The sequence below is a fragment of the Malania oleifera genome, chromosome 6 (assembly GCF_029873635.1).
Source record: "Malania oleifera isolate guangnan ecotype guangnan chromosome 6, ASM2987363v1, whole genome shotgun sequence".
Taxonomy (NCBI): Eukaryota; Viridiplantae; Streptophyta; class Magnoliopsida; order Santalales; family Ximeniaceae; genus Malania; species Malania oleifera.
In genome coordinates this window covers 105,401,768-105,473,856 of record NC_080422.1, presented here as the reverse complement: position 1 = coordinate 105,473,856, position 72,089 = coordinate 105,401,768, and the positions used below count along the sequence as shown (strand labels likewise).

Sequence of the window (72,089 nt, the reverse complement as noted above, 5' to 3'; positions counted from 1 at the left end):
ACGATTTTTTAAAGCAAAGCAAATCCTATCCCATAACTTGAATTTTGCAAATATTCACCTCACCACCATGGAAACTTATATTTAGGGGGAGAATTTTTTTTTTTAATTATACCTCTCTTTTTTATGATGATCAAAGGGGGATAAGTTTTATGGTGTTAGGGAAAAATGTATAAGGAGGAGAAATGCATTTAGTGTTATGAAAGTTCAGCTTGTTTATTACTTGTCTTATCTTGAATGAACTTTCTATTTTGTTAAAGCTCCAATAGATATGAATGTCTTTATTATGACTTATATGCATAAAGTAAAGGGGAGCAAATTTTAGATATGCATATAGTAAGGGGGAGCATATTTTAGAATATGCATAAATTAAGGGGGAGCTTTAAAATATACCTTATAGAACACACCAATGGTTTGTCATCATAAAAAATGGGGAGAGTGATAGCCTTGGTGGTTACATAAGTTTTATTATCTTGTTTTGATGATAACAACCCATTAGTGGTTCTAAGTAAGTTTATCTTTGCATGTTAAGTTATAGTAAGTACAAACTCAAATGCAAGGATTAAGTAAAGTCTTAATAGGTTAGACATCATCACAAAGCGGGAGAATGTTAGCCTTGTTTGTCACGCCCCGGACCCAGAAAGTGGGCCCCAAGGTGTGATCTTAGAACCTAACATGTATTTGTATTATACAAACATCCATGATACCAATAAATATGAGGGTCCAACCCAATAGGGCTCGCGGATGCCCTACTCACAATTACTATTCACATGAATAACGTGGCGAAACATATTTCAACCTATTACATTCATTCATATCAGAGTACTAAGTCTGTCATAATACAAAACATCAACCCAAGGTATCCAATATAATCCAAAATGACATCTCGGCTACAGTTCAGTACTTACAACAGTACTTACAAAAACTAACAGAATATTACGCTCTGAAACCCTCTAGAACGCTAGGTCCAGCTACCTGAAGGACTTGAAACATATTTGTACGATTGGGGTGAGACACTTCTCAGTAAAGGAGAATTAGGTTATATCAGTGTGTGGGCACACGAATGTTATTCCAATAAGAAACAAAGAATTTTGCATTTTCAGTATGTTTCACAATCATCGGTATAATCCGGCAAACCGGTATGTCATTATTGACCCAGGGTATTGAACCGGCATTTTAGTAACCATAATCCAGCAAACTGGCATGTCATTATTGACCCACGGTATTGAACTGGCATTCCACAATCCTCAATATTATCCGGAAAACCGGCATGTCGTTATTAACCCCGCGATACTGAACCAATGTTTTAGTAACCATAATCCGACAAACCGGCATGTCATTATTGACCCATGGTATTGAAGTGACATTCCACAACCCTTGATACTATTCGAAAAATCGGCATGTCATTATTGACCTCACGGTATTGAACCGGCATTTTAGTAACCATAATTCGGCAAATCGGCATGTTATTATTGACCCACGGTATTGAACCGGCACAAATCTAGTGTTTTCACACTCTTCGGCATAAACCGGCAATTTACGACCATCGGTATTAACCTGGCAAGTCTTATGACCCCACAGTATTAATCCAGAATGTCTCGACCCCATGGAATCAAATCGGCATGTCATTATTGACCCCATGGTAATGAAATCGGCATGTCAATAACCACCATTCCTAAAAACAGTTTGGAACTCCAGTTCCTATATTTCATTTCAAACACATCACAACTCAATCATTACAAAATATCCTCTCCTGCCACACCTATTTGGATAATTAAACAATCATATGATAATTGATCTGAAAATATAGTTTAACATAAAATAAAGGTATGACCATCTCTATACTTTAGTTTTATTTAAATAAACAAATTTCCAAAAGAAACGGAGATGATACCCGAAACCCTAATTTTTTCGAAAACCATACACCCGAAAAATCGACAATCTCACCTGGTGAAATTTTCCAAACAAATAACCAAAACATCTGTATAAACATAACCTACAGTTCTACCGGATCAAATTTTAAAAATAACTGATATAAACAAATCCCCTTACATGTTCTCAAATATCGACACACGACTCCAAACGGCTCGAAACAGCCACACGGATTCCCAAATCCTAAGCCGAAAGACCATATGTCAACATCACCCTATTTAGTATAGATCTACAAGTCACTAGGCTCGTTTCGACCCTTACCTCAACTTCGGGGTAAAAACCGAAAATCTTCAAATCGAGATTCTACTCTGTAGGACTTGTAGAGATTCACCCACTGATCCACATAGTAACGTTGGATCGTTAATTTGGGCAACGAGTCGCTCGAGATCTTGGAGAGAGAGAGAGAGAGAGAGAGAGAGAGTTATATAATAAACATAACTTAACCCTTAAGTTATCTAAAAATATCTCCTCCAAGATTTTTTTTTTTTTGTTCGGGTTACTACATTGTTGGCTACACTGTCATGGTTTATATTTTTTGATAATATTAACCCATATGTTGTTCATAATGCATTCTATCTTTGCATATTATGTTTAGTACAGGTTTAAGAGATGAATACATGAAGTATTGGTCAAAAAGGAAAAGATTAGACCGAGTAGTCATCGAGTAGGAAAGATCGGATGGACACTCACTCGGAAGGACTTAAGCACCCAAGGAAGCTTAATGTAAAATTTTTTATTTGTAATGGGGTGTGTTTGAGGTAGCATTTTTTGAAATTTTTGCGGGTTTTGTTTCATACATAATTTCTAAGCAAGAGTTGAGCAAATGTACGCATACTAGGACACATGAGTTTATAAGATTTCACCTCAAGTCAACAAATTTAACATTCATGATTCTCTAAGTTAACTCAAAGACTTTGTCAAAAGAATCCTAAACTCAAAGTTATTTTTCAAATGGACAACTTTCCAACATCTTGGTATTTTGAACATCTTCATACTTAGTCCGATTTTATCAAAACGAGTCTTATGTCCTAAAGGTTCAAAGAAAGTCAAGTATATTTTCAATAAAGGACATACAAGTATATAAGATATCAAAATGGCTTTTTAAATGTGTTTTTATAACAAGATATCTTATAATCAAGCGGAAACTCATTTAAGCAAGTATTAAACTTTATTAGACTTAATATCTTTTGATATACTTTTATCCAAGAATGTTTTAAGTGATTAAAAAGCTTTTTGACATGGAAAAACAGAGCACTCGTCAACTAGAAAAAACCAGTAGATATTTTATGTCTCGCAGCAAGTGACTAGTCGACTAGTGAGTGGGAGTACTATAGTGGACTAGTGGTCTCGAGCCCAGTGCAATAATTGCTAGTTTCTTTTAAGATTTACTCCCAACAGTCCAATAAAGACTAGTTCGTGGTTTTGGCTATATATACAAGTCCATAGACTTGTTTAGTATGGTTTTTGATCATTCTTAGTGAAAAACATCTTTGATTACAAAGCCTAGCACTTTGCATTTTAGTTATTCATTTCAAGTGCTCAATCTCTCTTGTTCTCTAAATTGTGTTAGATTCAATCCTTAAAAGAATAGTGTGAGGTTTGTTTTGCAAGTGATATTAGCTCAATCAAGGAGCATTTCTTTGTATACTCATCCTCTTGTAAAAGGTTCTTTGTGAACCAACTTGGTGAAGGTTCTTGGTGAACCAATTGGCAAGACATCTTGGTGATCCTTGTGGCTCTCGGTGAGCATGGTAGGCATTTGTTCTTGAGTGTAGGGTTTGGTACCCAAGTTGTAAGGCATGCTCTACCGGTGAAGGAGTTTTATAGTGGATTGTGGAATTCTTGGCTTAGTGCTAAGGCGTGGATTTAGGCTTGGTGTCGAACCACATTAAAACTCTGGTGTTAAGCTTTCTCTCCATACTCTTTAATTTATGTCTTGTGCTTAATTTACATTATATATATTGTGATATAGTTGCTTGCAATCTTGCTAAGAGCTTTATTTTGTAGAGAAAGCCCAAATACGAGAAAAGAGTCCATTCACCCCCCCTCCCTCGAACTATATACTCTCAGGTGGGACGTTTAACAGTGTGTGCTCTGTGTGTGTATGTTGTGTGTGTGTGTGTGTGTGTGTGTGTGTAAATGTGTGTGCCAATGTGGGTGTGTGTGTGTGTGTATGATGGTGCATGTGGTGCATGTACATATGTGCATGGTTTTATATAGGTGTGTATGTGTGGTGCATGTATGCATGCTATATGCATGTGGGCATATGTGTGTGTATGTGCATTAGCATGGTGATGCATAAATTCATGGATGTATGGTCATATGCATGAATAATGATGCATGAACATATGCATGTGCATGCGTGTGGATGCATAAATATGCATCATGTATATGCATATCATACATGCATGATGTATGCATGTATGTATGTAGAATGTGTGCATTATGGAATGACAATGTATATATGCATGCATGCATGTTTGTATGTGTTTATGGGTAAATAATGCATGCATTTATGTATGTATATATATATATATATATATATATATATGATATTTTTGTTTTATATGTGTGTGTGTGTGTGCGCGCGCGCGTAGGTGTATGTATTGTATATATAATATATGTATATATGAATATATGTGTAACGCCCCGAACCCGAAACTGGGGTCCAAAGTGTTATTTAAAAATAAATCTCTGACACCAAATAATTGCACAGCGTAAGACCTCAATATTCATATATTAGAATACTAAAAACTTTTTATTACAAGAATATCTTCAATAACAAATTTAATACATCCTTGGAAATTCTAAGAGAAATCACAAATAACAAATTTAACAATTAATTTAAACCTCTCTATCTAGTCTCACCCACGCTTTTATTGCGCTACTCTGATTCCTGTCATACTCCACAAGGCATCTGAAAAAATAATTGATCATGATGGGGTGAGATACTTCTCAGTAAGACGAAATAAATTAATTTTAGTGTGTGGCCAATGAGTTTAGTGTATACAAAATATAACCATTTATTAATCAACAACAACAACTGTTAATACATTTATAGATTATACTCACACAAACATTATTTTTTATAAGCAAGAGTTCCCAAGAATTTGGGAGATTACAAGTCCATAACATGTAGCGCCCCTTTGCTCTGATACCTTATATAACCTTACCCATTTAACTTTGGTGTGGCTACAACTTACACCTATCAGGGCATTCGCCTTACTCAACAAGCCTTCAGGCGGAGAGTTTACTTCGCCCCAATTACATGTAATACCACAATATAAAATACATTACCATAAATAGCTTTCACATATAAACTATAACTCACCTATACAATTGGAAATACACATTTTCTTCTCAATATAATCAGTTCGGTAGATAATATTATTTACATAAATTTACATATATGCGTAGAAGAAACCCCCTTTTGGACATACAACATCATCATGTATAAACCCCCATTATCGAGTTGTGCAGTCCGAAAACTGGACCTAACCTTGGCTGGCCCACCAGGCTAAGTCAAACCTCATGTCTACAAGTCCAATTTGCCTACCTAGCCTGGTCTAGACTCCAGGGGGGTACACAACCCTTCTGTGGCCAAATCGATTTTTCATTACCAACACTTCTATCCAGAACAATGTTGTTGCAATATCTCAAATACTAGTTACGGTACCATACGCTCATCACAACTAGTCCTCAGGGTTCTTAAATCATATAATGCAATTTAAGTAATAAAAATTGTTATATAAACTCATTTTGTAATTCAGTATAAAACCTATCATATAAAAATTCGGCATTCAGCTGTCATAGCAAACCCTGGCATACAGCCGTCACATCAAACCCGGCATACATCTGCCATACCAAAACCCGACATTAGCCGTCATTTCAAATTTTCATCACATTTCCAGTATTTCTATCGAATAGTCCAAATCACATTTTCATGATAATACCGCAAAAAAAAATACTCAAATTCAATTATGCAGTAAAATATAATTAAATCTCATACCACATGATTTATTTAATAATTATAATTATATAAACTAGTGGAAAACATGTCATTTTACACCCAATATTTGTTTTACCAAAAATAACGGTTTAATTATCTCTACTATTTATTTAACTCAAAATATGTATTTAAAGGAAAAACGGAGATAACCAACCCTACTCACTTTAATTCTTTACAAAATACGTATAATAAATCAAACCAATAATTTTAAACTATCAAATCATTCAGAAAATCTACTACAATAATCCAGAAATCAAATACTTTAATTCAATCAATTCAACTTTAAAATAACAATTATTATAAAATCCCTAAGCTCACAAACAACAATTTAATTAACTCATAATAATAATAATAATAATAATAATAATAATAATAATAATAATCCAAAATCCAATTTTCATATGCCAGAATATTCAGAAAAACGTGTATATAATTCTTGTAATCTCATATTACAATTTAATCGGTTAAATTATAAAAATTTTTGGCATAATTTATTCTCCTTTTCTTATCCCAGGAGAAGTGTCTACGATCCCCAAGCCACGAATTTGTTCCAATTAAAATGACGAGGATCGAAACTAGGACCTTGTGGTGGTGTCCGGTCGTCAATTTGACTGAAGATTTGAGAGAAATTGAGGAGAGAGAGAGAGAGAGAGAGAGAGAGTTTACCTTATCCCAAGAGTGGTGCCTATGACGCCCTAATCACAAATCCACTCCGGTTAAAATGTTGGTGGCCGAGAATACAACCTAGGGGTATTTTCCGTTCTTCAATCGGCCAAGTATCGTCGAGAAAGTGAGGAGACAGAGGATTAGGCAGAGGAGAGAGAGAAATACAAATTCGCTAGGGAGGCGCTCTCTATATTGCTTAAACCTGAAGGAATTTTATATGATTTATATATATATATTATATTATAAAATTAATAATATTTATTTATTTAATTAATTAATAATTTAATTTAATTTTATTATTATTATTTTTTTGGGATCACTACAATATGTATATGTATTTATTTATGTATACATATGTATATTTATGTGTATTAATATATAGATATATATATATGGGTGTATATATTTATATGTGTGTGTGCATTTATTTATATCTATATATATAAATGTAGTATATATTTATACGCACTTACATATGTTTATTAATATATGTGTGTGTGTGCGCGCGCGTGTATTTGTAAGTATATTATGTGCGCGCGTGTGTGTGTCTGTTTGTGTGTATATGATAAATAGATATTATATATATCTATGTGTGATAGGTATACATATGTGTCTATATTTGTGTTCGCATATTTAAGTGTGTGTATGGGAAGAATTCTTTTGCATAGTGTTTTCTTTCTCTTATCCCTAAGCATAGTAGCAGTCTTAGCCTTCGAGAATCGTATGAATTGAGAAGGATTAGGGTTCCAACCAACAAAATTAGACCAAACAAACCGTGTTTAATTTAGTTGGTGTTAGAGTCTTCTTTTCCTAAAAAATATTCTCAAAAATCCCAAAAATATGTATTTTTGCAATGTTTTTCTCAATTTTCAATAAAACTCATGATGAAGTCGTAGATTTTCAAAACTCATGCATATCGCTACACATTTTATTTCAAACTTTCTCATTTTCAAACTCACTCTTTTCAAATACTAGTAATATAAGTTTAGTCCCATTTTCTAAAATTTTGATTTCTCGGCCTGGTAATACAAGCCTAACATTTTTCAAACTAACATTTTTCTTTTCATCAAGCATCATCATATTTTCATCAAAACTTAGGATTTTGAGGTCAACCCCTTTTAGAGCAATACTCTAGGCTTCTAGAAACCATGTTGGAATACTCAGACAATGATTTCATCAATACATGTCTTTATGACCCAAAAGGGGTCATTTCTCTCTTTTAGTTCTTTTTAATTTTTCTTTTTGAAGTCAATACTTACGTAATTAGGGTAACCGTTCTACGAATGGGTGTCTCTTCTTTAGTTTCTTTTAATTTTTTTTTTTTTGAAGGCAACACTTTTGTAATTAGGGTAACCGTTCTGCGAATGGGACGTAGGGGTGTTGAGAGGCTAATCATTACTAAGATGATTGGTTAATCACCTTTTCTACGCACTAGTATACTCCTGAACTCTAAATCTGATTTTTTACAGACCTTTTGCGTAGTTTTTCTTTATTTTCCCTTTATTTTCCAAAAAAAAAAGTTGGCAACTTTGTTTTCAAATGTTTTTACCTCTTTTCATCAAAACTCTTATTTCTTTCTCATTTGGGGACCATCGTTCCCTCTTCATCGACACTCTTAGATAGAATCCAACATTGACAAACTTAATTTAATTTAATTCATATAAATTTGTTATATAAAATAAAATCAATAAAACTTTGAGTTTGGGACCAACATATGTTTTGAAACTTACACTTTAATCCACATGAGGTTAGGTTTATTAAATCTATTACCTACATGTAATTTCATATTGCCTTGTGGTACTAAAAAAATTTGAATTTAATCCATTCGAGGATCAATTTATTAAGTATGTGTTACAAATCAATTGTTTTTATGGATATGAGATAAACTATCTCACTTGCTCAGTCTGGACCTTAGATGTCACCAAAACAAAAATCAACAACACTAACAACAAAACCAAGTCATAAGTCCCACTAGGTGGGGTCGGTTATATGAATCATTTTTCGCTAATTTATGTGATCATAGATCATTTCTTTTGACAGGTTCAGGAATATTAAATTCTTACTCATTATCTCCTTCTAAATTATTTTAGATTTACCCCTACTCTTTCTACTGCTCTCCATAGTAACTAACTCACTCTTCCTCACTGGCGCATCATACTTGTAATTTCCTAGACCCGCCACGTGGGGTTCAGGGTATTATGAGACCAACCTCATACATCTCTGATACCATTCACGCAGCAGAATTAATTAAATAATCTCAAACAAAATACCAAAGTTCTATATTTATATATATGCAGACCCATAAAAGGTACATCCATATACCATATTACATAACCAGGATAATTTAACACAAAACATGACATAAACCTATTCTTTGTATCCACACACCAACTAAACCCTGTCCAGAGCTTTCTAAGCTCGATCACCTGGAAGACTTGGAAAGATTAAATAATCGTCGGGGTGAGACACCTCTCAGTAAGGAAGAAATAAGTTATAACAGTGTGTGGCTGAAGTATTTAATATATATTTACAAAATATACATACAGTTGTATTTCACTACCAATAGCAGCCAAGAAAACGCATTCATAATCACAAAAAAATACACATACAATCGTATTTCACTATCAATAGCAGCTGAGAGAAAATGCACCCTTAATCACATCATTCTCGACTTCTCTGTCACCTAATTGCATACACACATACATAATTATTTTTACTGATAATTCCCAAGAATAGGGAAGTCTACCCGCCCATACAAGTAGATTCCCTCTGCTCTGGTGCTTATACCAAGGCACTCACCTTTCTCAGTAAGCCATCGGGTTATGTATCCAGGTAAAGTCTTCGATAATAGGGAAGGTCACTCGCCCATACAAGTGGCTTCCCTCTGCTCTGATATCCACAGATAATTACCAGAGCACTTGCCTTCCTCAACAAGCCCTCGAGCAGAGTATTCTACTTTACTATAAATACTTACACAATTAAAGTTACACACAACCAATGTCAATCATGCCACAAAGTTTCACACATACACGCATACCACAATCAATCCACACCAGATAATTCGTACAGTTTTATTCACACCCACACAAAGTTCATATCCATACAGAATACAACGTCCACATAGGACTCTAATCCATATAAAATACATGTCCACACAGGACTATCATGCATACAACATACACGTCCACAGTGGATTGGTCCACATTGGACTATCAACCACACAGGTTACATGGTCCACACAGGACTAATCATCACACAGATTACAACACATACCACCCTGTTCATGGTAAATAGGTAAAACAAATTCCTCATACTACTGTCAATGTTTTACCCCCCCCCCCCAATATAAATGCCCATATAACAACCTCCTCATACCATTGCCAACGTTATATGACGGTTATATCAGATACAATATAACGACCTCCTCATACCACTACCAACACTATATCGCAATTTACATGAACCATACCACAAATCAATAACAAAACCAACCATTCAAGTACATCCATGCATCTACCACAATATACACAATTAGACAGTATCCACAACTAACCAGAAATCGAAATCCAAACAGCGTCCACCAGTATACATCAGTCAAAATCAAGCAACACCCACAACCATTTAATTATCAAAGTTGTTTTCATGCCACACGATTTTTCTCAGTATAATATATATATTCAAAAATAGTATTTTCAATGCCTGCACCGTTTAGAATAATTTACCTAAATATATAGAATTTTATACTCAAAAATTAATTGGTTTAAAAATTAATAAAAGTCTGTTATAAAGTATTTCCCCTTACCTGCTCCTCGGGATTCAGTCTAAAATCGAACAAAAGCGAGACCCTGTATTCCAAAAAATTTTCTCAAATCTCATAAAAACACTCATTTAATACTTCCTAGATTCTATATATTTCAAAATAATAATAAAACCCTAAAATATCTCACTTACCCTGGTTTTGGGATGTTTCCCAAACTTCTCAAATCGAAATTATGCTCCGCTTATGTTGCAGAGAATCTTCCTAGAAGTCTCGTGGTAGCTTTCGATCGTTGTTCGGGTTAAATCCGAGCCAAATTCAAAAAGAGAAGGCAGAGGGACCATTTTTAGAGAGAGAGATACAAAAGAGAAAATGAATTCTTCCACTGAAATTTTGATTTTTGCCTATTTATAGGCAACTTGCCACATGATCTCGTTGACGAGACATCTGGACTTGTCGACGAGCCCAAGAACACAGTTCATGGACAAAATTGGGAGCTCGTCGACGAAATTCAGAAATATGAAAACCTCTCTCGGTAAACTTTCGTCGATGAGACATGCATACTCGGCGACGAGGCTCAAAAGATAGCTCGTCGACGAGAAAATTCAGTTCGTCGATGAGTGTTTGTTTGTTACCCTTTTAAAATTTCTTTTCCCTTTCTCATATTTCCCATTTTTCCTTTTGCTATCTTTCCTTATTATTTTAAATAGTCAAAATTTTCTAGGTCGTTACAATACGGCCTACGTTGCAAGTGTCCATATCATCCGAATCATCCCATCTTTATCTTATTTGCTATAGGAGCTACACCTAACTTACCGCGAATATGTTTATTCCTTAATTTATCTTTCAATTTTATATCGCTCATCCATCCAAAATAAAAATCAATAAATTATTATATTTGCAACATTTACACAACACACAAATTACTTTGTGTAATTTAAAATTATTATTTTAATTACTAATTTCATTCATCAAAACAAGTTATAAGCAATCCTATTGTGTAGGTCCAACCTAATGTGGGACTTTAATGTGACCTAAAAATCAATGATATTTATAAATGTGATATTTATACCTAATCCATGAAATTAATGTCGTCAATTTTAAAATCTATATTATTTATATTTTGTTGACCCTATGAAAGCGTAGTTGTGTGACTCTCAAAACTCACAAATGAGTAATGTTTAATGAACCTAACCTTGTAAAATTTTATTTAAACAAATAGATAAATATACTTGCACTAGGTTTACAATCATGTATTGCAAACCTTAGATTTAGATTTGGTTGAATTATACAAAATTCTATTTTGTATTACATTTTATTCAAATCCAAATCTATTCCAAACATAAAATTTTAATTTTTTTTTTTATATAGTGTAATATAAACATTAGAATATCTTTACATATAATATTGCAAAATCAATCTTCACTAATTTGTTATCCCTAAATCTATATCACCTCTGGATAGTATTTTATGTATACCTACAAATAGATTCAAATATTCGTCCTCCAACTCGAGTTTTAATGTATAAACTTAATTTTGACATAGCATTTTTAAGTTTATTTAAAAAATATTTAAACTACTTGTGTGTAAATATTTTATTAATGGTTCCTGAAAAAGATTAAATATTCTACCCACATATGGTTTGGACTATTTTAACATTATCCTCCCATTATTCAAAAATTTGTACTTAATCTGTTAAGTTATCAAATCTTTTATGCCCATGTGATTTCATATCAATCCCGATTAGTCTGAAAAAAAAATTTAACAATTAAAAATCACATAAATATATTATTCAAAACATCTACAATCTAGTGAATTACATGACATTGAGATATTTACTAGTTTATGAAAAAAAAAAAACAACATATTTTACAGAATAAAACACCTAACAGGAGGCTTTATTAACCCAAGGAGCAAACAAAAACTTAGGCACTCTTCATCTATCGGATGTCGACCTGAGCTATGCCATGTAATCCATCTCTCATTTCATACTCCTTTCACACCTCTCAAGTTACGAATTGGAGACCTTCAACATAAAAGTCATTTAACTTTAACCATAGGGGCTGCACCCTGCCCAGTAGTAGGAAACTCCTAGCAAGTTCTTCTCAACATCTCCAGTATGGACTCTGGATCTCGGATTTCCTGGCTTCCTTGTGAGTCATCATTCCCTTGAGAAAAGTCTACAGTTGTATAAGTTCTGATACCAGGACCATGCCCGTCACCGTCCCTTTCCCTTCCTTGCTGTGCTCGTCTCACTTCCTTTTGATGCTCTGTTAGCTCCTTCCTTTTCCTTTTCCTTTTCAAACCATTATCTTCGACCTCAACACCATTTGCTGCATCCTCCATTAATTCTACTCTTTTCGAACTCCTGTTATGTGTTGCAGCCACTTTGCATCTATGTGGTGCAATGATGACTTCTTGTCTAGAAGGAGCATTTTCAAGGGATGGCGGGCTTCTCTTGCAGAGTTGTAGTCTTCCACTTCTCGAGAGCTTGTCTAGGACATGAAGAATGTTTTGGGGAAAATCTAAATTGGTTTGCTCACCATATGTGGAATTCCAAAAGCTGATGGTAGGCTTTGAAATAGAGGGATTTGGATGATCAAGAGTTTTTTCAAGGAGGGATGCTTGAGTTCTTAGTGATGAGGAATCAAAGTTGATTGGCGGCCAGCTCCTCTTTAGGCAATTAAGAGTTTCAGTCCACAAGAGTTGAAGTTGGTGCGCTGTGTTTTCATCCTGAATTTCTTGTTGAGAAAGCCATGGAAGCAGTGGGCAGGATAATATCTACAAGAAAGTATAAACTGTTTCTACAAGATCCTACACTGGTTAAAAAAAGCAGCACACAAGAAATGATAAACACAAACCTCAACAAATGAAATGATATCATGCTTCCAGTGAAGGCAGCCAACAAGTCGTGCCAAAGCAGAAAATACCCTGCAACTTTCACACCTGAGTTATACATACACCAAACAACACCAATATAAGACTTAGGAACATGTCCTTAATGTCTTACCTTGACATTGCAAAAAGACCAGCTGGTAGATCTGCCCATTTATTTTTCGACAGATGTGATAGACGCATGAATCTGTACATGCCACATGAAAAATGTGAACAGCTATTACTTTGGAGACCTTGAAGCAGCCAATGAGAAACACAGTTTTTATCCACAAAAATTTCTTTTTGCATTAATCAATTTGTTTCTATTTCGTTGCAGTTAAGAGTTGATTCCCTGGAACATTTCAACAAGAAGAGGATGCACTGACCTGGCAGCAAGTCCCAAGCTATATCTAATGCTAACAATTCTCATGGAGTCGCTATTACTGCTGTTTCCTTTTTCTCCTGCGCTTCCTTTCAAAATCAGGATTTGTTCCAAAACACAAAGCACAGCATCACCCAACTGATAGGGGAAATCAAGATACTGGTTCTTATTACTTGAATCAGTCTCAGTGCCACACTCAAGCATGCTAATATTTTCATCAAGAAAGCCATTCAACACTGAAGATAAATCCTCGGGAAAACTGTTTCCGGTGGAACAGACTGACTGTGAGGAACAATTAACAGAATGATAGAGTGACTTCCACACCTCAATAACACATTCAAGCTCCAGCTTATTGGGTGATGAAGCAAGAGATAGGTCAGATGAGCCAGTAGGCTTCACTGAGGTCAATCGTTTTGGGGGACAAGTAAATACAACAAATGGGTAGGACAACAAGAGGCATACAGTAGAATAACTGCTGCTGTGAGACCCTGCTTTCAATTTTCTTAAATCCTTTACACTATCCATGTAGTCTTCAATAGCCTTTGCTACTACTGCCCATACTTCTAACCAGCTGTATTCCATGTTTCTATACATCAAATCAATAACTGTGTGGAATGGTTCCAGAGAATTGAAGGAACAAACTAAAAGTTTAGTGAATCTATGTACTCCCTGTAGAACGAAGTCCACTTTGTGTGCCCTAAATGACTTAACCAAGACAGAGAAGTAGAGTACAGTTAAATGAACTATTGGAGAAACCGCATCCATATGAGCAATAAAGTTAATACCTTGTACTTTCATGTGTCTAGTGTCATTAATTGGTTGCAAACTGGAAATACACTCGAGGTCTAATTCCACCTTGTAAAGAGGGCATCCCAATACAGAAGGTTCTAATTCTTCTGTGACAGCCTCTACAAATTGGAGGGAAGTATGATGCAGACTGGTACCTTCGGAAGTCACTTCACATATTTCTTTGATGAACCTTAGTAGTGTATTCAAACACAGCATAATCTCATCATAACAAGTGGATGGATTTTTTAAATCAATTTTGACTCCTTTCAAAATAGATCTAAATATCCTTAACGCGGCATCAGATGCCATACCTCTGTTTTCACTAGGGATAGTTGCCACTGACTTCAGATGAATTATATGAACCATCTTTATATAGAAATCTAACCGACTGAGATCCCATGGCAACCATTTAACAGGATAATTCTTCCAGGAGTAGCCAGATGTTGGAGGTCCAAACAGAGTTGTTCTAGCAGACATATGATTGCTTCCCTGGTTAAAGTCAACATCTCTACATTTTGCTAATAGACAATCACCAAGCATGTCAAGACAGAGATTCCATAACCAGATGCTCTTGCTACCAGGCCCCATTCCAAACACTGCTTCAAATATGGGAGCCACAACATTTTCCATTACCACAGGGTAGTTGACACAAGTGTCAAGCTTATGTAGAAGATAACACCATGTGTTCAGGCAAGATGAATGAACAGACAGATCACATTTACTGGACATGATTCCTATTAGGGGTGTCATTATCAGTTTTATGCTTTTTGATAACATATCTACTTGGATTTCACTACTATTTCCTACAGAAGTTGCCACTTGTTGAACACAATTCCTCACAGCTGCATTGGCTCCACAAACTTGAACTGGAGAGTGAATGAGAGCATCAATTAGAACTTCCCAGGCAACCTGCAAAATCAAAATACAGACAACCAGGCCAAGATGTTAAACGAAATATAGGATGCATGGGTAAGTAGGGAATACATTGAAATTTTTATAATCAGCATGCAAGTACAGAGTATGAGGGTGGAGAGAAATTTATTTATTGGTTATGCAATGCTGGCCAGACCCCGGGAAGAGCTGAAATCTGAGGTTGAAGCTAACCTTAGCAGCCAGGCCCAGCCTTATGAAGATAAAACCCATGACAAATTGCTAAACTTAATTCTTAACTAAATATAATTGAAATATTTTAGAATATTTATTGATGCAAAATAATGATAATAATAATACTAGTGAAGCATCACTGGATTGAACTGAACTTTAATTTATCCCCAGCACCAAATGTTAAGAAAGCCTAAAAAGCACAGGCCTTGCGCCAGCACCAACTCAGGCTAACATTATTATGAACAGGCAACTGCTCAGCCAAGGGCACATTTCTCAGCCAACTTTATCTCTTCATAATTGATGATGGCATTTAAGTAGTTTATCTAAGTTCAATATAATTAGGAAAAAACTGTAGGGCATTATGCCTACCTATGACCTATTGTCTCATGCGTTTGGGATGGGTTTCCATCATATAAATACTAGTGTAGGGTTATTTTTCAGAAATAGTTTCTCCCTAGGCTAGAAAGGAGAGTATGACTCCTTGGTCATATTGATGTTTCCTAGTGCTAAAGTGAGAATAGCATAGAAAGCTCTTTAAGGGAGTGCGAGTGTTCATCAACTTGTAAAAATTACTAACTATTGTCAACGTGTTTAGCCTACTTGCCTCCTTCGCTAGACACACATTGTTAATAGAGGTGTTAATAATGAATTATGTTGCTTCAATGTTTACTGCTTATGTGTCATTGCTTTCATAAGTTGCTTATTGTTTCTGCTTATATTTTCTTGAACGACAATGAAAGTGTTCTATCGGTGAATTGTGGTAAACGCTAGGCTGGCTAGTTAAATAAGAGGACTTTAGCTAGCGCCGCACAGTCATTTCACAAAGGTATGAAGTATTTGGCCCGTGACACCTGGTATCAGAGCTTGATTATTTGCTATGTGAATTTAGTTTCCTTTGTTGTGGGATTGGTAAAGCTTTGGTAAATGGCCATGCCAACCAATGCCTAGAGAATTAATGTGCTAAAAGCACGGGCTGATACGACAGCCAACAATGTGACCATAGAGATGGCTTGACTGACGGAACGTGTTGATGAATTGGAGGGATCACAAAAGCATCAACAAAGTTTGATGGTGGAAATGTTGGAGGACTTTCACCACACCGTGGAGACCATGCACGCTCATATAGCTTATCTGACTGCAAAGATGAATGTGATGGTTCTTGCTATAGGAAACTCTAACACTCCGGGATTTAGCAAGACCAAAGTATCAGAACCCAAAACGTATGGGGGTGCCTGTAATGCCAAGGAGTTGGAGAACTTCTTGTTTGATATGGAGTAGTACTTTTGCGCTTTGAGGATAGACTCGGAACAAGTGGAAGTGGCTACTGCAACTATGTACTTGGTCAGTGACGCCAAACTGAAGTGGCATACAAAATACAGTGAAATTGAGAATGGACATTGTGTAGTTGATTGCTGGGCAGACTTGAAGAGGGAGCTCAAGGCCCAATTCTTTCATAAGAATGTTGAGTACAATGCTAGGAGGAAGCTGAAAGACCTCAAGCATAATGGGTCAATCAAAAAATACATGAAACAATTTTCTGCTTTGATGTTGGATATCAAGGACATGTCAAAAAAGGATAAGCTGTTCTATTTTCTTGAGGGGTTGAAACCGTGGATAAGGACAGAACTTCATACGGCAAAGAGTTCAAGACTTGTCTACTGCACAAGCTGCGCGGAACGCTTGACTAACTATACTAGTGATAATACCGCTTCGTCCAAAAAGAGTGGCGTAGGTAGAAATAGTGGAAAGTCTTTCAAGAAGGGCAAACCCAAAAGTGAGGGAGCCGCTTATAAGGCATCAACTTCAAAAGAAGTTTCATCATCTCGAAACTTCAACACACCCACTGGAAAAGGTAAAATTTCATACTACTTGTGTCGAGGCCCTCACAAAGTTGCTAAGTGCCCTTATAAGTCATCACACAATGCCTTATAAGCTTCCATCATGGAGGGGGCATTGAAGATTGATGAGGACGAGAAGGATACTCCAAGAATGGGTGTAATGCAGCTAGTGAATGCATTGGACTAGTGAATGCATTGGAGAAACAAGCGAAAGCACCGAAAGTTACACAAGCGAAAGGATTGATGTTTGTGGACTTGAGGATCAATGGATAGAGTACTCGTGCTATGGTAGATACCAGGGCTACCCTTGATTTTGTTTCACAAGAAAAAGTATGGAGACTCAACTTATCCTTGGAGAAGGATTCAGGACAGATGAAAGTGGTGAATTCTATAGCCCAGCCTACTTTGGGAGTAGCCAAGCAAGTGACTAAGAAGCTTGGATAGTGGGCAGGTCACGCGAACTTCATAGCGGTGCCGTTGGATGAATTCCAAGTCATTTTGAGAATGGAATTCCTGAGGGAGACAAAGGCAATGCCAATGCCTTTTGCTAGTTCCTTGTTTTTGATAGGAAATCACCCTTCCATGGTGCAAGTCATTGCAAAAAAAGGAAATGATGAGAAGTTCCTTTCATACATGCAACTCAATAAAGGATTGAGAAGGGGTGAGCAGACATACCTAACCACAATGGTGGTAAAGGAAGTAGGCTAAGAGCTGATGCCTACGACCATCCAAGTTGTATTGGATGAGAACAAGGAAGTGATGCCAGATAAATTGCCTCACAACTTGCCTCCACGATGGGATGTGAAGCATGAGATCGAGTTGTTGCCAAGAGTGAAACCACCTACTAAGGGGTCATATCGAATGGCGCCTCCAAAGCTAGCAGAGTTGAGAAAACAATTTGATAATTTGTTGGAAGCGAAATATATTTGCCCTTCCAAAGCACCGTTCCGTTTGGAGCACCGGTATTGTTTCATAGGAAACATGATGGGAACATGCAGATGTGTGCACATCACACGCTCAACAAGGCGACAATACACAACAAGTGTCCTATTCTGTTGATTGTCGATCTATTTGATTAGTTGAGTCATGCCAAGTACTTCACTAGACTCGACTTGAGGTCGGGCTACTATCAAGTGAGAATTGCTAATAGGGATGAGCCAAAGATAACTTGTGTGACGTGATATGGGGCATATGAATTCTTAGTGACGCCATTCGGGTTGACGAATGCGCCTATGACATTTTGTACCTTGATGAACTAGGTAATTCATGAGTACCTTGACAAATTTATCATGGTGTACCTGAATGATATTGTTGTCTACAATTCTACTCTAAAGGAACATAAATAGCATCTACAGAAGGTGTTCGACAGGCTAAAAGAGAACAATCTGTATGCGAAGAAAGAGGAGTGCTCTTTCGCTTAGTAGAACATCAAATTCCTTGGTCATGTGATTGAGCAAGATCATATCAAAATGGATATGGAGAAGGTGAGAGCTATTCAAGAATGGAAGATCCCAACGATAGTGAAAGAGTTGCGTTTCTTTCTTGACCTTGCCAACTATTACAGGAAGTTCGTAGAGGGGTATTCGAGGAGAGCTGCTCCTTCGACAGAAATGCTGAAGAAGGGTCAGGGGTGTAACTGGACATAAAAGTGCCAAGGAGCCTTTGATGACTTGAAGGAAGCCATGATGAGAGATCCAGTAATTGTTCTTCCGAACATCATAAAACCCTTTGAGGTACAAACAAATGCATCGGACTACACCCTTGGAGGAGTCTTGTTACAAAAGGGACATTCTATTGCGAACGAGAGCCGTAAGCTTAGTGAAGTGGAACAGAAGCACACAACTCAAGAGAAGGAGATGCTAGCAGTGATACATTGTCTCCGTGTGTGGCGACATTACTTACTTGGGTCAAGGTTTGTGGTGAAAACAGATAACTCGAGTGTTAGCCACTTCTTCACATAGCCGATGTTGACACCCAAACAGTGCCGGTGGCAAAAATTCTTGGCGAAATTTGATTTCTCATTTGAGCACAAGATAGAGCGCCTAAACCAAGTTGCTGATGCACTGAGTAGAAAGGCCGAGCTAGCAGCCTTACATATGGTAACACAATTGATAGTGAGTACCGTTACCACAACAATGCAGGAGCGCATCAAGGAGTCGACTCTTTGTACCACGAGGAGAAAGCACGTCAATTCTAGATGGAATACAGATTACTAATGACTCCTGGTAGCCAACTCGTTGTACCACGAGTTGGAGATTTGAGGAAGACGTTGCTGAGAGAGTGTCATGATACCATGTGGGTCGAACATCCAAGATGGCAGCGCACTTTAGCATTACTGAATCAAAGGTATTATTGGCCGCACATGCGTGATGATGTGGTTGATTATACCCAAGCTTGTCTCACCTGCCAACAACACAAGGCGTAGCGGAAGAAGATTGCAGGGCTGATAGAGCCCCTACCAGTACCATCCAAACCGTGGGAAAGTGTCTCAATGAACTTCATCACCAACTTGCCCAAAGTGAGGGATGCAGGGTCTGTACTTGTGGTTATAGACAGGTTTTTGAATTACGATACGTTTATACCCACACCGAAGTATTGTTCAGCAGAGGAGATGGCACAACTATTCTTTAAGAATATTGTGAAGTATTGGGGTGTTCCACAAGATATTGTCAGTTACCGAGACTCAAGATTCACCGACAACTTCTAGACAAAACTTTTCAGAATCCTCAGTTCACAGCTTGACATCTATTCGAGCGATCATCCATAGACAAATGGATAAATGGAGAGATTCAATGGAGTACTAGAAGAGTACTTGCGCCATTTTGTCAACGTAAACTAGAATAATTAGGAGCAACTACTTGATGTGACTCAGTTCCGTTTCAATGCCCAAAATAGCTCAACAACCAACAAGAGTCCTTTTGAGCTTATTACAGGCCAACAACCGTTGTTACCTCACACAGTGGATGAGTCATATAGAGGAAAGAGTCCCAAAGCGTACATCTTCAACAAAGAATGGAGACGTAATGCAAAGATTGCTCGAGCCTACTTGAAGAAAGCTTCTAAATGGATGAATAAATGGGCAGATCAGGGGAGAAGATCGCAACACTTCAACGTACAGTGCTTGTTAAGCTCAATCTTGAACAAATCAGGTCAGTACAAGGTCAAGATAGGAGACTGCTTCGTAAATATGAAGCACCAGTCCCGATCTTGGCCAAGGTCAGGAAAGTTTTTAACAGAATTAACCCTCTGGCTTGGACGAGAGTGCATCCTGTGTTTCATGTCAGTTGCCTCAAGCCGTTCAACGCCAACATCGAAAATCCAAGCAGAAGTCAGTTAACTAGAGTAGAATTGAATATAGTGCAACCCGGAAAATGAGAAGTTGAAGACATCCTTGCAGATAGAGAGTTCACATCCTCAAGGAAGAAGTAGCAGGAGTTCTTAGTGAAGTGGGAAGGCCTTGGCGACGAAGAAATCAGCTGGGTTTTTACAGAAGATATGCAACCGTTCGTGAACAGTGTTGAAGTGTACCTAGCGTCAAAGTCTATGAGAATGTCGACCACATAATTTTTGGAGGGGGAGGGGGTGTCACGAGCCGAGCTTGTTCAAGGCATTATGCATATTTGTGACCGCTTGTCTCGTGCATTTGGGATGGGTTTCCATCATGTAAATACTAGTGTGGTTATTTTTCAGAAATAGTTTTTCCCTAGGCTAAAAGGGGGAGTATGACTGACTCCTCAGTCATATTGATGTTTCCTAGTGCCTGTGTGAGAACAACATAGAAAGCTCTTTAAGGGAGGGTGAGTGTTCATCAACTTGCAAAACTCACTAGCTATTGTCAACGTTTTTTGCCTACTTGCCTCCCTTGCTAGACACACGTTGTTAACAGAGGTGTTAATAATGAATTATGCTGCTTCAATGCTTACTTCTTAAGTGTCATTGCTTTCATAAGTTGTTTATCGCTTCTGCTTATATTTACTTGAATGTCAATGAAAGTGTTCTATTGGTGAATTGTAGTAAATGCTAGGCTAGCTAGTTAAACAAGATGGCTTTAGTTAGCGTCACACGGTCCTTTCGCAAAGGTGTGAAATATTTGGCCCGTGATACCTTGCGCCAACACCAACTCAGGCTTACATTATTATGAACAGGCAATTGCTCAGCCAATGGCACGTTCCTCAACCAACTTCATCTCTTCACAATTGATGATGGAATTTAAGTACTTTATCTAAGTTCAATATAATTAGGAAAAACAGCAGAGTGCTGAGTTGTGATTGATATCATCTTCTAACATGAATTGTTGTTATTCTCAATAAGGCATAGGAATTGCAGAAATAGACAAGGACACAAATTATTTGATTTTTTTTTTCCAAAGAACAGCATGACAATGACACATTTGATTGAAAAAGAGGTAACATTCATTAGTTGGTAAGAACAAAAAAAATAGAGCTAGTAATTCTGTGGAAGAACATGAGAACTGGGACCATAGACACAACATCCCAGCATTAAAGACTACTCCAAAATTATTAGAGTTAAAGAAAAACCTGTGTGGCGATTTGGACTTGTGGGTCATGATCAGAAAATGTCTGCTCAGGAATTTTCAGCAATTCATTAACCAATTGCCTATTCCTCACAGCATAAGATCCTAGTAAGCGCATAAACCACCTCCATGCTTGCATTGTTTGAACTTTCATACCATGGCTTAGTAGTTCCTTCATCCCAGGAAGCAATTTTTGCTTTAAATCTAGGGCAACTTCCTGTACAAGGAGTACAAAAGTAGAACCAGAAAATTCCAACTTAATAAAAATCATTAAGCAATGTTAAAAAATGTTTTAGCATTTAGATTTTTTCTGTTTCTTAATCAACTCAAAATGAAGCTCAAGAACAATGTTTCAAGGTCCAACCATAGACTCATACCTACTAGTTCAAAATCGGGATGCATCTAATGCAACAACAAAAATTATATAGTTTACAATAACATCTTTAGAACATAAGCATCAACATTTTTTTACAAATTTCCATACTTTCAACTTTCAATTTCTAGTCAAAGTTGCTAAAAGTGCAATAAACCTGCACTTAGAATAGCAACTGCTTCAAGGGCCTCATCAATAATACTAGTTCAGATGGTGTTTTTATTGCATTTTGAAAGAACTCTCTTTGCAGACAGAACAAGTATTGTGTCAACTGTTCGAACCATCATATGACCTTATTGGCTCTAAACTCAGTTCGTGAAGCAATTTGGATAGCACCTACATGTGTAAGGTTCCCGCTCTCTCCCCTTCTGTCTTTGAGAGATTACTTGTTCTATATTTATAACAGAATGTTCCTTTTTTTTTTTTTTTTCAATTCTGAACATATACCCAAGAGTTAACCTATTTTATCTGTGGAGTTGTTGTAAAAGATTTTCATCAACATGTTTTGTACAAATTACCAACTTTTGAGCATATCTCATGTTTCGGTAGTATTATTCATTTAATTATTTGTTCGTACATGTAGACAGTCCTTTTAACATTTTCCCATGATCTTAAATCAAACTCTATTTTGGCTCACAGTTTAGCAATTGATTGTTTCACTCTCAAATATTTTGCAGGAGGCTAGACCTGCCCCAAGTGTGCTCTTGGGATTGATCATGAGACTCATGGTAGGATCTGTTATTAATCCTGATCTGAGGGCATCACAGGGATATTTGGCTTGATGCTTTCAAATCACTGCTTTCTAAGAGAGGCTCAACCTCATGAACCTTAGCCTCAAGTGTCTGCCGCATATCATCTGCGACATGTGTCCTTCCTCAGCCCTTCTTCAAACTGGCCACATATTGCCACATCATTCAACTATTAAAATGCTGATCTCTCCTTAGTGAAAGTCTATCATAGCCTTCTCCAGCCCTCACACTAAAGGATGATCCCCCCCCACCCCACCCCCAGCGCCAAACCCCCCAAAAACAAGGCACTATAAAGATCCCTCTTTAAGTCATTTGGCAATCTAGAACAATTACACTCTCTTGAAAATCAATTTCTTCAAACATTAGGCTCATCTTGAGGCGAGCCTCAAGAGAAGGCATGCCCAAAACACTATGAGACTAAATCTAAAATACCAAATCCCAGAAGGCCAACACATTACACACAAAGGCTCGTGCATTTGCACAAAAGGCACAAGTGTTCTTTTATTTGAGACTTGAGCATTTTGGGTGCATGAATCTCAAAATAAGATTAGTTAGAAATTTTTTACCACATGTTTATATAAAAAGGAATGCCATGATATGAGCTGACTTCTGAACCACAACCTCACCAAAATAATTGAGAATTGCATCTTCATGAAAATAATTTGAATATTGTCATACTATCTCTAGGCATGATTTACATAATGAATTCAAGTTAGTGTTTTTTGAATGGTCAAGAATTAATTTATAATTTCCATTTGATTTTTAAAATTTTATTTGTAATTATAAATTTCTTTATTTTCAAAAATATGTCATTTATTACTTACATGTTTTTATCTAAAAACTCAAAAGGCATGCACCTCGGCTCAAGAGACTTAAAATGCCTCACCTTACACGTTTTCTTTTAAAACATTGCCCCAAACAAAAGCTTCTCTCTCTAAAACGTTGCACCCTCACATCCCCCAACATGTCTTCACTTGTTGTTCGGCACTTAAGCTTGTTAGAATCAACCGGTTCTCCTCTCTTGGTCCTATCTACTTTCTCCCGTTACTTAAATGTAAAACTCCTCCAAACCCAAGCTCCAATCCCCCCACAAGAGTAACATTTTTCTAGTGAACAAACTTAACCTCGTGATTTCTATATTTAAAAATGTCAGCAACTCAGCAGAATGAAGATAGATTTATACAAACATATCTGTACTGAATTCTACTCCAAAAAAAACATAGGATGATGGTTCACTTTTGAAACCAATGAGATTGTGATAAACAGGATTTAATAGATATGAATCAAAATATACAACCTTCAACATTTTGGAGTCCAGATGAATATGTACAGAATTAATTAACAGCGCAGTTTTGAACTGGTATTCATTTTTCAAAGTTCTTAAATTATAGTCCAGTTAGATATGGTTGGTCAAACTGTGCATCTTTGTACTTTTACTTTTTTAGTTAACTACAGCACCCGGGACATGTAAATGAAAATAGAGATAACATAATGACTTTAGATGACATGGAACAATGGTATCTTGAGTATACCTTGGATAGATTTAATGGGGGAGGAACAATTGTAGAGATAATCTTTGACAGACATCTTTCAGACATATCTCTTTCCCTCTTATCAACACTGACAAGTCTTCTGTATATTGGAGGAGCCCATATATTAGATGCATCTCTCATTTCCTCACTTAATTGAGCTGATAACTTCATCACAGCCTAAAAATTGTTATAACAATGAGCAGAAAACACAAGACCATTGCAGGATAATATGCCTAAAATATTATAAAGTGAACCATCAATTCAGCTGGCTGGAATTTTGGAAAAGAGACCAAAATAAACTTCATATATACATATATACACGTATACATATAATATATATATATATAATTCCAGGAAACTCAATCTATAGACAATCATATATAGTCTAGGAGTTACAAGTACAGGATTCAAGACTAACAAGTCTGTGACAAATTTACAACTAAAAAAAAAAAATGAAAATTCTGAACCTAATTTCTCTTGGTAAGTCTGTGCATTCTGTACATAGTTTCTCTTGTATTTGCTTGCTTTACTAGCATTTTAATTGTTCTGGACTTATTCTTCTTCTTCTTCTTTTGCCAAGTCAAACTTTTTTCTAACATGCAGGAGGAAGTGCCTACCGTATCACACAAGACAAAGCTCACCAAATGCAAAGGTTCTAATCGCACAGGCTGCCATTACTGAAAATTTCAATCCTCAACTGATTGGTGCAAGAACCACAGGTTCTATTTTGCATTCCCAGCTTTTCAAGAGCAAAACATAAGCTAAATGAATAGATCGGCAGTTAAAATTTGGTAAACTCTATGCCAGCTTATCTCCCCAAAAAAATACTGTTTTGAAACTTAATATGGCAATCCAGAGAGCACACACCAAGGAGGGAAGAACAGATCGTTTCATCCTACTTCCTGCTTTCACTCAAGAAGTTCAATGAGCATGGTTCTAGTGAAAAAAAAATCATACATATGAATTGTTGAATTTTCCAATAAAACTATCCCTTTAAAAGGTGGTACCACTGCACCGCTGGGAATAGTGCACCATGTATATGCCCCAACTATGCTCTTATGCAACTTTTGGGAAAAGCATCTCTTAGTGTCTATCCCCATAATCTAATGTAATAAGCCTAGTAGTCAACAAACACCCGGATAACTATGGCATAGATGACAACAAAAGGTAGCCCTATTTTAATAGCATTAAACAAATACTTGTACCTGAATGGCCTCAAATGTTGTTGATAGGGAACTGATTGGATTGTCAAGGGCATGAACAACAGCTCTCAACAAAAAATGGAAGTTGGCAGTGAGAAATGATGCATTGAATTGTTGAATAGATATACACCACACTCCTAAATTACAAACAGACTGCAATCAAAAGGAATAATGAGTTGTAAGTCCATTCACCCCACAAAAACAAAAGAGTTAAGAGGCAACATAACTTTAATTATTTCAAATTTACCTTTGTTTTGGTGGTTGTAATGAGTTTGGCCAGTGACTCCAAGATTTCATTCGCACCATCCTCTACAATAACAAGAAAAAGGGATTACTTTTTCAGAAGCCTTGCATCTCTTTGTACGTAGCGAAGAAGCAAAACAAAAAATAATATCAAGTCACAATTTTGATTTATTTTCCATTCAATTCAAAATCTAAGTATACAAGTAGAGCAATTACCAACCGTGCAGCACAATAGAAAGAACCTCAATGCATACGTGTGCTTATTTGTATTTAAACATATATATTAGCAACAAAAAAAAAAAAACAGCTTTTATCGCACAATAAGGCTTAGATGAAGAAAGGAATCTGCAAGAGCTAATTTTTGACCTATTTAGAAATAGTGGAATTGAGGATTCTTCAGTTCTCAAGGCCCCTACTTGAAACTGATTTTTTTAGAGGGTGAAATGATTTGGTACATAATCACTCTGGCTCATTCTGCGATTGATCACAGCACTTTCTTTCCTTTTACTGTGTAATACCTCTACAATATTTTCTAGTGATCTACAATTTTTAAATGTTAACAAACAATGATTGTTAACTTCCCATTCTAATCAATGAACACGAAGGAAGATTCTCAGGAAAACCGATGGCATGACAAGCATTTTTTTTTTTTTTCCAATCCCTTGAATAAGTGATTGTCCTGGTTGAAGCTAGGCTTATCAATATCGTGGTTGGAGATAAGGACATATTTGCTATACAGGGATAGCATAAAGAGGTCAATTTCCCATTTTAGTTTCTGTGTCCTTTTTTTTTAGAAAAAAAAAAAAAAAAATCACGTTGGGGTCTCTTCCAGATGTACACTCTGCTATTTTTTTTTTATAGAAAGGAATGAAGCAGACTCCTAAATATCACTAGCAAATCGCATTTGAGGCAAACATGATGTGCTTCTCGAAACGAAACGAACAAGAGCATTCGCTAACGATCTATGCCTTTAGGTTAAGACATATTATAAATTCCACCATAGGTTAAAACTAAAACAAGTAATATCAATGCCTCCACATACCCAAAATGGCAGCAACAAGGACCGGATGGTAGATGGTGAAGCCCAAGCACTTCAATGCCGGTGCAGCACTACAACCAACAAACCCATCATGAAATTCAAAACAACTCCACCAAAAAAACACAATCTTTCCGGAAAGAAAAAAAAAATGAAACTAAAAAATAAAAAGAGCTTTCACCGAAACTTACATTTCTTCGTCCTGGTGAAATACATCGGAGAGGATCGAAGAGAGGAGAGTGGGAGATGCTTCTGCTAGGGTTTGAACTAAAGAAAGGTCGGTAGAGGACTGTTCTTGGAGGTGTAGAAGGGCCGAGTATGCAGAGGATTTGGTCGGCAGCGAAGATGATGAAATTAGGGCTTTGAGTTCTTGGAGCTGCTCTGAGAAGTTAGCCATTCCTTCGTCGAGGGATTTGGACATCAGATGATGATGACGATGGATCCAGCCCTAATTCCCCAAACGGGATTTGTGCTCTCAGGTGGATGCAGCGTGGCGCCAAAGTTGAGGATGAACTGAGATTGGCGCGCAGCTGCCTTTGGGGCGGGGGGGTAGAAAAGGGAAAAATAAAAAAGGATCTTTAACATAAAGAGACGCATAAATTTTTGAAATTTCAGGTTACATCATTATCTTTTTACCAGGAAAGTTTGTATTTTTTTGTAAATCTCATAATAAATATTTATAATTCCTGAAATCTTAAGAAAGGTATGAAATTATGTGTAATCCCTTTTGAATTGGATATTTTAAAAATTTTAAATCTTTAAATCTTAATTTTAAGATGGCACAGCCACACAAATAAAAGTTTTGAGATATATAAATTTCTATATTACACAACATAGTAGATTCAAGTTACGTATTCCACAACCAGTTAGTATTTTCCAATCAATCACAAGTGCATGAAATATTTAAGACATACATAATAGGCTTATATGAAATTAATAATCAAACGCAGGTGGAAATAAAAATGAGATAAGGGAAGAGAGGAACACACTCTAGATTTTATAAGGTTCAGCTAACCCGGCCTACGTCCTCGCCTTGGGTACTATACTGCTCCTTAACCTAGGACGGAACTTCCCGTTATAATCTGCTACTTACAAGAGACGTAGCTTCCTCCTTCCTGGTTCACAACTCGAACCGTAAATACAATGGATAAATAAAAATTTTTAGATACACTCAAATGTTTCTCAACAAGCTAATGTATACAAGTGAAATCCTAAACACTCTCATAAGATATAACTTGAAGCTCAATGGAGTTGATGTAATTGGTGTTATCCCCAAGAGGGGGGTGAATTGGATAATTAAAAATTTTAGGTCACTTCTATTCTAATTCAATCCACAATCAACAACTCAACCTAAGGGCTTTTCTAGACACTTCCAATTCAACAAATACAAGGATGATTATAATAAACTAGACAGATAAAGCAATTCCAGTATTTCTCAAGCAAACACGAATACATATCAAAATATTAGTGCAATGAATCCAGTAAATACCAAAAAGCAAGTAAACACGGGAATGTAAAGAGAAATAAAATAACAGTGACACCCGATATGTTATTTGTCCACCCCAAACCCGCAGATGGGCCCCAGGTGTGAATTTAATAACCTAACTAGTCTCTGTATCAATTAAAACATACATGATACTACACTGAATGAGGGTCTGTCCCCGTGGGGTACACGTACCCTATACATAATTACCTACACATACATACACATCAAATACGCAGTGGAAATGTTCTTCCTAATACATACAACGCATCATACTAGAGTCTATACAAAACTAGAGTTTACGCTCCAAAATACCATACATACCTCGGGTATCTACAAAACCAAACACTAACAATCCGGTTACAAAATTCGTACTTACACAAGTACTACAGGTAGCTAACCGACAACCACACTCTCAAATGTTAGGACGCTAGTTTCGGCCACTCGAAGAACCTAAAAACATTTGTAAATTTAGAGTGAGACACCTCTTTATAAGGAAGAAAATAGTTTATATCAGTGTGTGGCATACAAATGTTATTTCGACATAAAACATAACACAATACAGTTCCAATATTTTCACAATCCAGTTCCAGTACATACGATACCAAACATATGGTCAGTGTCGTCACACTCTTTGGCCGAAATCGGCTGCATTACACAGAGCACTCAATATTTTGCAATAACCGAAGCCCCACAGCGATATCGTTGCTAATACAGTGTCAACTCACACCCATTGGTGACCAACCAAAACAAACATGCGATATTTCACATCCTCGGATATAAAGTCGGACACTCTCGCCCACAATATTTTGCCGAGACATGGTGTTTGCCCATAGTAATTAGATGAGACGTGGCAAATTTCACAAAACCTAAAATAATTTTGGAACTCATGTTCCTATACCTCTCAGCTTACGGTAATTAGCCATCACAGCTGTTTTACAAAACCTAAAACATTTTGCATACAACAGTCCATTCCACACTTATTTGAGTATACAACAAATCATATCGTTTTCAATCCGAGAATATAGTTTAATACAAATACGGGTACGGTCATCTCAATACTACAGTTTTATACAACATACAATTTTCCAACAAAAATAGATATGATACTTGAAACCCCCAATTCTCCCTAAAACTGTAACCCAAAAATCCCGTATTTTACTAGATAGATTTTTCCAAATAAGTATTCAAATCGTACATACAATCGTAAACTACATGTTTACCGATCTCGATTTCAAAAATAGATGATATAAATAGAATCCCTTTACCTTAACCCGAAAACCAAAACACGAACTCTACGGCTCCAAAACTACAAACTGAGTTCTAAAAAACCTAAACAACGAAGAACAATACTTCCTTACAATACTATTCTCTACAGATCTACCAAAACAAAAACAAAATCGGATCCTTACCTCAATTTTGGGTCAAAACCCGAAAATCCTTGAAACGAAATTCCGATCCGCTATAAACGTAAAGATTCTCCTCCTGATCCACGTAGCAACATCAGATCATTGATTTCGGTAACCGACGGCCTAAAACCCTAGAGAGAGAGAGAGAGAGTGAGTGTTTGAGTTATAGAGAGAGAGTGTGTGTCTTTGAGTTAGAAAGAGAGAGAGAGAGAGAGAGAGAGAGAGAGAGAGAGAGAGAGAGAGAGAAAGAAAGAGAGAGAGAGAGAGAGAGAGAGAGAGAGAGAGAGAGAGAGAGGATTTTTGGTTTCTTCCTCATTAAGTAAGTGAAAAGATATTTATAACTTGGTTGACTCAGCCATACTCGTCAACGAGACGGCGTCCTCGTCGACAGGCCGTAGAAGGAAGTTCGTCAACGCCAAGGTAGCCTTGTCGACGAGCCTGATATTTCAGAATTTCCTAAAATCTCTCCGCATCTCCTCATCGATGAACCACTGAACCTCGTCGCCGAGCTGTACACGAGACCTCATCAACGAGAAGAGAAGCCTTGTCAACGAGCCTGCTGATTTTTACCTTTTTAAATCTTCCTTCTCTTTTCTCATTTATTTAATGTACCTATCTCGGGTCGGGTTCTTACAACCTCCCCTCCTCAAAAAATTTCGTCCTCAAAATTTGTAATCTCTCATTTACCAACTCAACAACATACCCAAATGCATACCCAACTCTAGAAAGAGCCGGCGGCCACCCACATAGCAGCCATGTCCCAAATACATACATACCCTCACTTATGGAGGAGGAATACTGTGGTTACATACATACACTGTCTCGGGAACTCACAATATCACACACTTCCCCAGAGACTAACCACACAACATAACTATAATAGCAGAATATTACATACATACATACATACCCATACCGATCCTGCTATCAAAACTACTGCTCAGAACAATTATGGATATTTCCGACGTATTTCCGTCTCTAACTCCCAAGAAGTTCCCTTAACCGCATGATCCTGCCACAGTACGTTCACTAACGGTATCTCCTTGGTACGCAGCTTTTGAATTTTACGGTCCAGAATCTGAACAAGTATCTCCTCATACGCCAAAGTGACTCGTTCCGAGTTGTGCTTCCAAGTGCAGAAGTGTCAGGTTGTATCAAGTATGAGTTCATGATCGTATTCCACAGGGACCACTGAGTATCAAAGTATTTATGAAAGGTTAATGAAATCCTGTTGTTGTAAAATGTGGTTTGAAAGTCTTTTTGTCTTTTATGATTTTGAAAACAGTAAACAAAATGAGAGGAGTTTGAGTAAACTATCAGAATGAGACTGAAATTTTATCAACTTTTTCAAAAATGGAAATCTAATAACGTGACAAAAACTAATCAGATTAACTGAAACAATTTTACCAAGCACTCGGGTTACGGGTTCAATGTTCGTTTGCTTCCACTGTTTACTAATTCCCTAGGCCTTACTCCTCTTCTTGTTAATATAATCAAGGCATTAATAAGATGAAATTTTATTACTAAAGCTTGAGTAAATTGGCCACATCCGAACGGAAGAAAATAAAAACTCTCATTAAGCATCAACCGAATTTCATGTAAAAATTAGTTGATGAAAATCTTAGATTAAATCAAGGTTTTGATGTGCCTAACGTCAACAACAAAATAAGAAATAAGAGCCAGCGATTTATTAACGATGCCTTTAACTTTCGGTTTTAACCAAATAAAAGTTTATCAATAGTATCATAGGAGAATTAACGAACCATGGAAAGCAAACGACATTGACTCACAACCCGAATTATCAAACTTAGCCACTCATGCTTGCAATCCACAATTTTCGAGTCAAATTAATTCCTTGGTGGCTTATTGCATCAATAAAACGAAAGACAACAAATTAAAACAAACCTATCACTTGAACGATAACGAAACACAAGAAAAATACAAACTTTGATAAAACCGACCCTAATTAAACTGAGCTTCATTTAATTAAATAAACAAGTTCAATAAAAATTAAATACTAAAAAGAAACTACACTTAAATGAGCATCTAAATAAATAAATAAATAAAAAACAGAATAAGAGAACCAAGTCTTTAATAAAATCCAATCATTTAAAAAGAAATAACATCTAACATAAAATAAAAAGAGAGAGAGAGAGAGAGAGAGAGAGAGAGAGAGAGAGAGAGAGAGAGGAGCTGCAGGAGGCTGGCTGTGGGTTGTGGACTGGGAAGCTGCTGGTGTGCTAGTATTCTTCTGCTGGAGTTGCTACTTGGTGTGCTGCTACTGCACTCTGCTCGACATATGGCTCGGGAAACAGGTAGGGGCTGCTGTGTTTCGACTGGAACAGGGGAGTTGCTGGTGTGGTTGCGTGGCTTAGTGGCTCACGGTTGCAGCAGTACTGGGGCAACGGAGGTTGACCGCTGGTCTGGCTATGCGTGGCCGGAGAAGAAGCTTGGAACAGGGGGCCATGTGCAGTGGAGTGCACGACTGTGCTGTAGGTTAAGAACAGAGGGAGAGGGAGAGATGCTGAGAGTGTTAGGAGGAAAGAGAGAGGGGTAGAGAAACAGAGGATGAGTAAGGAGAAGAGAGAGCTGGGAATTAGAGAAAGAAAAAAAATAAAATCAAGGAGAGAAGGAGGAAGAACAGGGAGAGAAAAAGAGGAGTGGTGCACAGGGCAGAATTGCAGGGGAAAAGAAACTTTAAATAGGGGAGGGCTTGTTGCCCTACGACCCAACCACAAGACCCATGAACCCAACCTGCTTGACCCAACCCGGCTGCATGGTCAGTTCACATGAAGCCCAAATTTTTATTTTATTTTTCTTTTTTTGCTTTCCGCAATCATGCTTAAATTCGACTTCTTGGAGCCCATTTCGCTCAAAACTCAAAACACGGAAGTTGTAGATAATTCTTTCTTATTTCTCTGAAAATTTGAATCGTCTCAATCTGAGCTCAGATGGAAAGGTTATGCGTGAATTACAAACAAGTGTCGGTTTTGGTTCTCGGGAATTTTTCTGCGTTAAAAAATTACCAAAAAATCATAAATTGTTCAATAAAACTCAAAAATGATAAATAAGGCACTTTGTTAAAATATTAGACGTAATTAGACATTTAATTTAAAATAGAAGTCATAATGCCCGAATTAAGATGCTTAATTACGCAGTTTTGGCGCGTAATCACAAAACATCTTCAATCTCTAAAGATTCGTAACTAATCACATGCAATGGATCTAACGCGTACCTCCTCAACATGGGTACGTGAAACACATCATGGATCCTCGAGAGCGCTGGGGGTAGTGCAATCATGTAGGCCACCGAACTCACTGATTCTAGTACCTCGAATGGTCCGATATACCTCAGGCTCAGCTTGCCCTTCTTCCTAAATCTCATCACCCCTTTCATCGAAGCGACTCTTAGGAATATCTTACCCCTTACATCAAATTCCAACTCACAGCAGCGAACATCTATGTAACTCTTCTGCCGACTTTGAGCTGATTTAATCCTATCCCTGATCAAACCAACCTTCTCAGAAGTCTGTTGCAAGAGTTCGGGCTCCAATACTTGCCGTTCACCCATCTTATCCCAATACAGAGGAGACCTATAACTCCAACCATATAATGCCTCGAACGGTGTCATCCCGATACTAGCCTAGAAGCTATTGTTATAGGCAAACTCCACCAATGGTAGAAACTGAATTCAACTACCACAAAAGTCTAATATACAAGCCCGTAACATATCTCCCAAGATCTGTATCGTCCTCTTTAACTGTCCATCTGTCTAGGGGTGGAACGCTGTACTGAATTTAAGTTTCGTTCCCAATGCCTCCTACAAGCTCTTCCAGAATCGAGAAGTGAATCTCGGGTCTCGATCTGAAACAATGGACACTGGTACCATGTGCATTCTAACTATCTCCTGCACGTATAGATCTTCTAGCCTACTCAAAGAGTAGCTAACCTTCATCGGTACAAAGTGAGCAGATTTAGTCAACTTGTCCACGATTACCCAGATTGTGTTAAATGGTCATTAAGTTAATATCAATACAGAAGTGTTTTTTTTCTATAAGATCTTTGATTCCATATTTGATGCCTAAGAAAGACTCTATCTTAACGAGTGCTCAGAGACTATTGCCGCTCAGTTGCTCCCTGGAGGTCGGCCTGGTCAAAATGGAATTTCATAGGATGAACAGGATAGACACGATTTGTACACTTAAATAAGTACATATACATAAAATAGTGTTTTGATAGATATAATTTGTAGAAATACATGGTAAATTAATAATAATAATAATAATAATACAGGTATCCTATATGGGGCCCACAAGACTGTGTGGGGCCCACATGAGTCCCGAAGTCGTGTGAGGTTCACATGAATCCCGAAACTATGTAGGGCTCATAAAACCATGTGAGGACTATTGGAGTTACGTAGGACCCACTTAGGTCTCGAAGTTGTGTGGGGCCCACGTGAGTTTTCTAAATTCGAACTTAATTCTTAAAAAAAAAAAAAAAACTCAAACATAACTTAAAAATAATAACGATAATAATAATGATTTAAAAAAATTTAAAAATAAAAAAATTATTTGAATGGGAGTGTCGGCAAGCACTTTCATTTCTCTCCCACATGACCTTCATCCTCATCCCATACCTAACTCATCCATGCCCATTCCTGAATTTTAAAAAAAATTATAATTTCACCCCTCTTCCCACACTTTTACAAATTTAATTTTCCAAATGTTTCTAAAAATAGGAAACTCTCAACATTCATTTTTCACACAAATTTTCAAAGGAAGAGAAGGATTAGTGAGAAAGAATTAGTGGTGGAGGGAAAACTTTTGCTATAATTAAAATTCTCACTCACCCACTCATTTCGATCTCATTTTTTTAAAGATATTCGTTGTGATCGTAGCATAAGGTTAAGTAAGAGGTAAGTAAATTTGATTATGTTATACTTTTATTAAAATCCATACCCAAATTTATTTTTAAGTAAATTTGATTGTGTAAAATTTTTATTTTAAATTTTTACCCGAATTTATTTGTAAGTAAATTTTGATTATGTTAGTTATTTTCATAAAATTCTCTCAAATTTATTTTTACGCATGTTTAATTATACCAGTTTTATTTTTAATATACTTGCGCTTATTTTTGAGTCAAGAAATATTCTAAACCCCTCGGGTATTTTACAACATTAATTTTTATTTAAGAAAATATTTTTAACATGAAAATTGTAAAATGAGTTTATTTTTACATTGCATATTTCATGAAAATATTAGTAAAAATTATATGAGTTGATTTTTACGTTGCAAAAATATAAGTAAAAATGATATTTTCATGATATTATTATAATTTTATAAATTCTATAATAAGATATTTTCAAAATCTCTTATGGCACAGACGATACAAAAAATTACAAATGTTCAGTACTACAATTTAAAGTTTAAACGGATCAGAGTGCACTCACGCTGTTTGTAGAGTGGTTTTATATAATAGTGGATTTCTCGTGAGTGCACATCTGAGTTAGATCAGGGTTTAATAGGGAAAATCTCACTCAATGATGATGTACGTTGATTTAGTTTGGCCAGTTAGCCAACTAAGTCCAGTTTCGGTCCGCACAACTCAGTCATGAGGGTAAACATGACTTACGATTAACAAGCCTAAGGGTGATTATTATAGCAAGTGTATATACATATTTAATTAAGTATACAAAGCTATTAATGAATTAAAGGAAAAATATATGTTTATGTGAACGGGAGCATTTTTGTGCCTAGATAATGATTTAATAAGGAAATATATATACATGATTGAGTATTATAGTTATAGTTTTAAAGTTAAATAGTTTAGTTTAACAGTTATAATATATTATTATAAAATTTTTCTATTATAGATGATAGCAAAAGTTTTATATAGAAACTTTTAAATTTACATTTATTTTTTAAAGCAGTTTTGAAGTTATAGTATTAAATATTATTTTACTAAATTAAAATATTTTGAAAGCTCATTTTGGCCACACTAATAATAATTTTATTTACTTACTGAGTGTCGTCTCACCCCAATCATTATTTTATATTTTAGATCATTTTGAAGAGTATACCAGAAATTTGGCATAACAAGTGCATGAGCGGGAATAGAAAGAACAGAGTAAAATAAAATTTTTTTAGCATAATACAATTTAAAATATGTTTGTGTATTTTAGAATTTTAGAAATTTATATTTTAATAGTTGAGGAATATATTTGTAATAAATCTAATTAGTACTCTGGTAATAAAAATAATTTAGATTTATTAGCATCCGCTGAAAAATTTATATGTAGGAACCCATTCGGGTTCAGGTCCTTACAATTGGTATTAGAGAATAGGATATAGGTTCTGCATACTCTAGCATATAGATTTTACCAGAACTTAGGCATAAAACATGATTTTTGTAGGATTGGGTAGTTTAAGATTTTTTTTTTTTGGTTATATTATTATACGTTAATAATAGATTTATGATTTTAAAATAACATTTGACCATTGTTTAAGAATGAATTCTAAAGATAGTAGCATTGTATAAAATGAGATTAACGTGAAGGCTCATAAGGACAGGTAACAATCCTAAATTCTCTAGATCATATGCATCAATAATTTAAAATTTTCATATATATATATATAAATATAATAATATCCGAGATTTATTTATTTTAGTTTTTATTATTTTTACTAAAAAATAAGAAACAACACATTAGACCCTATTAAGTTTAGAGGCGCTGCACATACAAATAGATATGAACAAACGATCTATTATGAAATCTGAATTTACCCAAAATTCTTTTGCATGTACAAGTTGAATATGAATATGTATTTTTACATTACACATTCAGTTCTTGTCAATACATTCAAGCTTAATTTAGGAATATATATTTTGGAAAAATCTTTAATTTTAATTTTTTATTAGTTTATAAGGAATTAAATATAATTTAAATGTTACTATATTGTATTTAAATTCAAAAAAAGATCCTTTAGCATGTGCAAGTTAAATATGAATATATATATATATATATATATATATATATATATATATATTCATTGCATATTCAATTCCTATTAAGTATCTAAGTTTGATTTAAGAGTACAAATTTTGACTGAATGTTTAATTTTTATTTTGTATAAATTTATAAAAGTTAATGCAACTTAAATTTGACTATAAAAACTTTATATAGTAAAAAAAAAAAAAATAGCCTCATGGGTGAAAATCATCGGTTATAGCTCACTTACCTCTGAAGTAAGGTCAGGGCATGAAACCACTTGGACATAGTGGAGACTCAAACCCGCAATCATGTGGATGCACAACCGGTTCCTTACCACTAGGCCACCCACCCAAGTGGTGACTTTAGTATGAAATTAATTATAGTTAAAGTATTTATAAAGATGTAAAAACATAAACAGAACCTTGAGTCCGCAAATTTTGCAATATGTGTCGCTCGCTCGATTTCTGTAGCACACGTCACTCTCTCTTGATTTCTGAGACACATATCACTCTCCTTCAATTTTTTGAAAAACATGTCACTCGAGGCACGCGTCGCTCTCTCTTCATTTTCGTGACACACGTCGTTCTTCATTGATTTTTGCAAAACGCGTCGCTTTATATCGGTGACACGCATCGCTCTCTCTCAATTTTTGCGGCACACGTCGCTCTCCCTCGATTTTTGCAAAATGCGTCGCTCGATATCCGTGACACGCGTCGCCCTCTTTTGATTCTTGTGGCACACGTCGCTCTCTCGCGATTTCCACAACACACGGCCATTCCCCTATAAAAATGGTCTGCCCTTCTCGAACTCTAAGCATCACAACTTTCTACCATCTTAAACAACCACATTTCGGTTTGCAGAGATTAGTTTTTCCCAACTTTTCTCTTGGTTGTCTCATTACTCAAAAATGTTGCCAAATCACCCAACTCCCCGAGTTGCCGAGAGCAGCACTAGATCGCCAATACAAAGATGGACACCTAGTAAGACACTACTAGAGATTTTAGAAGAGGCCTTCCGCAGTAGTCAAGGGGAACTCTCTTATGTGGAGCAGGCTATCTTGTTTGCAGCACGACTTTGACGGTATGGTCCAATCGAGTCGAGAAATGTATGCTTTTGGTTTGAGAACCGTAGGCATAAGCGGGGATCAATTAAAGAAGACACTATTTCAACTACCGCCCCACCAATTATCCATCTTATCTCCTCTGCCACTATCGCCCCGAGCAGTGCCCTTGCCATTTTCCTAACCACTTGTACCCTCATTCCTATCGACAATATTCCGTCTAAGAAATTTACAACTAACATCACACCAATGAGCCATACCCTTTACAATGGTAGCATCGTAATCACCACACTAAGGGTTTCAGATAATGCGGGCCTATTACACCATTGCCAAGAGATCCAATACGCGTTGAGACTCATGTACGGGCCACCGATGGCTCGTTATGAGCATCCCCACCAAACGCCACAAGGGGAAGAGGGCAGTTCTTCCTCCCTTGCCGAACAAACAGACATTCTCTTCATTTTTCCGACCCAAGCCGATGATATTATAAAAGGTCAATTCCGCCAAGAAATTACCCAGACAGTTAGCAGTGATATCACTAACACTTCGATAGATGTTGACGTTGAGCTAAGACTTTAAGGGTCAGATTTCGTTTCATTTTGTTTCATATATATATTTTTAATTTATAGGATATGTATAATATATATATATATATATATATAATTATCCTTTTCCACATCTTATGAATTTTTTTTCCATTTCAACCCCTATTAGACCGACGATTCACACTCTAGTTCTCAAAATAAAATATTTCACCAAATTGACCCTCAATCTATTCCAAGATTTAACTAAATCGTTCATCAATTTACTCTTTCAAATAGCGCAACCAGTTATACAGTACTTATTTTAAATTACTAAATTTCGAGGACGTAATTTTTATAAGGATGGGAGAATGTGATGACTCAAAAATATATATACGATTAAAACATAATAATAATAATAATAATAATAATAATAATAATAATAATAATAATAAAAAGATCATTAAGTTAATATCAATACAAAAGTGTTTTTTTCTGTAGAATCTATGATTTTATTTTTGATGCCTAAAAATACCTTATTTTAGCGAATGCTCAAAGACCATTGTGGCTCAGTCGCTCCCTGGAGGTTGGTTTGGTCAAAATGGAATTTCATAAGATAAATAGGATAGACACTGTTTCTACAGTTAAATAAGTACATATACATAAAATAGTATTTTGACAGACATAATTTGTAGAAATACATGGTAAAATAATAATAATAATAATAATAATAATATGTCTCCTATGTGGGGCCCACAAGAGTCCCGAAGTGGTGTGGGGTCCACATAAGTCCCAAAACTATGTAAGATTCATAAAATCGTGTGAAGACTATTAGAGTTACGTAGGACCTACTTGAGTCTCGAAATTGTGTGGGGCCTACGAGATCATATGAGACCCACATGAGTTTCGAAATTCAAATTTAATTTTTTTTAAAAAAAGAAAACTCAAACATAACTTAAAAATAATAACAATGATAATAATAATGATTTAAAAAAATAAAAAAATAAAAAAATAAATTAATTAAGTAATTAAATAAAAATTAATTAAACGGAAGTGTCGGTAAGCACTTCCATTTCTCTCACATGACCTCCATTCCCATCCCATACCTAACTCATACCTAACATGTCCATGCCCATTCCTTAATTTAAAAAAAATTATAATTTCACCTCTCTCTCCATACTTTTACAAATTCAATTTTTTTTTCCAAAATTTTCCTATAAATAGGAAGCTCTCAACATTCATTTTTCACAAAAATTTCCAAAAGAAGAGAAAGATTAGTGAGTGAAAGAATTAGTGGTGGAGGGAGAATTTTTGTTATAATTAAAATTCTCACTCACTCACTCTTTTCGATATCATTTTTTTAAAAATATTCGTTGTGATCGTAGCACAATGTTAAGTAAAAGGTAAGTAAATTTGATTATGTTAGACTTTTATTAAAATTCATATCTGAATTTATTTTTAAGTAAATTCGATTATATTAGATTTTAATTTAAAATATTTACCCAAGTTTATTTGTAAGTAAATTTTGATTATGCTAGTTATTTTCATAAAATTCTCTCAAATTTATTTTTACGCATGTTTAATTATACCAGTTTTATTTTAATATACTTGCGTTTATTTTTTAGTCAAGAAATATTCTAAATTCCTCGGGTATTTTAGAGCATTAATTTTTTACTCAAGAAAATATTTTTAACACGAAAATTGCGTGGCATGAGTTTATTTTTATATTGCATATTTCACGAAAATATGAGTAAAAATGATATAAATTGATTTTTACGTTACGAAAATATGAGTAAAAATGATATTTTCATGATATTATTATAATTTTATAAATTTTATAATAAAATATTTTCAAAACCCCTTATGACACAGGCGATACAGAAAATTACAAATGCTCGGTATCGCAGCTTGAAATTTAAATTGATCAAAGTGCACCTACGCTATTTGCAGAGTGATTTTATATGGTAGTGGATTTCTCCTGAGTGCACACCTGGATCGGACCAGGGTTTAGTAGGAAAAATTTCACTCAATGATGATATACGTTGATTTAGTTTGGCCGGCAAGCCAGTTAAGTCTAGTCTTCGGACCGCATAACCCAGTCATGGGGGTAAACATGACTTACGATTAACAGGCCTAAGAGTGATTTTTACAGTAAGTGTATATACATATTTAATTACTTATATAGAGCTATTAATGAATTAAAAGAAAAGTATATGTTTATGTGAACGGAAACATTTTTATGCTTAGATAATGATTTAATAAGAAAAAGTATATATATACATGATTGAGTATTATAGTTGTAGTTTTAAAAGTTAAAAAGTTCAGTTTAACATTTATAATATATGATTATAAAATTTTACTATTATAGATGATAGCAAAAGTTTTATATGGAAAATTTTAAATTTTCATTTATTTTTTAAAGTAGTTTTGAAGTTATAGTATTAAATATTATTTTACCAAATTAAAATATTATGAAAGCTCATTTTAGCCACATACTAATGATAATCTTATTTACTTATTGAGCGTCGTCTCACCTCAATCATTATTTTACATTTCAGATCATTTTGAAAGGTATACCAGAAATCTAGCGTAACAAGTGCATGAGCGGGAATAGAATGAGTAGAGTAGAATAATTTTTTTTTTAACATAATACAATTTAGAATATGTTTATATATTTTAGAATTTTAGAAATTTACATTTTAATAGTTAAGACATATATTTGTAATAAATCTAATTAGTGCTCTAGTAATAAAAATAATTTAGATTTATTTGCGTCTGCTGAAAAATTTATATGTAGGAACCCACTCGGGTTCGGGTCCTTACATTCATATTCCTTTCACATGAAGTCTTGCAATGAGCTTTGCTTATACTTGAATTTAAGCTTGAAACACCTGTTTCCTAAAGTGTTTTTACTCACAACAAAACATGTTAAATAACCTTTGATTTGTTATCATCGAAATAAGATTAGTAAGTCATGTTAAGCCAACAGTCATCAAAGGGGAAGTATTGTAAAACGTGTATATTATACATGTGGATGACTATCTTGAGAATAGATTATAACTTTTGGTACACCCACATAATGATTTATTATGTAATTAACATTTGAGATGTCAATATAATTTTTGCCTATATAAGGACATGTTTTATAATCAAAATTGAGATAAAAATAAATAATTAGCAACAACTAGTTCCTGAAGAATTAGACCATTGAATTTCTAAAACTTCAAATTTCTTTATTTTAATTTTTCTATAATTCTCTTTTTATTTCATTTACAGCAATTAATACAGTTTTTAACATAAATGTGATAATCATATGTTATAAATATACATTAATAACAAGATGATTGTTAATTAATAAATAATAATATTATATTCTTTTAGTTAATATAAAATATTAAATTCTAATTATAAATAATTAAATAATTATTAATAAAATTATAAATTAAAAATATTATATTTTTAATTTAAAATACTAATAATAAAAGTACGTATCCAAATAACACTTATATTAAATACAACAAAACACCACTTATACTTTTTAACACTTTTTTAGTTCAACATTTATCATTAGTACTTATTAAATTCAGTACTTTTTATAAATAAACTATTTTTGTATAAAATAATTTTAAATGATCTCTTAATAGATTTAAACTGTTAGACCTAATTAGTGTTCACTCATGTATATCAAACTCTTTTATGGATAAAATAATAATTAAAATCGGGTTAGTGAACTATTTGCAGAGAGTAGTCAACGACATGCTCTTCAATCCATCATCCAATTAAGGATTCCCTTAATCTTCCCTTAACCTTATTCACTTTGACTATTTCCGCATAATCATCTCCTTTCTCAAGATAACATTTCTTTCAAGTTTTTTTTTTTTTTTTTTTTCTTCAAATAATGTTTTCCTCTTGTAGCAAGAAACGTTATGAAAAGTCCTATAACCCAAGCTTTTGACGAACCTAAGATTAATCTTGTCAGATTATCAATCTACTTTATTGCAAGTAATCTCTAAACGTTATTATCTTGAATAATGGATAAATAATGTTGTGCTTACGTATTTATATTCTTTTTATTTGGATTTGCATTTTATGTCTACTTCTAATTAGAACAATCAAGAAAAAGTCAATAAAATTATTAGTGGGCAATAAATTAAGTTCTTAAAATTACTCATATAATGATATTTTTTTTAAAATAATAATAACAAGAACGTTATTGCCGTATCGACCTTCCGTGATATTTTAATTATTTACTTGAATGTTCAATCATATATCAAAGTATTCCTTACTAGTTTCCCTAGTTACTGAAACATCGTAAGTTGATATGAAATTCGATACCAGAGATTCATTCTAGAAAACAACATTCTTATATTACATAACTATCTTTTTTTTTTTTTTTAATTTTTTTAAAAATTATAAATAAAATAAAAAATAATTAGTTATAAGGACCAATTTGACATTATCATAAAAATATTTTAGAATAGTTGTGGATAATTAAAAGTGTATTTTAAAATAATTATCGTTAGTTATAAAAATAAATTTGATATTTTTTAAAAAATATAGTAAAGGCAAATTTTCTTTATAGTATTAGTGAAGAAATCTAGCTGTCTATAGATAAGCTGTAGTTGAAAGCCATGATTACGTGTACCACGATCAAGGGCGGTGATGATCAATCAGAATAGTCAACAAAATAAAGTTCCTCCTATAGGTCACATCATTCATCTCTACCCAATCAGCTATCCACACCTGTCCGCAGATTTTTTCAGCAAAACAATTTTAACCGCACACGTGGCAAAATTCCTACACGCTATCCTTTAGTCACAATTTCTCAGTGGAATAAATAAATACATAAATCATGTTTTATCTTAAAAAAAAAATATAACATGATTTAGGAGCATATTAATATTTTAGTCATATAATATTTTAAAATAAAAAAATAACATTTAAATACGAGTCCTTCTCAATCTTATAACAATGTTTTGATTAGAAACATACTCACAATTTAAATTTGAAACTTTTATGTTTAGATTTTTGGGGTTTGATTCTTAATATAAAATTGTGAGTTAATAATCGTTCGAAAGGCGATTAATTTAATCTTATCTATAAGTCAAATTTCGTAAACATTATATAAATCCAAAAAACAAAAACACCTTTCATCTCAAAAGTCAACTAGTTTGTATTTTACAATTATAAATTTGAGTTAACTACCTTCCATCATAAAATGGATAAGGTTCCGCTCATAGTAAGAAATGAGAAGAATAGATATATTCTGTGCAATTATAGATATATTTAATTATTTAAGGGAGCTTTTCACTAAACAGATTGTTCTTGGTTGCATTTTCGAAATTCTAGCTTTGAAAGAATCATGAGTTGCCTTTTAAAACTAACAGCCATGGATGATTCTATCACTTTATCAATTAATTTTGCTTAAAAAGTCAGAAGGTAATTTTAGAAAGTTTACGATTTCCAATAATAGTTACGGATCTGTCACTTTAAAAGCCTACGCATTCACATCACATCATCATTAGCTCATCATGTTCGCGATTCTGCTCGCACTCAGAGATTAATTGCGTCGTTTCTGGAATTCAGTTGATTCAGCTTGTTCATCTTCAATCTGGTTAATTATTCTAGTGTTTTTGATTTTTTTTCTTGGACTAACATGGATCGATTCATCTGTTTATACTTCGGATTTTGCTCAGTTCTCGCATTCAGAGTGAACTGTATTTGCAATTCACGAGGAGTTATACTTAGTGTATCAACAAATTTGCATTTTGAAATTGATGTGAATTTCGCATGTTTTAATTTTGCAGAAAAGCGATAAGAGTTGCAGAAGCTTGGGGGAAGAAGAGATGACGATCACGCCGAAAGTTGGAATTGTTGATCGGAAGCTTGTGATAAAAGATCGGACGATTCTCGACGGAGTTCCGGAGAATGTGATCGGAACATCAGCGCCGACTTCCGCCCCGGCAGAGGGCGCCTTCTTGGGTGCGGTGTTCGAGAAGAGTAACAGTAGGCACGTTGTGTCCTTGGGGACTCTCCGAGACGTCCGGTTCCTGTCGTGCTTTAGGTTCGTTTTGTTCTGGATGGCTCAGAAGATGGGAGATCAAGGGCGAGAAATCCCTGTGGAAACTCAATTCCTTCTATTGGAGATCAAGGACGGGTCCCAGCTCGAGTCGGACGGTGGAGAAGAATCCAATCAGGTACTCTACGCCGTTTTCCTCCCTCTGATCGAAGGGGCTTTCCGAGCCTCTCTCCAAGGCAACGCTCGCGACGAGCTCGAGCTCTGCTTGGAATCCGGCGACGCGGATACCAAAGCTTCGTCATTTTCGCACTCGCTGTTCGTCGCCGCCGACGTCGATCCCTTCACGACCATCGCCGACGCCATCGGAACCATCAAATCTCACCTGAAGACTTTCCGGCAACTCCAAGAGAAGAAAATCCCCGGATTCGTCGACTACTTCGGGTGGTGCACGTGGGACGCGTTCTACGAGAACGTGACTCAGGAAGGCGTCGCAGCCGGCCTCGAGAGCCTCATCGCCGGCGGGACTCCACCGAAGTTCGTGATCATCGACGACGGCTGGCAGTCCGTGAAGGCCGACGACGGCGCCAACCGGGAAGACTACGACCAGGACCCAATACTCCGGTTAAGCGGGATCAAGGAGAACTCGAAGTTCCAGAAGAAAGAGGACCCGACGGTGGGAATTAAAAGCATCGTGAGCCTCGCGAAGGAGAAGTACGGGTTGAAGTACGTGTACGTGTGGCACGCGATCACGGGTTACTGGGGCGGGGTCCGACCCGGAAAATACGGGTCGGTGATGAGGACTGCGGTGGCGTCGGAGGGGGTGGTGGAGAACTACCCGCTTTGGAAGGCCCACATGATAGCCCGTCAAGGTATGGGTCTGGTGGATCCGAAAGAGGTGTCCCGGTTCTACCACGAGCTTCACGGATACTTGAAGTCTGCGGGTGTGGATGGGGTGAAGGTGGACGTGCAGTGCATTTTGGAGACGCTGGGTGCAGGGTTAGGCGGTAGGGTCGAGCTCACCAGACAATTCCACCAGGCCCTCGATGCCTCCGTGGCTAAGAATTTTCCGGACATCGGGTGCATCGACTGCATGAGCCACCATACTGATGCGCTGTACTGGTTCGTTGCTTCCTCCCATTTTCCTTTTAATAGAACCACTTATCAACAATATTTTTGGTCCTAATTTCTAAAGTGGTATGATCTAGTGCGGCTTGATTTATGGAATGTTGTTTTATTAGCTCGAAACAGACGGCTGTCGTTCGCGCATCGGATGATTTCTTCCCACGTGATCCCGTATCACACACCATACACATAGCCGCGGTTGCATACAATAGCATCTTCCTGGGGGAGATCATGCAGCCTGATTGGGACATGTTCCATTCGATTCATCCGGCGGCTGAATATCACGCGTCGGCCAGGGCCATCAGCGGTGGGCCCGTTTACGTCAGGTAGCAAATCCTCACCCTTCATTTTACCAAATCTAACGATGCATTTTGTTTTGGATATAATTTTATATTTTAAAATGCAAAATATAAAAACAAATTTGCTCCGTTTGGACAGTGATGCCCCCGGCAAGCACAACTTCGAGCTCTTGAAGAAACTGGTTTTGCCTGACGGGTCGGTGCTTCGTGCCCGTTTACCCGGAAGACCTACGCGAGATTGTCTCTTCACGGATCCGTCGCGAGACGGTGTGAGTTTGATGAAGATATGGAACATGAACAAGTACACGGGGGTTCTGGGCGTCTACAACTGCCAAGGTGCAGCATGGAGCTCCACCGAGAAAAGGACCATGTTCCACACGACCCGACCCGAAGCCATAAACCCCAGCATTAGAGGCCGAGACGTCCATCTCATCGCCGAGGCCGCCGCCGAAGAGCATTGGAACGGCGACTGCGCCATCTACCGACTCTCCACCGGCAATCTCGTGGCTCTCCCCCACAATGCCACCTTCTCAGTCTCCCTCAAGGTCCTAGAGCACGAAGTCTTCACGGTTTCTCCCGTAAAGACATTAGGGTCGGGTCTCAAGTTTGCCCCGCTGGGCCTCATCGACATGTTCAATGCGGGTGGAGCCATTGAAGGCCTCAAATACCAAGTTAAGGATGGAGCCAAATTGTCCAAACTCGAAAATGGGGCAGCGGAGACGGTGGCTCCTGCCGTGGCTCGGTTGGAGGTTAAGGGTTGCGGCCGCTTTGGAGCGTACTCATCGGCGAAGCCGCGGCGGTGCACGGTGGGCTCGGCGTCGGCGGATTTCGCGTACGATTCATCTTCGGGATTGGTGTCTCTGAACTTGACCCGTATGCCCGAGAACGGTCAAAAGGTTCATGTTATTGAGCTTGAATTGTAAGCGACGGCCATAATGAGATCATGATTTCATGGCGGCTAAATCCATGCATGGGAATAAAACCATTTGAAATCCATTCACGGGATGATACCATTTGATGACATTTCATGAAAGAGTATATTTGTTGTTGTCTGTAATGAATAATGTTAAGAATTGGGAGAAGAATAATTTGGATTACAATATATATATATATATATATATATATATATATATATATATATGAGAGAGAATTTAAAAATGAAAAGTGTATATTTCTCTTAAATGAAAAGTGTATATTTCTCTAATACTCCCCCTCAAGTTGGAGCATGGAGATCCGTAATGACTTGCGTAATAAGTCTTGGAAATGTTAATGACTCAAAACTTTGATGAAAATATCGGCATGCTGACTGTGGGAAGGAATATGTTTAGTGAAGAACAAGTCAGTCTGTAACTTTTTACGAATAATATGACAATCAATTTCTATATGTTTGGTATGTTCGTGGAAAACAGGATTCTAAGTAATGTGAAGAGCCGCTTGGTTGTCACAATATAAAAGCATAGGTTGGGAATGGGGTACGCCAAGATCATTTAAAAGAATTTTGAGCCATGTGAGTTCACAGGTAGTGGAAGCAAGTTCCCGATACTCAGTTTCGACAGAGGAGCGAGAGATGGTAGTTTGTTTCTTAGTGCGTCAGGAAATTGGACTAGTGCCCAACTGAATGAAAAAACCAGTGGTGGAGTGACGGGTGAGGGGACAACTAGCCCAATCCAAATCAGAGTAGGCAGAAGTTTGAAGAGTATTGGTAGTAGGAAAAAATAAGCCTTCGCTTGGAGATGCCTTAATGTATTGAAAAACACGTATAATAGCATCATAATATGATTGTCTAGGCTGGTGCATAAATTGACTTAGAATGTTGACTGAAAATACAATGTCTAAACGAGTGATGGTGAGATAGAGCAAACGGCCAACGAGTCACCAAAATGAACTTGGATCAAAGAGAAGATCACCATCAGTATTATTGAGCTTGAGATTTTGTTCCATGGAAAAGTGTGCAGGACAAGTGCCAAGATGACCGCTATTAGTAAGGATGTCAAGAGCATATTTTCGTTGATTAAGAAAGATGCCAGTGGGAGAACGAGCAACTTCGAGGCCAAGGAAATATTTCAGTTTTCCAAAATCCTTTAGCTTGAATTTTTGAGCAAGCATGACCTTGAAAGTGCTAATATCAGAGATATCATTGTCTGTCATGAGAATGTCATCAACATAAACAAGTATGAGAGTAAAAGACTGACCTCGAGAGCGGGTAAAGAGAGAGTGATCTGCCTGAGATTAGGTGAAACCCTCAACAAGTAAAACAGAAGATAATTTAAAGAACCAATTGCAAGAGGCTTGCTTAAGGCCATAAAGTGATTTCTGAAGACGACAAACACAAGTGTCCCCCTGCTTGCAATAACCCGATGGAGGGGTCATATAAACCTCCTCATCGAGGTCACCATAGAGAAAAACGTTGTTGACGTCTAGTTGAAGGAGATGCCAATTTCGAGCTGCACCCACTCTAAGAACACACCTAACAGTAACGAGTTTAGCAATAGAAGCAAAAGTGTCATGATAATCCAAACCTTCTATCTGAGTGTAGCCCTTGGACACTAAGCGAGCTTTGTGTTGTTCTATGAATCCATTAGCCCGAATTTTTATTTTGAACACCCATTTACAGCCAATCGATTTTTTGCCAGGTGGAAGGTGTTGAAGAACCCATGTATGATTTGTTTCTAAAGTTTGAAGTTTATAAGCCATGACATCACGCTAGTGTGGGTGTAGCATAGCCTAAGAATATAAGTGGGTTTGGGATGTTGGGACATAACAGAAAGAAAAGCCAAATGTTGATGAGAAAAACGATAATAAGATAAAAAAGAAGAGACAATGAATCCTACCTGAGGAAGGTCTTAAAACTTGTGAAGCCGTGTAGGTGTAGTGACCCGAAGAATAATAACATTTTAATAATAAGAGGGAGAGAAAATAGATACAGAAACAGAAGGAGGTAGTAGGCTTCATCGATGACATTGCATTTCGGAGATAATATTAAATAATCATAATTTCAAGAAAATTGCCAAGCTTCGTTGACGAACACAGGGTCTCGTCGACGAAGGTCTTCAGAATTTCATCGACGAACAGAGGGTCTCGTTGACAAATTTTGTGAAGGGCTCTTCGACGAGGTAACGTGTCTCGTCGACGAACCTGACCCTATAAATAGTGGAAATCCAGGATTTTTATCATTTTTCTCGCCGCTTTCTCTCCCTTCTCTCTTCATTTCCGGCCCCACCAGTCGTCGGATCAACGATCCGAAGCTACCACGACGCTCCTGGTAGAATTCTCTACAAGTTTGCAGGAGTAGATCGTCGAGAAAACGAAATTGGATTTCATTCCAAATTCAGGGTAAGGTCTTTTATTGAATTTTTGACTTTCTGGCAATTATAGGAAATGATGTAGACTAAGAAATACTGATGTTTTGTTCTAGGACATTGTGTTTTCAGGATGTTCAGTTAGGAATCCTGTGGATGTAGAGTTAGATTTTTATAGGGGCTTTTCAAAGTTGAGGTAAGGGAAATATGCTATGCTAGGAGTTTTTGTAATGATATTAGAGATTTTATAGATGCATAACTACACCATTTTACTATACAGAATTTTTAGAATATGAGTTTGAAACCATATTTGCTTTAGAATATGAGTTTAAATGCTTGTGTGGTCTGAGTAGATTTTTATAAGATGAAGAAATTTATACAGTTATTATAATATATCATACTATACTGAATTGAGGGATGGTGATACGTAACACCTCAATATCAGTGAGAGATTATACAAATTATACAGATAAGGATATACATATACAAAGAAATTTACATGCATATACAGTTTTTTATACGAGTAGTTTCATGAACAGATATTTATATATATATATATACATATACATGTAAGCATATTTATTCAGATCAGTATGTGTATCATAGTTTTATACAGAATGTTATATATACAAAGATTACATTATTTACAGTACAGAAAGAAGGAGTTACGGTAATTTTGGAAACATGATGAAAGCAGTAAAATAGTATATATGTATATATGTATATAGTATCAGATCCCTGAGGAAAGATACACAGACAGATACAGATTACAGAGCACGGTACCTTTGCTAGATACATATAGAGTGCAACCACATATCTCAGATATTATGTGGGTACCGTCAGCCGTGCTAGGAGAGTATGCAGCTCCCCAATACACTGGGTTGAGGGGGCCGGTTTGACGAGGTAGTAGCCAGTCCCGAGCTTAGGAAAGGATGCAGTTTGGCCGGGCTAAGGTGGTGTAGAGTATGGTGACTTATTTGGAGGGCCGACCAGATAGAGTCCCGCCTACGGGCCGCACAACCCTATCATGAGGGGTCAAATCATGACATATAGAGTTCTAGGGATACAAAATAATTATATGTATGAAAACAATTTTACAGTATATGATGAGAATAGTATGATATATTATCAGTATGAAAAGTAGAAAATACAGACGATACAATGTATTTTAAATTGAGAAAGATAGATATGCTTGAAAGATATGTTTTACGAATTGTTGCATTACAGTTCAGTTTCTATATTTTAAAGTACTTTTAACTTAGTTGCCACACACTAGTGATAGCATATTTCCACTTACTGAGCGTCGACTCACCCCATTATTTTACCATTTTTCAGGTGAGCCAGCTAGGCGAATAGATCAGGCTCGCGGATAGAAAGTAGTTAGATCACCCTAGTTATAGGGTGAGTTTTTGTCAAAGCCGTATATCTTTTTTTTAAGTAGATGACATTGGAGGGATATTTTTGTATGGTTTGTATATTCTGGATTCTAGTATTGTACAGTTTATGTATAAATGGCTTTATGATTTGTGTTTCCGCTGCATAGGAATGTTTATTGTGTATATATATATATATATAAAAGATAAGAATTTTGAGGTCGTTACAGTAGGACTTTGGTAAAATAGGGCAGATATAATCATCCAAGTAAGAGGGATGTGTGACAGCTCGTTTTGGTCGTGAAGAGAAGGCTAGAGAAGGAGGGGGAGGGGGGGGAAGGTGAGGGTGTTGGTGAGGAGACCAAGGGAGAAAGAGGAAGAGGTGAGGGGCCTGGAGTAGGTGTGGATGGATGGGTAGGTAGAGAGTAGAAAAAGTGTATATTAGGAATAGGAAGAGGAAGAACTGGAGAAGGTGTAGGGGTTGGAGATAGGAGATGATAGGGAAAAACATTTTCTTCAAAGGTGACATCACGGGAGAGGAAATTTTTTTTGTTTTCAAGATTGTAAACACGATAAGCCTTATGATGAGCAGGATAACCCAAGAAAACACATTGAAGAGCATGGTGAGAGAATTTATTGCGATGTTGGCGAGCAGCTTGGGCATAGCACAAGCACCCAAATACTCGCAAGTGTGTATAGGAGGGTGGTTTCTGAAAAAGTTCATAAGGAGACTTATTATTAAAGCTGGGAGAAGGAGTGTAGTTAATTAAATAAGTAGCTGTGAGGATGCATTCACCCCAAAAAGAGATGGGAAGATTAGCTTGAAAATGTAATCACCTAGCCACATTAAGAAGATGACGATGTTTACGCTTGACAACACCATTTTGTTGAGGTGTATCTACACATGTGCGCTCATGAAAAAAGTCCTGATCATGGAAAAAAGTTTGAAGTGGAGTAAATAGAAATTATCTACCATTATCAGTGCGCACGTGCTTAACAATACAATTGAATTGATTTTTAACCATGGGGAAAAAATTCTTAAGGCAAGTGAAAGTATGAGATTTCATGTGCATAAGGTAGACCCATGTAGCACGCGAGTAGTCATCCACGATTGTTAAAAAATAATGTGCACCATAAAGTGAAACTGTAGGATAACCACCCCATATATCACAATAAATTCAATTAAAACAAAATGTGCTTTTATGTGTATTCAAAGAAAAAGGTAAACGAGTGTGCTTTACTCTAGCACAAACATCACAAGCCAAAGGAGAACACAAAATATTTAAAATTTTCAGAATACATGAAATAGAAGGGTGACCAAGCCGTTGATGCCAAAGAGTAGTGTCAGAAACACGCTGAGAGTGGAAAACGGAGGCGGAGAGAGGTTTGTAGTGATAAAGTCCATCACGTACTTCACCTGTTCCAATTAGCTTCCTCGTTGACTGGTCCTCAAAAATACAAAAAGTAGGAAAAAAGATAGCAACACAATTGAGATCAGTGGTGAGTTTGTGGATGAACAATAAATTAAATTTAAAAGAAGGCACATAAAGAACATTAGAAAGAGAGAGAGTAGGAGAAAAATGCATAGTGCCAGTATGAGTTATAGGAACAGTGTCACCATTAGGAAGCTTAATGGGGCATGGTTGATTAAGGAGCTGAATATTGTCAAGAGAAGACAAATTGGAAGTCATATGCTCTGAGACAACTGAATCAATAATCCATTCAGTATTATAAAAAAAAAAGAAAGCAGAATGACAAAAGGTAACGTTACTAGCAAAGTTGGCAGAGTTGGTGTTTGAGGGCAATAGGAGATCCAAAAGCTGACGATATTGCTCGTTGGTGAGACTAGGGATAGCAATCTCAGAAGAAGTTGAAGGACTTGTGACATTATTTGTAGCTGTTGATGTAAGAACCCGAATCGTGATAAATAGGTTAAATAAATAAGAGAGGGGCAAATTGGGAAATTGGCATATTTCGTCGACGAAGCCAAAATTTGTTGACGAAGCCTTTGTTCTTCTTGTTGACGAAATTAAAAGACTCGTCGACGAGGAGAAGCCGAGGAGTCTCAAAAAAACTAGTGATCTCAGATTCATCGATGAGGCCACCGATTCGTCGACGAAGTCAGTGAAAGATATATCGACGAGAACACCATTTTGTTGACGAAATTGCTCGGGTCAAAGGGCTATAAATAGGATTTTCCTTTACTTCCTCACTAAGAAACTAAAATTCTATCTCTCTCTCTCTCTCTCTCTCTAACTCTCCCTACTCTCCCTCTCTCTAGATTTATTCACCGATCGTTGATGGAATCGGAAATCTGAAGTTACCATGAGGATTGTGGAAGGATTCTCTACAATTTCTACGGATCAGAATCTCATTTCAGAGATTTTTGGGTTTTGGTGTAAAATCGAGATAAGACTCGGTTTTCATTTCTGATTCGGTAGTTTTATAGGTAACTATCTCGTGAGCATATTCTGTACTGTGATTTGTAGGTTTTTGAACTCGGTTCGCTATTTAGGAGCCTTAGAGTTCGGGATTTGGTATCTGGGGAAAAGGTAAGGGGAAACTGTGTTATATTGGTTATTTTTGAAATCAGCCTCAGTGGAACCGTGGTTCACGGTCCTGTGTGTGTTTTGTCTACTTATTTGGGGGGATCTAACGGGGAAAACTATGGGTTTTTCATTATTACAGTTTTTGGAAAAGGGGGCGATGGGCTGCATCCTTGGTTTTGTTGAAAACCGAGTATATATGTGATTTATACTGTGATATTGGGATGACCGTGCCTTGACTTGTGTAAACTGTATTTGTTTGAAAAACCATGATTTAGATTACCAAATGGGTGTGGTTTTTTTGGTTATATGAGCATGCATATGTGTGTGATATGTTGAAATGCTAGCAGGAACGCAGTTTCGAAACTATTCCAGGTATTGAGAGTGTCCGGCTCCATATCCGAGGGCGTGTATTTTACTGCCTGCCATGTGGGCAAGAGTGTCCGGTTCTATATTCGAGGGCATGAGCCTATTCCGGCAGATTAGGCCGAAGGGTATGGATCCACCAGTTTAGTGCCGGTATGATTCCATGGGAGTCAAGGACTAGCCATGCGCTGGTGGCGCCGTGTTCGTGGGTTGGCTACCGGCCAACGTCATATGTCGCAGGCCGGCTTCGGGCCGAAGGATGTGACGACACCAGGATTGCTGATCATGTGTATGTGTATGAATGCGTGTGTGCACTGTGGAAACTTGTGTATGGGTGCGTGTATGCACTGTGGAAATTAGTATTAGAATGCATTTAACTGCGTGTGTGTTGTATCATGATAACACTTAAATGCCACACACCGATATAACCTGTGTTCTTCCTTACTGAGAGGTGTCTCACCCCTGCTGTACGTACATTTTTACAGGTCCTTTGAGTAATCGGAACTAGGGTCTTGGTGTAGGGAGCATAGTGGCCGGTGTACTGCGTTTAGCGCCGGGTAAGTGCTAGGACTGTATTCTGATGGGTTTCCATTTTAGGATGTGTTGGGCACCCAGTTTGTACGTTTTGATTGAGCTATATTCAGCTCTTGTATAGACTTTGGTATGGTACTGTATATGTTTATATAGAATGACTTTTCCGCTGCGTATATGATTGTGTTTGGATGTATTTAGGATGCCTGGGAACCCCACGGGGTCGGACCCTCATCCATTGTACTGTATCTTTGGGATGTTTTATCAGATATAGGGACATTTTAGTTACATTTTCACCCTTAGGTCCCATTTTGGGATTCGGGGCATGACAGTTGAAGAACTAGGTTTTCATTCGGGTGTGCCACGAGACTGAGACTTGTTGTTGGGAAAATCGTGCAACTTATAACATTGTGCTTTCCAATGACCATCACGACCACAGTGGCCACATTTTGGATAACCACGCCCTCGCCCCTTGTTATCAGAAGGATGAGGAACTGCCATGGCAGCAAATTCTGTTGGAGCAATAGAGATATGAAGAAGGCGTTACTTCTCTTCTTGATGCAAAATTGAGTAGACTTTGGTGATGGAAGGTAAAGGATCCATGGCCAAAATTTGGCTGCGGATGGACGCATATGAGTCATGTAGCCCCATCAAAAACTGAAAAACTCGCTCAGTGTCTTGCATTCGGATTAATTCGGTTAAGACACCACAAGTGCACTGTGGTGTGGAGGCAAGCATGGCGAGTTCATCCCAATAACCTTTAAGTGTTGTAATATACACAGAGATGTTCATGGATCCTTGGTAAGATTAGCAATATCATGCTTCAATTTGAAAATACGAGGATTGTTGCTTTGAGAGAAATGATTTTCAAGATCCAGCTATACATCATGGGGACATTCATGATAGGTCAGACTGTGAACAATGGATGGGTCAATGGAGTTAAGGATCTATGATAAGACCATATCACTGCAACATTCCCACAATTGAGTTTCTGCTGAGGAGGATGTTGGTTTGGGAAGGGTACCATTAACAAAACCAAATTTATTTTTGGCATTCAAGGCCATTTTCATAGCCTTATTCTAGGTAGGATAATTGTCACCATTAAGAGGAGTGGACATAAGGATGGCATCAGGATGATCAGCAGAATGGAGAAAATATGGAGAAGACATGTCCAGAATTGATGAGGATGTTGCTTTGGAGGAGGAGGCCTCCGCTGATGAGATGTCGAACATGGTTTAGATGAACCAAAAAAATGTAATAATGCTAAATTTCCCAAAATACGATGCACCCCTCAATTCCACGAAATCATCAAAATAACCAACTAAAATGCAACAAATTTAGAACACAATTCATCGAACTAGCCACGAGCTTGCAAGCGTATCTCCATCGAGCTGGAAATCGAATGCAGTTCAATCCAACAAATATTTTGCCTTTTCCAAATACAAACAAAACAGAATCAAATCAAATTTCTTTCAGATTGAAGTGCCCATAACGAGACAAATCATCACCAATCAAAATCGAATCAAACAATCTGCATATGTGAAATCTTCAAAATCTTCAAGGAACAAAATAAAGATGTTTAGTCACAAAAGGATATAAAACTAAGCCTTTTGGGTGTGGAAGTTGCCGCAGATGAGAGGTTGCCCAAAGGAGACGACGGAGACGACAAGAGAGTGTTAGAGCAGAGTGCCGAAAGGTGTAGTAGAGAGACGTTGGAAAGAGAGAGTGCTGAGACAGAGTGAGACAAGAGAGTTGCAATAAAGAGACGTCGGAGAGAGGCAAACGAGAGATACTGCGAGCACTGGGAGGGATGCTGGAGAAACAGATTGAGACTGAGATGATGCCGGAAAAGTCGAGTGACAACCAGAAGAATTTAGGGATGCTTCTGAGATATGGGATTCCACCGGAGCGTTGAACGAACCGTCTGAGAAGAAGAGACGAACGAGTGCGAGCTGCTAGAGATGGAGAAACGACCTGCACGAAACGCACGGCAGAATGACGGAGAACCTGAGGTTTGGCCACGAATGGAGAAGAACCAGAAGGTTGGGATTGCAAGATGGCCGAAAATTTAAAAAATGGAGAGAGAAGAGAGGGACGCCAGAGAAGACAGGATCAGCCTGAAGCTGGTGGGTGTGTGTCGGCAAGGTAGGAAAAAACGTTAAGAAAAAAAAACCTAGGTTAAGAAAAAAGGTTTTTTTCTTTTTTCTTTATTTTTTTTTATATTTTTTCTGTAACGACCTGCTTATCGAAATATAAAATGAAACATATTAAATAGAATAGTCAACCTGAACCCGTGGGTAACGAGAACACCTGTCAATCACAGTGGAAACCTAAGCAGTAGTAAATATAAATCACATTCTCAAAACCATAGAATACATAATACCAGAGTCTACTATAATCCCATAATACTATGTTTATATACAATCTCCAAAAATGCCAAAATAAACCTAGGATCATACAACAAAAATCTCCTGATCCTAGTACAACACTTACCCTCCTAGCGGGGTAACTTAATAACTCAATGACGGCCATTTCTTGAAAAATTTATTTAAGTTCGGGCATGAGACACTTCTCAATAAGAAAAAATAAACTAAATACAGTTGTGTGGCAACATGAACATTTAATGATAATATAGATATACAGTACATTCTTCATACCAGAAAACATTCATCATTTAATAATTGTAAAAGCGTATACTTTCATATTTTATAAATCATACTAATCATAACTGTCTGGTATAGCTAATAATACTGAAAACATACATAGGATAAATAGCTAGCTGATGTCATGTATTACCCCCCCATGACGGGTTGTGCAGCCCGAAGGCGACACTTGACAATGGTTGGTCGACCACTGCCGAGTAAAAAATGTTTGTAAGTACATGATTACGCGTCAAAACTGCGTAATTAGGCATCTTAACTCGAGTTTTATGGTTTATATTTTTAATTAAATGTCCAAAATTGTCCAATATTTTAATAAAGTGCCAAAATCATCATTCTTGAACTTTATTGCACTATTTATGAAGTTTTGGTAATTTTTTGTTGCAGGAAAAATCTCAGAAACCAAAACCGACACCTGTTTGTATTTCGTACATAACTTTTCCGTCCGAGCTTCGATCGAGACGATTCAAATTTTTGGAGAAAGAGGAAAGGATTATCTATAATTTTAGTGTTTTGAGTTTTGTGAGAAACGGGTTCCAAAAGAGTCATATTTGCGATGAACAGAGAATAAAAAAAATGAAAAAATATAACAATTCGGGTCGGGTTAGACAATTCGGGTCGTGGCTTCACGGATCCTAGGGCAGCGCATCCCCCTCCCCTTTATATTTCCTTCTTCTTCTTCTTTCCGAGGAGTAGCCCCCTGAGGCCCCTCTCTTTCCCTTTGCTCCCTTTCTCTTCTCTCTGGCTCTCTTCTTCTCCTCTCTTTGTTTTTCTTGTCTCTGTTTTTCTCTCCTTCCCTAAACTCCTCTCTTCTCTATCCCATGTTCTTTCCTTCTGTTATTCTTCTTTCTCTCACTCTTTTGCTCCTTCTCCCGTAATACTTTTCCTTCTCTGTAATCCTCCAGCATTCTAGCCAGCACACGGCTAGCTTCCCGTGAACACCAGCAGAGCATCAACTCCTTGGTTTCCAACACAGCAGCTGTTCCTGCTACAACTCCAGCAGACTCTTGGCCACAAGCTCTACCATCTCAGCAGAGCTCCAACACAGCAGAGAAACTCCCACACCAGCAGCATACCAGCAGACCCATGGGCTTCTTCCTGCTCCAGCACAGCCACACTCCAGCCTCCACTCGACGTTCATCAAGCCTCCATCCCCACACCAAATTGCCAAGCTACTGTCTGCAGCAACTCGAGCCAAGAAGACCTCTGCAAATCCATTAGCAAGACACCAGTGCTAAGCCTCCCTATGTTGCAACCTCTGTCCTTCTCCTCTTCCAGCTACAACACACACAGCAGCCTGACCCCAACACACCCGAGAGCAGACCTCCTTTGCTGCCAGCCGAGGCTCTCTCATCCATAGCCTCCCATGGATGTTCACTCTCACTCACTCACTCTCTCTCTCTCTCTCTCTCTCTCTCTCTCTCTCTCTCTCTCTCTCTCTCTTATCTCTTCTCTTTCTTTTATTATTACTAATTAATCAGTTGAATATTGTAAACTTTTTATTTGAGTTTATTGTTATTTTTAGATTTTGAACATTATTTGGGGTGTTTCATTATTATTGAAGTTTAATTGTTTTTTTTTTTATTCTCTTCCGGTTAATTTTTTTTCCGTAGATTAGTTTAATGTTCCAAGTTATTTATTTAATTTAGTTAGGGTCAGTTTCGTCAAAGTTCATATTTTTCAGTTTTGTTAAAGTTTGTATTTTTATTTTTCGGTATCATTCAAAGTTTAGATTTTTGATGTGTTTGCATTTTTGTTCGAGTTATTGGTTTGAATTATTGATTCATATTAAAGGTTTGATTTGTAGTGTGTGTGTGTGTTTGATTGAGTTTCCATTGCATGTTTTAATTCCTTATTTGTAGTTGCCATCTTTAATAATGCGTGTTTAGATATTTCCTTAAGTAGACTAGGATTTCCAAACTTGTTTTTTTTTAATTGAGTGAATGTTAATTTTAGGGTTTTTAAATTACATGCCATTTAATTTATCAGAAGTAAAATTGAACAACCTTGAAAACTCTGAATCTGAACTGAGTTCAGTACATTTTTATTTTCGATTGGATGAACGTAAATTTTGAGATTAAAACGCATTCCCTGAGGAGACGATCTAATCCTTGGGCTTAATATTACACGACGTAACTCCTATACTTGGGATAGCTTCCGAGCTGCTCATTTTTTGAGTGAGTCAGTACGATGGGCCCGCCACACCCTGGTCCGGATTGTCAGGTGGATATCTACTCTCTACACTGAAAGCCACATCGACTATCCATCTCCCATCCCCTCGTGGGGTGGTTAGCACCAATCTGATTATAGATATCTAATCTGTAAGCTACGGTACCGTGCTCCTAAACTGAACTAAACTAACATCCGGGTTCTGATAACATATAATACATGATAATATAGCGTTTAACATTAATAGATTGATATCATTTCTATAATTTCATAAATATAGCCTCGTGCTAAACATTTCATAAATACGACCTCGTGCCGAAATCATACATAAAACACGGCCTCGCGCCGGCTATTAATCACGGCCTCACGTTGAATATCTCATACATATTGTTTTGGATAACAAATCAATTATCATGTATTTTCAACATCATTTGTACTGTAATAATTCTTATTCTTGAAAACATGTTTCATTCATAACATTGTTCATGCCACACATTTGCTGTATAAAACCATACTTCATATTCTAAAATCATAATTTCTGGCATCTCATACATACATATATATATATATATATATATATATATATATATATATATACATTTCAATATAATAGCAGTATTTTCTCAAATATGCATTTCCTTCATAATATACAGATATAATACATGCTTTTCTGAGAATAAATTTACTAATAAATAATAATAATTTGTATGGAAAAATCATTGGTTTAGTTTATTCCCTTACCTGACTACTGAGAAAAGCCTCTATTAACTCTGGTCTCATACCCGTAGGATTTCTTATTCAACACCCTGAAATCGAAACTCGCAGAACTAAACTTCAATATTTTCACATGAATATCATTTCTTATAACTGCAGTAGGACCAAATTCGACATAAAAAGCCTTACCTTAACTCAAGGATGATTTTCAATGGAGTTCCACCAATGATCCGTTTCGGCAGATATGCAGAGAACTTCTCCTGGAGCGTCATGGTGGCCTCAGATCGTCGATCTGGTGAGCGAAGGAGCCGGAATCAAAGAGAGAGGAGAGATAAACCAAAGGGAGAGGGAGAGGAAGAGAGTGCTTTTTTTTTTTTCTTAATTTATGCATTAAAAATCTGAGTTTTTCTATTTATAGGACCGGATTCGTCGACGAGACACGTCACCTCGTCGACGAGTCCTGTACAAAGTTCGTCGACGAACTTGCACCTTCGTCAACGAATTTCAGACTTCCCCAAAATCCTCTCTCGGTATCTTCTCGTCGACAAAACTTGACTTCGTCGACGAGGCCTTCTTATACCCTCGTCGACGAATCCCCTGTGTTCGTCGACGAGGACCTGATGATTTCCCTCGATTAATACTCCCAAAATGCAATGTTGTCGATGAACGTGAAGCGTTCGTCGACGAAGTCGACTTCCTCCATCTGTTACTGTTCCATTTCCCTCCCTCTTTATTATTTAAATACCATTATTATTATTCGGGTCATCACATTCTCCTCTCCTTATAAAATTTCGTCCTCGAAATTTACTATTCATATAATTCATCATCCCTTATTAGGCAAAATGGTCTACTTATTTTATTACTTACCCTCACTTATGGTGGAGGAATACCGTGGTTACATTTCAAGTCCTGGGAGATTACATAAACCCAAAGAAAATTTCTCCCAAAACTAAAATATCACTTACTACTAGAATATTTCATGTACCTGTAAAAGAAACATTACATATTTACTCACATTTCTTATTCATATATGGACTTCTTGGAATAATTGTGGGCATTCTGTCTGATCTGTTCCTTGAGTTCCCAAGAAGCCTCTTCTACTGCGTGATTCCTCCATAGAACTTTTACCAAAGGAATCTTCTTATTACGTAATTCCTGTTCCTTCCTATCTAGAATCTGCACTGGTTCCTTCTTATATACTAGTGAATCATTGAGCTCTAACTCGCCATAGCTGATAATATGGGAAGGATTTGAGACTTATTTCCTCAACATGGATACGTGGAATACGTCGTGCATCCTAGATAGTGTAGGTGGCAAGGCTAGCTTGTAGGCAATCGGTCCCACTTTCTCTAAAATCTCAAACAGACCGATAAACCTAGGGCTAAGTTTACCCTTCCTACCAAATCTCATATCCCCTTTCAACAAAGCTATCTTCAAAAATACATGATCACCCACATCGAACTCCAAATTCCTGCGGCGATTATTGGCATAACTCTTTTGTCGGCTCTGAGCTGCACTGATTTTATCTCTGATAATCCGAACTTTATCGTATACTTTCTGTACTAGCTCTGGCCCCACAACTCGTCACTCACCCATCTCATCCCAATACAAAGGGGATCAACATATCCTACCGTACAATGCCTCAAACATTGCCATGCCAATACTGGACTGAAAGCTATTATTATATGTGAACTCTACAAGAGGCATGAACTGAGTCCAACTACTCTCAAAATCTAATACATATGCTCGAAGCATATCTTCTAGTATCTGTATCATCCTCTCAGTCTGCCGGTCTGACTGAGGATGAATGTCGTGCTAAATGATAGCTGAGACCCTAAAGCTTCCTACAAGCTTCTCCAGAACCGTGACGTGAAACGCGGGTCTCAATCTGACACTATAGATACGGGCACTCCATGAGAACGAACTATCTCCTGAATGTAAATCTCTACTAAACGGTTAAAGGGATAGTTGATCTTGATAGGGAGGAAATGAGCGGTCTTAGTCAACCGGTCCACTATCACCAAAATCGTATTCTGGCTATGTGATGTCGATGACAACCCTCAAACAAAATCCATAGATATATGATCCCACTTCCACTCTGGGATAAATAACGGCTGCAACTGACCCGCCGGCCTCTGGTGCTCAGCTTTTACCTGCTGGCATGTCAAGCACTAGGCTACATACTCGGCAATCTCTCTCTTCATACCACTCCACCAATAAAACTCTCGCAAATCCCTGTACATTTTTGTACTTTTGAGATGAACTGTATACAAAGATCTATGAGCCCCCTCCAAAATAGTCCTCCTAATGTCGGTATCGGCAGAAACACATAATCTAGAATGGAACCACAAAGTTTCGTCATCTGTAATACTGAATTCCTTCCCTTGACCACTTTGCACTTTGTCCATCACCTTTACTAATTCTGGGTCATCTTTCTGGACAGTTTTAATTCTTTCATGTAGAGTAGGCTGTACCACTAGGCTGGCGATACATACTAAAGGATTACTCTTGATCAATTCAATGCCGAGTCTCTCCAGATCCATCATGGTCAGACGCTGGATTTTCATAACCGCCAATGCTGATTCCCCAGACTTCTTGCTTAGTGCATCAACTACCGCGTTTGCTTTCCTTGGCTGGTAACTGATAGTGCAATCGAAATCCTTAATAAGTTCCAACCATCTCCTCTGTCTTATATTTAGTTCCTTATGGGTGAAGAAATATTTTAAGCTTTTGTGGTCGGAGAAAATCTCGCATTGTTTGCCGTACAGGTAATGCCTCCAAAATTTCAATGCGTGTACCACTGCAGCCAATTCAAGATCATAGGTAGGGTAGTTCTTTTTGTATTCCTTCAATTGTTTGGACGCATATGCCACCACCCTGCCATGCTGCATCAATACATAGCCAAGTCCCTTCAGGGACGCATCACTGTAGATAGTATAACCCTCACCCCCAAACGGGATGATCAGTACTAGAACTGTGACTAGCCTCTACTTCAATTCCTGAAAAATCTATTCACAGCTGTCGTCCCATTCAAATCAGACATTCTTCCTCGTCAGTCGTGTGAGAGGCCCTGATGAAGCTGAGAATCCCTCAACAAAATAACGGTAATATCCAGTTAACCCCAAGAAACTCCTGATCTCTTGGACGTTCCTCGGTCTAGCCCAATTCACTACCGCCTCAATTTTACTAGGATCTACAAAAATTCCATTTCCTGAGATAACATGCCCCCAAAACACAACTTTCTCGAGCCAGAAGTCACATTTGCTGAACTTTGCATACAACTTCTTCTCCCTGAGCAGTTGCAAAACTTGCCTTAAATGTATCTCGTGCTCCTCATAGCTCCTCGAATAGACCAGTACATCATCAATAAAAACAACAACAAACTGATCTAAATATGGATGGAAAATCCTATTCATCAAATCCATAAATATCGCAGGAGCATTCGTCAGATCAAATGGTATAACAAGGAACTCGTAATGTCCATATCTGGTTCTAAAAGCCGTCTTCGATACATCTTCTGCTCTCACCTTGACTTGATGGTAGCCTGACCTGAGATCGATCTTGGAATACACTTGTGTACCTTGGAGCTGGTCAAACAAATCATCGATACGGGGTAGAGGATACTTGTTCTTGATGGTCACTTTATTAATCTCCATGTAATCTATGCACATCCTCATAGACCTGTATTTCTTCTTCACGAAAAGTACTGCAGCTCCCCACGGTTGTCACGACCTGCTCATTTTTCACATATATTTTTTATTTATATAATATCATAAAATCAGTACTACATATCCAACAATCCAGTTCAGTAGGTCATCATCCACCTAGACCCGTGGGTACTAGGGATATAACAAAACATACAGCAGAAGCCTACGCAGTAGAAAGTATAAAATCATATACATCTTATCATAATGTGCATAACACATACCAGAGTACTACAAACACTATCTCTCAGTATATACATCCCAAAAATGAATCTAGGGACAATTCCCACAAAAATCCAACTGTCCCTACCAAAAACTTACCCTTCCAAAAAGGGCTGATAATCCACACTATGTCAACGGGGCTTTTCCCCGCTCTCCTATCTGGGCTCCTGAAAAGTTGATGAAATTTAAGGGTAAGACACCTCTCAGTAAGGGAAATAAACTAATACTAGTGTGTGGCAACCTGAGTATTCTGTGTTCTACATATACCATACATAACATATTCAATATTGTTTATCAAATCTGGGAAAACATATATATATATCAAAACATGGCAGAATATACTACATTTTCATAAACATTTCTCATCTCATATCATGATAATAATAATAACATAAAAACCATCCTGGTAGGTTAGTTGGTTGTTGTCATGTATTACCCCCACATGACTAGGTTGTGTAGCCCGAAGGTGGGACCTGACAATGGTTGGCCGACCACTGCCAAGTCAATAGTCTAGTCTGTAGGTCCGATGGGTCTACCCAGACTAGTTCGTACACCAGGGGCGATAACAGCACACTTCTTAAAATAACCACATCGACCATCCAATCTCACACCACTCCGTACAGCGGCGTTAACACAGATATCATGATCACGAGGACCATAGACACATAGCAACGGTACCGTGCAAGTGTTAGCCTAGACCAAGCCAACTAGGTTCTGATATCATATACATATACTGAAACCGTGATACATAAATATCTCATATCATTTATTTTCACATTAATCATATCATTTCACATATATACGCGTATCATGAAAATCATCGGCCCGTACGCCGGTATTATACATTTTATCATAGCTTGGCCTGTACGCCAGCTACACATAACATAGCTCGTACGCTGGCAAACTGTAATCACATAGCACGGCCCGTACACTGGAAAATCACATCTCTTAGCACAACCCATACACCGGCAAATCACATCACATAACACGGCCCGTACGCAGGCAAATCACATCACATAGCACGGCCCGTACGCTGGCAAATCACATCATATAGCATGGCCTGTACGCTAGCAAATCAAATAAAAATCTTGGCCCATACACTAGTTTTCCATTTTAAAAATCCATATCATCCATATTCCCAGAAAACAGTATATCACAACATTTTTACTCATGCCACAACAGATTTTCCACATATTCAACATACGATCATTTTCACAGTATTTTCCAAATATAAAACATATATATGTAAACATATACGTTTTCCATAAATCAAATGATAAGTATATATATAAGCATTTTCTCAAAAACAGAAACTAGCTTAGTTTATCCTCTTACTTGATTCTTGGAAAGCCCCTAATAAAACTGCTCCGCACCCGTATGGTTCCTAACTTAACACCTTGAAAATGAAAAATCTCAGAATTAAAGTTCAGTATTTCGAAGCATACAATATTTTCCTCTTCCTCAACTACCAAAAACCCAAATATTGAGTAGAAAGTTTTTACTAAAAAACATTCAAGTTTAACACCTGAGGGGTTCCCTGACCAATACCCTAAAACTGAAAACCTCAAGTATTAAACTTCAGTATTTTCATGTGCATAACATTTCTTCTAACTAGCGCAAGACCAAATATGGCTTAAAAAGCCTTACCTCAACTTTGGGATGATTTCCAACTAGCTTTCTCCCACGATCCAGTCCAGCAGATTTGGAGAGAACTCCGCCAGGAGTATCGTGGTGAATTCAGATTGTCGATCCGGCGTAAAAATAGCCCAAAAATGGAGAGAGAGAGAGAGAGAGAGAGAGAGAGAGAGAGAGAGAGAGAGAGTGAGCCGAGGGGGGGGGAGAGAGAGTGTGTTAGCTTCTTTGAGAAGCTTAAATTATCCGGATTTTCATATATATAAAACAGAGGATTTCGACGACGAGCCTGTTCTTCGTCGACGAGCCCTTCACAAATTTCATCGATGAGACCCTGTATTCATCAACAAAATTCAGGCTGTCTCAGAACCCCTCTCGGTATTTTCTCATTGACCAGCCCCTGTGTTTGTCGACGAATCCCCTATATTCGTCGACGAAGTCCTGCTGATCCCCCCTTTTTTCCGTTAGTCCTTCCAAAGTTCAATGTCGCGTTCGTCGACGAAGTCGACGGCCTCCTTCTGTTTCCGGTTTCCATATCCCTTTTCTTTTATTATTGAACTACCATTTGATTCGGGTCATTACAACGGTGATACACTAGGTCGTACAAAACCCTTATCAAGCAAATCCTACAACTGATCTTTCAGTTCTGCCAACTTTGCTGGCGCTATTCGGTACGGTGCTTTAGAAATCGATGCTGTACCTGGAAGTAGATCAATAGGAAAATCCACCTCACGATCAGGCGACAGACCTGGTAATTCATCTGGGAACACATCGGTAAATTCTTTCACCACAAGCGTATTAATAAGTTTCAATTCATTTTATGACATTTTCTTCACAAAAGCCACAAATCCCTGACAGCCACTCTGGAGTAGCCTCCTCGCCTGAACAGCTGAGACCATCTGAGGTAAAGATTGCAATTGTGACCTTGTAAATTTGAATTATGGTTTCCCTAGAGGTCTAAATATCACTTCTCTTACACGACAGTCTATAATAGCAGAATTGGCTACTAGCCAATCCATGCCAAAGATGATGTCAAACCTGTGCATATCCAGCACCACCAAATCAGCAGATAAAATTCTCCCCTAAACATCAACTGGACAACTATGAAGCATCCTACTACATCTCACCGCTGACCCAGTCGGTGTAGCCACTAATAACCCGACATCTAGTGATTGTGTTTCAACCCCACACAATTTAACACACCCCAAGGACATAAATGAGTGCGTGGCACTAAAATCAAAAAGTGCAATAACTTTAAATGAAAACATATTAACCGTACCTATCACCGCGTCGCCGGCCATCTTAGCATCGCCCGACGTCAAAGCGAAAACCTTGGTTGGGGCCATATTTCGCTGTTGGCCTCCACGTGGGGCCTGATAGCCTCCTCAAGCAGGTCTAGGAGCAGGAGCAGCACCAATATGTGCCGGACACTCCCCAGGTGTCTCTTCCTGCAAGACGAGCAAGCTGGAGATGGCTGCACACCTTGGAAACCGCGATTCCCAATCTCCTATCTCTAGTCTCTGTAATAGCCCCCTCTCTTCCACAAACCATGGTCGACTCCCTGCTGGGAACTAGAAGGTGCGGATCTCTTTTTCTACCTCTGCTCCTCAGCCTCTAACCGCTCCCCAATCTCTGCTATAGTGGTTCTATCCACCACCTCAGAAAAATCATGTAACTTCAATATCGATACCTGCTTATATATTTCTCTCCTCAGGCCTCTCTCAAACTGTTCTACCTTCTTTGCTTCATCTCATATGATGTATGGGGCGAAGCAAGATAAATCGATAAACCTTATCGCGTACTGCTGTACGGTCTGCTGCCCCTGTTTCAGATTCAGGAACTCCTTAATCTTAGCTTCCCTGGACAAGGCTGGAAAATACTTGTTGAAGAATATCTCCTTAAACTGCTTTCATGTCATCTCCATAGGTACTTTCCTTTATTGCTCTAAGAGTCTCATTGCCGATCACCATCTCTCAGCCTCCTCAATCAGTCTGTAGGTGGCAAACAGTACCCTCTGCTCCTCTGAACACTGTAGCACTGCAAATATTTTCTCAATCTCCTACACCTAGTTTTCTGCGACTGTAGGATCTGTTCCCCCTGAGAAAGCTAGAGGATTCATTTTTATGAATTTCTTTATCGAGCTATTGTGGCCTGTCGATGGACCACCCTGTTCTCTCAAACTCCTGGAAATTTCTGCCATAACTTGCTGTGCCACGTTGTGTAAGACTGCATCTGAATCACTGCCTGCAGCACCTGAGGGTCCAGCACCCTCATTCCCACTAGCATGGGAACTACTGCCACCAGGGTCCATCTTGAAAAACAAATAACTTAACTCAGAACCCCTTTTTTATTCATATCACCCAACCAATATAATATATATTACTAATTAATTCATCCATCCTGATCTTAATTCAAGGTTCAATCCTACAACTTAGATACCCAGCCCGACGATAGTTTACCATGACTTTCCTGAAATCTTCACCCTAGGAAAATCACACAAACCACCATGAAAGTCTTGCATATAGACTACAAAACCAGACCTTAAATCCCTTTATCCTATACTCTGGTATTATTACTGCTGCACTCTAGGGTCTACAGAACCTAGTATCCTAGGCTCTGATACCAAACTGTAATAACCTGCTTATCTAAATATTAAATGAAACATACTAAATAGAATAGTCAACCCGAACCCGTGGGTAACGGGGACACCTGTCAATCACAGCGGAAACTAAGTAACAGTAAATGTAAATCACATTCTCAAAACCATAGAATACATAATACCAGAGTCTACTATAATCCCATAATACTGTGTCTATAGACAATCTCCAAAAATGTCAAAATAAACCTAAGATCATACAAAAAAAATCTTCTGATCCTAGTACAACACTTACCCTCCTAGCGGGGTAACTTAATAACTCAACGGCAGCCACGACCCCCTGGTCTCTCAGGGTTTCCTGAAAAATTTATTTAAGTTCGGGGGTGAGACATTTCTCAGTAAGGGAAAATAAACTAAATACAATTGTGTGGCAACATGAACATTTAATGATAATATAGATATACAGTACATTCTTCATACTATAAAATATTCATCATTTAATAACTGTAAAAGTGTATACTTTCATATTTTATAAATCATACTAATCATAACTGTCTGGAATAGCTAATAATACTGAAAACATACCCAAGATGAATAGCTAACTGATGTCATGTATTACCCCCCCATGACGGGTTGTGCAGGCCGAAGGCGGGACCCGACAATGGTTGGCCGACCACTGCAAAGTAAAAAATGTCTGTAAGGTCGATGGGCCCGCCACACCCTGGTACGGACTGCCAGGTGGACGTCTACTCTTTACACTAAAAGCCACATCGACTATCCATCTCCCACCCTCTCGTGGGGTGGTTAGCACCAATCTGATCATAGATATTTGATATGTAAGCTACGGTATCGTGCTCCTGAACTGAACTAAACTAACATCCGAGTTTTGATAACATATAATACATGATAATATAGCATTTAACATAAATAGATTGATAGAATTTCTATAATTTCATAAATATGGCCTCGTGCCAAACATTTCATAAATACGACCTCGTGCTGAACATTTCATAAATACGGTCTTGTGCCGAAATCATACATAAAACACGACCTCGCACCGGCTATCAATCACGGCCTCGCACTGAATATCTCATACATATCATTCTAGGATAATAAATCAATTATCATGTATTTTCAACATCATTTGTACTGTAATAATTCTTATTCCTGAAAACATGCTTCATTCATAACATTGTCATTTTATAATATCATTCACATAAAGTAATATTCATGCCACACATTTACTGTATAAAACCATACTTCATATTCTAAAATCATAATTTCTGGCATCTCATACATATATATATATATATATACATTTCAACATAATAGCAGTATTTTCTCAAATATGCATTTCCTTCGTAATATACAGATAAAATACATGCTTTCCTGAAAATAAATTTACTAATAAATAATAATAATTTGTATGAAAAAATCACTGCTTTAGTTTATTCCCTTACCTGGCTACTGAGAAAAGCCCCTATAAACTCTAGTCTCACACCCGTAAGATTTCCTATTCAACACCTTGAAATCAAAAACTCGCAGAACTAAATTTCAGTATTTTCACGTGAATATCATTTCTTATAACTGTAGTAGGACCAAATTCAGCATAAAAAGCCGTACCTCAACTCAGGGATGATTTTCAACGGAGTTCCACCGATGATCCGCTCCGACAGATATGCAGAGAACTTCTCCAGGAGCGTTGTGGTGGTCTCATATCGTCGATCCGGCAAGCGAAGGAGCCGAAATCGAAGAGAGAGGAGAGAAAAATTGAAGGGAGAGAGAGTGAGTGATTTTTTTCTTTATTTCTACATTAAAAATCTGAGTTTTGCTATTTATAGGACCGGATTTGTTGACAAGACACGTCACCTCATTGACGAGTCCTATTAAAAGTTCGTCGATGAACCTGCACCTTCGTTGACGAATTTCAGACATCCCCAAAATCCTCTCTCGGTATCTTCACATCGACGAAACTTGGTTTCGTCGATGAGGCCCTCTTATACCCCCGTCGACGAATCCCCTGTGTTCGTCGACGAGGACCTGATGATTTCTCTCGATTAATACTCCCAAAATATAATGTCGTCGACTTCCTTCTTCTGTTACTGTTTCCATTTCCTTTCCTCTTTATTATTTAAATACCATTATTATTATTTAGGTTATCACATTTTCTACTATGATACCATGTTAAGAATTGGGAGAAGAATAAATTTTTCTCTATTGATTTTCCACTTATTACAAGGATTAAAAGGGTATATATATACATAAGAGAATTTAAAAATGGAAAGTGTATATTTCTCTTAAATGGAAAGTGTATATTTCTCTAATAAATAATAATGATCACCATTGATGTCCAAAAATGGTGATCAATGAGGATAAGGTTGAAGTTAGCATAGGACAAGTAGAGCAGATAAGCTAGCTGGTAAGGCATGAGTTTTTTTTTCCTTTTTTTGGTTTGTTTTTTATACAAAAGTAGTTAATAAAAGTGGGGAAACTTTAATTACTAGTTTGATGCTTCCTAAAAGTCACCAACGATCCATCATTTTTTAAATAAAAAGTCTTTTAAACCATTCAGCGATTTTTACATTGCCCATGCAACGTGAAAATTGTAATTTTTTATTAGAATTATTTGGATCTATAGATTTCCATTTTAATTGATTTTAAAGAAAATCGTACTCATCGGGTATGATGTACGGAGCGAAGTGGGACAACTCTATAAGTCTCGCCACGTACTACTAGACCATTTGTTGTCCTTCCTTTAAATTCAGGAACTCCTCCACTCTGACCTCCTTGATAGTGGCTGGAAAGTATCTGTCAAAGAACAAATATTTAAACCGGCACCAAGTCATAGCTATTGGTACCGCCCTATATTCCTTCAACATTTTCACCGCAGTCCACCATCTTTCAACCTCTCCTGTCAATTTATAGGTGGGGAATAAGACCCTCTGCTCCTCCATGCACTGTAACACTGCCAAAACTTTCTCTATTTCCTGCATCCAGTTCTCAGCGACTGTAGGATTAGTTCCTCCCGAAAATGCTAGAGGATTCATCTTGGTGAATTTCTCTATCATGCACCCATGGCCTGTAGACGAGCCTCCCTGCTCTCTGGAACTCCATGCGATCTCAGCCAATACCTGCTAAGCCACATTGCGTAATACTGCATCTGAATCAACTCCGCCTGCACCTGAGAGCCCTGCACCCTCACTATCGCTCACATGAGCACTGCCACTACCCCGATCCATCCTGAAAAGATAATAAACATAGCTTAGGGATCTCATCCTTATAATTTACATATCTAACCAAAACTCATATTATCCTTTTAGCTTGACATCCTGATCTTAACTTAAGATTCAGTTCTACACTTTAGGAACACAACCTGACAATAGTTTACTATAGATTTCCTGAAATCGTCACCCCAAGAAAGACACAGAAACCATCACGGAAGTCCTGCCTCCAACTACAGAACAAAACCTCAAATCCTTTTTCTAATACTCTGGTATTGTTTTCATTGTGCTCTAGAGTCTATAAAACCTAGCAACCTAGGCTTTGATACCAAACTGTAATGACCTGCCTATTTTTTCATATTTATATTATTATTTTTTATATATATAACAAAATACATAATAACCTTGTTAACCAGCTTATAAATTAGACTAATCATGATCAACTCGGACCCGTGGGTACCGAGGAAATACCTGTTATACATTTCTAATACTTAAGCAGCAGAAAACATAAATTACATACATACCATCCAACCAGACAAAATACCAGAGTTTTACTAATTCTGTCATATAAAGACAAACATCCCAAAAGGACCAAAAAGTCAACCTAGGATCATAACCCTAAAATAATATGACCCTAGTTTACCTATTTACCCTTCAGAAAGAGTAGTTCAGTCAATCTCTACTGTTATGGAGCTCAGTCTGCTTGCCTATCTGGATTTTCTGAAATGTTTGTGCTGATGGGGTAAGACACCTTTCAGTAAGAGAGATAAACCAATATCAGTGTGTGGTAACATGAGTATTTTTCGTGATATACATATAAACAGTACATAATTCATATATGGCAAAACTAGTTTGTATCATATCTAAATAAAACATGATTTGTCATAACATAGGTTAACATACTGAATTTCTATACAGGAAAATCATCTTATAGGACTGTACCATACTTGAAATATTACCCAGGATAGTTAGATAGCTATTGTAATGTCTTACCCCCCACATGACTGGGTTGTGCGGCCCGCGGGCAGGACCTAATAATGGCTGGCTGACCATGCTAAGCCAAACATAGGTGTGTAAGTACGATGGGCCCTTTCCATCTGTGCTGGACTACCAGGGGAACTACAACACTCCCATAA

At 37.3% G+C, this 72,089-nt stretch overlaps 2 protein-coding genes across 5 annotated transcripts; one reads left to right on the top strand and one right to left on the bottom strand.

Annotated features, from left to right (window-relative positions):
- Positions 1-12,121: 12,121 nt before the first annotated feature.
- On the bottom strand, positions 12,122-27,565 carry LOC131157996 (uncharacterized). Of its 4 annotated transcripts, none has more exons than XM_058112520.1 (10): positions 27,209-27,565; positions 27,024-27,091; positions 25,986-26,047; positions 25,742-25,891; positions 24,537-24,713; positions 21,887-22,099; positions 13,622-15,315; positions 13,372-13,443; positions 13,223-13,292; positions 12,122-13,142 (listed from the first exon to the last, which is right to left on the bottom strand). In XM_058112520.1, exons 1-10 carry the CDS (start codon positions 27,436-27,438, stop codon positions 12,453-12,455), a joined length of 3,426 nt encoding a protein of 1,141 aa, XP_057968503.1. In that variant the 5' UTR covers positions 27,439-27,565; the 3' UTR covers positions 12,122-12,452. The 4 variants fall into 4 exon arrangements, with proteins under 4 accessions (XP_057968503.1, XP_057968502.1, XP_057968504.1 ...); XM_058112519.1 differs by having other exon boundaries at positions 24,537-24,701; positions 27,209-27,546; XM_058112521.1 differs by lacking the exon at positions 21,887-22,099 and having other exon boundaries at positions 27,209-27,546.
- Positions 27,566-43,997: 16,432 nt separating this feature from the next.
- Positions 43,998-46,943, top strand: LOC131157995 (probable galactinol--sucrose galactosyltransferase 6). The gene is made up of 4 exons (XM_058112518.1): positions 43,998-44,094; positions 44,288-45,618; positions 45,738-45,947; positions 46,060-46,943. The coding sequence occupies exons 2-4, from the start codon at positions 44,327-44,329 to the stop codon at positions 46,841-46,843; spliced, it is 2,286 nt and encodes a 761-aa protein (XP_057968501.1). The 5' UTR covers positions 43,998-44,094; positions 44,288-44,326; the 3' UTR covers positions 46,844-46,943.
- Positions 46,944-72,089: the final 25,146 nt, after the last annotated feature.

Coding starts and splice junctions, on each gene's coding strand:
- LOC131157995 (XM_058112518.1), top strand. CDS start 44,327: ATGACGATCACGCCGAAAGTTGGAATTGTTGATCGGAAGCTTGTGATA. Junction 45,619..45,737: donor CATACTGATGCGCTGTACTG/GTTCGTTGCTTC, acceptor TTGTTTTATTAG/CTCGAAACAGACGGCTGTCG. Junction 45,948..46,059: donor GGTGGGCCCGTTTACGTCAG/GTAGCAAATCCT, acceptor CCGTTTGGACAG/TGATGCCCCCGGCAAGCACA.
- LOC131157996 (XM_058112520.1), bottom strand. CDS start 27,438: ATGTCCAAATCCCTCGACGAAGGAATGGCTAACTTCTCAGAGCAGCTC. Junction 24,714..25,741: donor CAACATTTGAGGCCATTCAG/GTACAAGTATTT, acceptor AACAATTTTTAG/GCTGTGATGAAGTTATCAGC. Junction 13,143..13,222: donor ATATCATTTCATTTGTTGAG/GTTTGTGTTTAT, acceptor ACTTTCTTGTAG/ATATTATCCTGCCCACTGCT.